Source organism: Schistocerca cancellata, chromosome 2 (genome assembly GCF_023864275.1).
Source record: "Schistocerca cancellata isolate TAMUIC-IGC-003103 chromosome 2, iqSchCanc2.1, whole genome shotgun sequence".
Lineage (NCBI taxonomy): Eukaryota > Metazoa > Arthropoda > Insecta > Orthoptera > Acrididae > Schistocerca > Schistocerca cancellata.
Window position 1 is genome coordinate 612,724,405 of NC_064627.1, and position 72,089 is coordinate 612,796,493.

At 41.2% G+C, this 72,089-nt stretch overlaps 1 protein-coding gene across 1 annotated transcript; it reads left to right on the top strand.

Moving 5' to 3' along the window:
• The first annotated feature begins 9,395 nt into the window (after positions 1-9,395).
• LOC126147326 (uncharacterized) lies at positions 9,396-37,019 on the top strand. Its single transcript, XM_049915687.1, has 3 exons — positions 9,396-9,474; positions 27,399-27,563; positions 36,719-37,019. Exons 1-3 carry the CDS (start codon positions 9,447-9,449, stop codon positions 36,952-36,954), a joined length of 429 nt encoding a protein of 142 aa, XP_049771644.1. The 5' UTR covers positions 9,396-9,446; the 3' UTR covers positions 36,955-37,019.
• The last annotated feature ends 35,070 nt before the right edge of the window (positions 37,020-72,089 follow it).

The following is a 72,089-nucleotide window of genomic DNA, read 5'->3' on the forward strand; positions in this document are numbered from 1 at the left end:
GTGATTCTCGCCGGGTTTTCATCTGGCGTGAACTAGGAACAAGATACCAACCCCTTAATGTCCTTGAAAGGGACCTGTATGGAGCTCGTGGTTTGATGGTGTGGCGTGGGATTATGATTGGTGCACGTACACTGCTGCATGTCTATGACAGAGTAACTGTAGCAGGTCAGATGAATCGGGACGTCATTTTGCACCAGTATATTGGCCTTTTCAGGGGTTCAGTGGGTCCCGCCTTCCTCCTGATGGATGGTAACGCATGGCCCCACTGAGTTGCCATCGTGGAGGAGTACCTTGAAACAGAAGATAACAGGCGAATGGAGTGACCTGCCCGTTCTCCAGACCTAAACCCCATCGAGCACGTCTGGGATGCTCTCTGTCGACGTATCGCTAAACGTCTTCAAACCTCTAGGACACTTCAGGAGTTCCGACAGGCACTGGTGCAAAAATGGGAGGCTATAACCCAGCAGCTGCTCGACTACCTGATCGAGAGTATGCCTACCCGTTGTGCGGCCTGTGTACGTGTGCATAGTGATCATATCCCATATTGATGTCAGGGTAGATACGCAGGGAGCAGTGGCGTTTTGTGGCACATGTGTTTCGGGACGGTTTTCTCAACTTATCACCAATACCGTGGACTTAAAGATCTGTGTCGTGTTTGATCCCTATGTGCCTATGGTATTAGCGCCAGTTTTGTGTAATGCCACGCTGTATGGCGCCACATTCTGCAATTATCCATAATTTATGAGCATGAGTGTATACCCATAGTTCACGAGTCCCAATGTGTGGGGGAGGATTTTACTTTGAGCCCAAACAATCCCACTGCTTCTATGTTCCATTTGCAAATGGTGCTTTTGAGTAACGACTGTCAGTTTGCAGGAGGAAGCAATGTACGCGCTCATAACGTTTACAGTAAATATCTCAGGGATAAACAGTGGGCTTCTTGTCGGGTCTGCCACTGGGTCTAAGCATCCCCTTGACGCTCACGAGTCTGCTGAACGATCCCATGACAGAAAGCATCGCACTTTGTTGATTCTTGTAAACCTGTTCTATTAATGCAACTTGTTAAGTATCACTCACACGAGTGTCTTATAGTGTGGCCCGACTAGTCGTAATTTTGCCATTTTGGGAAGGCCTTTAGGACTTAAACCAGCACTTTTCTGATTGTGGTGTTCAGACTTGAGGTGGTTCTTTGATATTTCGGTGATGCTTTTATTTCCTTGACTTGGGCGCAATGTGAACGAGAACATTATGAGTGACCGAATGTAGCCCTTTCTTCCACAACTTTATGATGAGTATGCTGTGGACACTACCACCTTCCAAGATTCACAGGGCTACACACGCATATTTCTGGTTTACCAGACTCTCGGAAACCACTTAACTTCTGCATGGCTAGCCCGCGTTGCATCTAATTAAACCTGCCCGCTGTGGGCAGGACTTGGTCTTCCTCTTCAACTGTAAACGCCATCACTTCCCTTCATCGCCACATTGACTATTATTCTTCGATTACTTAGAAACTATCGAATCAACTGATCTCAAACGATGCATCCAAGTCAATGTAATAAAAACATCCCCGAAATATCACAGAAACACTTCCAATCTGAACAACATACCCCGAGTAGTGCTGGTTAAAGCCTTATGAAAGTGGCAAAATTGCGGCTTGTCGGACCACACACTCATTTTTGGGACCTTTACCAAGTTGCGGTAATAGAACGGGTATGGAAGCTGCCACAACTTACGGTGCTTTTGTTCAGGGGTCGTTTTGTCACAAATTCGTTTTCTCTCCCTTTCGATTCACTATTTCATTATTTACTCGATCTCACCTTCAGCGTCCTTCTGAATAGCAAGTGGGTACGTTGTGCGCAGTTGACATGTTTTAATTGGACACTCTTTTTTGACTAATTAATTAAATTAATTTTATTTTAGTACTAATTAATTACATTAATTTTGTTTTCTTTACGAAAATCAAATAAACATTAAAAGAGACCAGAAAATTTTCATAATATTAATTACAAATTAAAATAAAATTAATAAAAAATTAAAATAAAGTTTATGTAATTAATTCGTATGGAAATAAAATTAACATAATTAATTCCTCAGAAATTGGTGTGCAATAAAAACGTGCCACCTACACTCTGTGTACCCATTTACTACTCTTCTGCAGCACCACGTTTCAAAACTTCTATTTTCATCTTGTCTGAATTGGTTGTCGTTCTTGTTTCACTCTTGTAAAGGGCTACAATCGAGACATGAGGTTTCAGTAAAGAGTTCTTAACGCCTCAATATATATTACGTGTAAAACATTGCTCCTTTTCAGAGACTTCTTTCATCTGTTGCCGGTGTATATATTATAGCCCCTCTGCTTGAACTATCGACACTTATAATGTCGTACAAATAACAAAACACACTCAGTATCTTATTACCTAGTCGAATTGCCTGAACATCACCTGTTTCAATTTCAGAACCCTACCGTGGCCTTGCTTTACTTCTGCCAAGGCCTACCCCTGGATTCTACCGGTACTAATGCTTTTTACTAAATAAAATTCCTGAAATGAGATTAAACACGGCAGGAAGTTGAGCGATGCACGGCTCAATTTATAACTGTGGTTCGATATAATCATATGGTTGAGTCATACATGTTCGCTTTCGGTCCCAACAGTTAAACTCATTGCAAATTATACTTGTAACTGTGATCCTTCACTCTTATTATCCAAACATGGGCGTGTAATTCGAATTTTCTAATAAAAATAAGTTTTAATAGAATAGATAATAGTGAAAAAAGGCACAAAAGGTTTTGACTAGAATGAATTGACAGTTTATTTAGTCAAGCTCTGCGAGACACTTCAGTGTGATTTTCAGAGTATCCGTACACTTGTAGAAATTGTTTAAACACTGTCCCTACAATAATTCACTAAAAAAGTTAAAATAGAATAATATCAACATTCAAAACTTGTTAAATTCACTTTACTGCTTAATTAGAACGGTAGCAGGAACCCCAAATAGTATTTACTCTTCCCTGTTCTGCAAAAAGCATTCGTTTAAATTAAACGCAAATTATTCGCCAGAGGTCCATTCCGTTAAACTAAACACAAAATACTCGCCCACTGTTAAATACATTGTAAAGTTCTCATATGTTTTCTGCTGCTGTAAGCATTTCACCTTTAATTGTGAATCAAGGAGAAACGGTCTGGAAGACAATATAATGGAGATATAATCTCATTTACAATACTTTCGCGTTGGATGTATTTTAAAGCTAACGAAGGCATGAACAAGAACTAAATGTTTGTTTGTCAGAACTATTAATTTGTCCCCCTGATAACTAGTAACTTTTGTGATAAGTGTTAATTTGATCTCTTTGTTTTCATTATGTCACAAACTAAGCAACTGGTTGAAATGTCTTTAATTTTTCCAATGAGAGAATTTCGCAGTTTTTAGAGTCTTCTTATGTTGTACCTTCGTTTATGTCAATAACCAGAGCATAATTTTTAAAGAATGATTTTCTTTAAACTAAGCCCCTCCTCCATGGGTTATAATAAAATTTTGAATATTTTGTAGTGTCTGCATTACGCCTTACGACACACAACGTTCAGATTGTTTCTTACAAACAAAAAGAAAGAAACTGTAAGTGAGTGGCTTATTTTCGTTTGGCTGCTGCATGTGTTGATATGTATTTGTTTTCAAGAACGTCAGTATTCCAGACACATAAACATCATGCCGAGAAAGAGGTAAGTCATTCTTATATCAGGGTAGATCTCACCTTGCATTCCTTCGGGATTGTCATTTGTTATGCTGGCCGGGAGATTAATTTTCAGTTAACTGTGTTGGTAATTTGAAATAGTTATTTTCTTCTGAGTAGTGCAATAACTTATTTTTGTGAACATTCCAAGTCAGACATGTTGACGTCATGCCTTCCAGAATGTTGGAAGTAGAAGGTATTCTGCAGTGTTTCGAATTATGTCATCTTTGGAGCCACGTACTCTGAAACCATGCTGTCGAGTTAGATAACCGTCAGCAAGCAATCCTTGCAGCGTATGGAAAATTTCCCACTACCCGTCGGTGGCCACTCTCTCGCCGACAACTGCTTGGCGCACGTTGCCATACAATCTGCCACCCTTTGCCTTGACTACACGAGCCAAACCCGCACTTACATTTCCGTGACCAAATAGCTTTTACTTGGCTGAGACGTCGCCAGCATGTGTATTACGTTCTACATCTCCCATTAATTTAGCAATTACCTTGCTAAGTATCATGTTAAGGCACACTAAAACTTTACATACTTAAACATAGAAAACAACGCACACTTTATTTGTGTCAGATCAATAGCGCGAAATGACTTTGTTGTGGTGTACGAAACAGCTTGAAATTTACAGAATTTGACATGAAAATAAATTATCACGCATTGAAAGACGGCAGTTCCTAGAAATTTTTAGATACCTGAATTGTTAATTAAATACCATAATAAACACAAGCAGTCAAATATTAAAGAAACATTAGCATCATGTGTAATTTAAATTGAGTCTTGTGTGTTGTTGCGCTTGCTTGAATTGTAAGATTGGATTTGGTAATTATTATGGACTGTTGGAAGCAATAAAATTCTCCAAACATTTAAATATTGCCCTTCGTTATTTTGTCTGTTGTATTACTTAACCTTTCAAAACGTCCTTTCAATGCACTTTCACACGTTTACACTCCATAGTAGATATGTTCTGGCAACTACTTTTAGTACTGTTCATTTTTTCAGATGCCTCTGCCGACTTAGATGGTTCGAATAGGCTGTGTTGGACTCGCAGCAACCTACAGGACTGACGGCAGAAGGCTGTTGTCGAAACATGACTACGACGTAGTTCACAGCGTCGAAATCCCGTAGCGAATACCCATAGATCAGGCTCTGATTAAGTAATCGAATCATTTATAGGACAAAAAAGCAATGGAAATTGTGCCACCTTTGTCTCTCACAAAATTTCTCTCTTCAATGTTAGTATTTATTGAATCAAATTTTTCCGACTATTCTGCTGTGAGAGGATTACTTTAATCGGTGCATACGGTTTATTTCTGGTTTTACAACCTTGTGTGGTGGACCATGGTAGATGCATATGATATTAAGCTTTTTGGCTTGGGCCCAATAAGCACAATCACAAATCCGAACTAACTAATCCCTCTTGGAGTTGGTTGTCGAATGGTTGTGCACTTCTGAATTTAGATCTCACTAGAGATCTGTGGCGACTAATCCTAAAATTTTGGGTAACGGCCTAGGAAGATGTCATTCTTGCAGGCGATTTCTGTAGAAGTCCCATTCTCTGGAACTACGGATTTTGCAGGAATTCTTTGAAATAACGATTGTTGTCTTGCTGAAGTTCCTATAAACTACATCATTTTTTTAAGTGTTAACCATCTGAAGTTTCTCACAGGAAGTGAGCCGTGGTTGAGCACATCTCCATACATTTTTCAGAAATCGCAGAATCCTACAACTCAGCATTTTCCATCAACGGTGTTCGTAAGTGAGTACTGCAAGTGCCTGTTGTGAAAGTGTTCATTGTAAGAGTGCTAAAAACATATTCTCATTTTGTCTCTGCCTAATTTGCAAACCCGAAATAAAATACCCTGATACATGTTATATAACTCTGAAAAATTCAGATGTCATTGGCCTCCAGGTTAGCTCTAAACTATTTAAAATATTTCTTCATGTTTCTAAAAATTTAATGCCTCTATATGTTTGCTGCCTAAGTAACTCTCCCTTTACATATTGAAATTGCCCTGCGTGGAGCATTTAAAAATATAAGCAAGCTTTAAATGATACATTTCAAGAAATGTGAGAACGTTGTCATTACTACAGTTCAGAATCCAATGAAACATTGAAAAAATTTATGAAGTTACGACTCTAATCTCACCAACGTCTTACAAATTTCCTTTTTCTGACGGACACACGTCCAGATCGACCGGTCTCAAAACTCTGCCATCTCTCTCCCCACATCCACCAGTGCTGGCGGCTCACCTCCAACTGCACAACGCTACGCGCTGTTCACATTCAACTGCCCAACACTACATTAGCGAATATTCCAACAATGCCAACCAGTCACAGGCTGGACACATCAGAGTCAGTGATAGATTTTTTTAACGAAATTGCTATGGCGGAAATGACTTTTCTTGGATCAATTTGCATGACATATACTATTAAATGACATTATATCCGAGAAAATTTAAAAAAAAGTTCTCAGACAGGACTTGAAGCCGTACCTTGAGCATGGCAGTATTTGAAAATTGGCAGCTGCGCTACACTGTCTGCCGGCCGCTGTGGCCGAGCGGTTCTAGGCACTTCAGTCCGGAACCGCTCAGCTGCTACGGTTCTAATCCTGCCTCGGGCATGGATGTATGTGATGTCTTTACGTTAGTTATGTTTAAGCAGTTCTAAGTCTAGGGCACTGATGACCTCAGATGTTAAGTACCATAGTGCTTAGAGCTGCTTTTGAGGTACACTGTCTTAGGTCGAAACATGAGTGTAGGCGGTATGTGTAAAATGTGAACATCAGTTTTCTTTCGAACTGGGGTCGATCGCATGAAAAGCCATCAGCCAGGTACTCAGGACACGTCCCTCTGCAGCAGTGGTTCCTAACCTTTCTTAGGCCATTATCCTGAGTGCTATGAGACATTAGCTAGCAGCCCTGCCTTACCCCCTCCCTCTTCCCTGTTGTCCGTTGCTCCCCCTCTAGCACATTTGATCAAATTTAGCACGTAACTAAACCGCGGAATGAAATACTTTACTTGGAACACTTTTATTTTTTAAATGATGACGGAAAGATGAATGACGTGTGTGTGTGTGTGTGTGTGTGTGTGTGTGTGTGTGTGTGCTAGAATGAATGACAAAGGAATTTGTGATGCATCGTAAGTCCTACTCACAACTTCTTCTCATATGAGAAAGTTAACTATCCACAGTGAGGGTACACATTTGTAACAAAACAAATTTCCCCTGCATTTCCTCTCCATTACCACACTTGCTTGACCTGCACCTCATTTAAAATCAGAGAAGTTGAAATATGTCCTCTGTACTTACTGTTAATAAATTAATTGATTGTTCCACTCCTTATTTCTGAACTGGCAGAAACTGGAAGACATCAATCAGGCTGCTCATGCTTTGCGTCTGAGCACAGCCACTAATAAGAGTAGTAGTAGTAATAATAATAAGACTGTGTACAGCACGATAATAGTCCCTTATGTAGTTACTGCTGTGTTGAGTGCCAATTAACTCATTTACATGTTTAGAAGCGGATAATGAAGCGAATTTTGGCCCATTGCAGGTACTGGGAGAAGATCTTTTCCTAGGATATTTAGCATTTGTTACATATATGTCACACACTCTTATCATCTGCAGATGTAGGCAGGAAGCACGTCATACCTGTGTAATGGATGGACTATGTGAGGAACCTGTAACCTTCACCGCTTTAACGCTACTAATTGAGAAAAAGTATTTCTTGATAACTTGTATAATCACTATTAGAGTAGTACAATATTGTGATAACAGTATTGACCCTTTGAAAGTAATTTGGTTTCGTGACTGAAACAGAATCGAATCTTTCAGTTTCTCCCCTCACAAAATTTCATTCTACCCCTCAGGGGTTATTACCCCTCGTTTGGGAACCACTGCTCTAAAACTTACTTACGAGTTATCAACAAACGTGAATAACAGATATGGTGTTCCCCTTGTAAGACTGTCAGCTCCACAGCTCAATTTTAATTTATTGTTGTCATCTTTTTGAGCTCACAGGATCTTCGCTAGCTAATTATTTTGAATTTAGCTCAAACGTCTTAACTGTTTTGCAAAGTTTTCTGATCATTAAAAGGAACTACTTGCCCTATTTAGACGTAAATAACTTTTTACTGTTTTTATTAACATATTTTAAGCTGAACTACTTCGCTTTGTTGGCGTAGGTGTCACATTGTAGAGCTCTTTCTGTATTCATTGTCTCTTGATGTTTATACTTGTTGATAAATTGTGGTCTTGGCCCTGGTTCTCAGTTAAAATTGTTGTCTGTAATGTAATGAGCGCATTTCTGGATGTTTCAGTGAGGCCAGCGGCTGCGTGAACCTAAACACAGATTGTGTGGGACGACGCCTCCAGGACTGATGGCTGGAGGCGAAATTTTGTTGAGTGTATTATCTCTTAACTCTAAAGGACATGATTGTTTCTTTCCTCATTTTATTGTACAATTCTGGCACTTATTTGAATTAATTTAATATTTTTCTTAATGTGAATGATGTTTATTTGGGTGCCTGACACTTGCACTCCCAGCTGCTCGCTAGTACCATTCACTGAGCTTATTGTAAAACGTGACTTGCAAAACACGAAGATAGTGCGCTGTAGCACTGAGACGGAACACAAAGATTCACACGCGAGCAATGAAAAATGACACCCCTGACAATCTTAATTCGTTAGCAGACTACGAGTGGCACTTCTAACCTTTTCTGTAATAAAACGATCGGAGCGTTCCTCACGCGTAATCTTACCGAAGAACAATTACTGTGACGCAGATTCATAAACGGATGCCATGTTATGGGGGATGGGTACTAAGGAACGTACAGTATGTCAGCCATGTCGAGCTGACATCCTTCGTGATTTTCGCTGCAACAAAACCTTCTGCTTCACTGCAGACGTGATTCCTATGTAGTTCAAGTGGTTACAACGCAGGTATGTGATACTCGATGGATGGCGAGAATTGAAACGTCATGATCTATCCTAAGCACCAACTTTCTGCCTTGATGTAGTTCCGTGTTGTGAAACAACGTGCTCGCGTTACAAAAATTAAAAAAAAAAAAATTCAAATGTGTGCGAAGTCTGATGGGACTTAACTACTAAGGTCATCAGTCCCTAAGCTTACACACTACTTAACCTAAATAATCCTAAGGACAAACACACACACCCATGACCGAGGGAGGACCCGAACCTCCGCCGGGACCAGCCGCACCGTTCATGACTGCAGCGCCTTAGAACGCTAGGGCGTTACAAACGTAGTTATGAGCAGAAGCACTGATTATACAACATATTTACTTAAGATTATCGGAAACAATAATGCACGATGAATCGAAAGTGTTTGGCCAGAGACAACAGCAGTTTTTTTTTTTTTTTTTTTTTTTTTTTTTTTTTTTTAATAGAGGACCAGGTACTGTGAATGTCTTCGTAACTGGTTCAGTACAAACAACGTACAGCTATAAACTTACGTCGTAGATCATACATTAACTTTCTTATTTAACATCGTCACATGTTCTGATCAATACCGGCATTCTCTAGTTTCCTTGTCGACGTACATTTCTTGAGTCACAGTCCGCTATCTCAGGCAGAAATATGACCCGACGGAAGCTCTCGCCGATAACGTTTCTGACACTAAGCAGAACTGATACCGAGAATAGCTATATAAAGACAGCACGTGGAGTAGCATTCCGCGGATACAGCTCACAAAATGAAAGTTGCGTTGGTGCTTTTCGCCGGTAAGTTAAAATCTTATGTTCATAACACCAAACGGGTCACCAGTGCATTAAATTTTACTTAATCACGTTAAACTGTTACAAAGTTTTGAAGAGTCTCGTGAGTTGGTCCCTTTTTTGATGTGTTATTGCCGGCCGCGGTGGTCTAGCGGTTCTGGCGCTGCAGTCCGGAACCGCGGGACTGCTACGGTCGCAGGTTCGAATCCTGCCTCGGGCATGGGTGTGTGTGATGTCCTTAGGTTAGTTAGGTTTAAGTAGTTCTAAGTTCTAGGGGACTTATGACCTAAGATGTTGAGTCCCATAGTGCTCAGAGCCATTTGAACCATTTTGATGTGTTATTTCTGTTGTACTTTCTACTAAGCACTTTCCTGTTTCTTTAACTAAGTGAAAATTCCGTAATTTTGCAATGTAACTTATGTTAGATGGCTGTGGAATTAAATATTGTGTGTTTCCGTATTCTTGCTACCTTTTACTCCCCTGCCCTTGTCTCTCTCGCCCCCCCCCCCCTCTCTCTCTCTCTCTCTCTCTCTCTCTCCCTCACACCCACACCCACACACACACACACACACACACACACATACACACACACACCACATAAAATTTGTGATAACTCATAATATTGCACACTACAAGAAGAGGTTAATAGGCCGGTTTTCTTTCTTATCAAATAAGACAAATTTTGGGAGCTGTCCTTCTTAACAGAATCTGTAAACAAATTTTCAATCTCCTTTCGCGTTTAATTTTCTTTACTTTGAACCATTTTCAATGAGACATGAATGTCTCCAGCCTCCAATACTTCATCATACTTTAAACAACTTTACATACATCGGCCTTTCTTCAGAATGTAATGACTTTCAGAACGAGCTCTGTATGTCCTCCTTCGTAGGTTCTCTATACAAGTTTTCAAGCTCCTTTTGTATTATGTTCCTTATAGTTCGAGCCATTCTCTATGAGACATCACTATCTCCAGCCTCCTTTACTTGGTCATATTTTAAACAATATTACATACATCAGCCCTTCTTCAGAATGTAAATACTAAGAGCTCTGTATGTTACTGATTCATCTCATGAACTACACTAACCTTTCATATTCGAATTCTTCTACAGTATTCTCTCATTCAGTACCGTTTGTGTAAATAAAACATTATCTTGTCAGGATTATTAAGAATTAGAAGAGCTTAACGTCAATGACACACACGCAACATACCTACAGAGACGGTCAGCCCAGTATAACTTTCATTCCTACGTTTGTCATCAGTGCAACATTTAATGTCATTGTGTCTGACATCACGCGGAAGATGTGAGTCGAAGCTGTTTCTTTAAGGAATGAATTACCCCATAATTTACAGAATGCATATAAAACAGTCGGCAATATGCGAGCAGCACTTGCGCACTGAATCTACTGTACAAATTTAATGATGTATACAGACAGTTTATCCATTTTGGCAATCGAAGATTTCGAAGTTCTTTTCCTGTTATCGATATTGGCAAGATATCGGCCGGAGACTTTCGAGAATGCTTCCATCAAATTCGTAGGCAGATAATGACAAAAGAAAAATTTAGTCGCATTAAAATAAACAGAAATTAAAAATTTTCTGATTATTTTGTTTTACTTCCAGTGTCAAAACTTTATTCTTGCCAAATTTCTTAATTATGGACCAAAGGGAAGTACCTCATACGTTTTAAGAGCAAGTTGGCGAGTATCAAAATCTGTGACGCAAATGACTGCACCTTTTGATTTCTTTTATTTAGTAGCTAAGGATTTTTGCACCGTCAAGGGAAAATAGACCTTAGTATGGGACATAATATTCAAACAACATTCATCCACCCCTCCTTGAGAAAAATGTGCCTTAACAGTTAGACGAACGGACAGACAGACGGGTAACAAATGCCAAAATTTTCTTCGTTTATATAATTACAAATTAATAGTTTCTGTATTTTTCTTTTCTTTTAAGTATGAAACTTTCTTTCTTCCCCAATTTCATAATTCAAGGTGAGCGAGAAGTACCGTGTAGGTTCTGATGACCAAGTTTACAGATATCAAAACATGTGACATACATCTTTTGATGGTACTGGCTTAGAAGCTTCATGATTTTCCATCTCCACGGGACCGTACACATATGTGACAGACGTTTCAGCTTGATACCTCTACTCGTTCCTGAGAAAAAATATTTTGAACACTCGGCTAGACAGACAGGCAGATGTAGAATAAAGTGATTCTATAAGGTTTCCCTTCTTTCCTGCTGAGGCACGGAATCATAAAAAGGAAACAATTTACTACAGGTTATAGAAATAACTAAATTCCCAAAACGACAGTTAATTGATGCTCATCATAATAGGCATATGACGAAAGGCAGTCTGTCTATTTACATTTGACAATGGATGTACCTCTCAACATTTTCACTGTCAAAGTGCAGAAAACTTAACACTTTCTCTTGCACTTTATTTACTCTTGTAACATACGGACTGATGAAAGATCTAAATAACAGCACCTGAGCGGCACACGTTTGAAGCATAACTGCCCAGTGAAACAGACTATAATGTTGATGCATCGTTCAGCATTCTTGTTGATGAGGGTTTCTGTACCTGTCCTCATCAAATTGCTACAAGAGTATCGCAGAACTTAAAGGTTCGCACTCGACGTTCGGATCATCAGCACTGTCAAGGATTCGTACAGCATAACACTGTAGTGTTTGAGCCAAAGCTTAATATGCCACCATTTACGTAACGCGCACGTCCTTTCCTTCACCTACAAAAGAAAAATCTGAACTATTTAAGTATATTCAATGTCTTTCACAATGACACGCCTGAATCCGAAGAAAGGAGAAAGATATTGAATTATTTGTCACATTCAGTGGTACACATTGATATAAATTACTTTATACGCGAAAAGAGGAACTGTCTCTCTCCTGATAATTATTACAAGCAGCCTATGCATCAAAACCATTTGGATACATTCTTGTCTACAGCCTTTTTAAACAAGTTCGAAACGATTTGATAGTATGCGACTCGGCGTGTGATTGATGACACAACATTTTCTTCCCTTTTTACGCAGTTGTGTAGTATCATGTATTATAATCTTCTTCCTGAAAACAGATCGTTTATAAATAACAGTTGACTAAGAACAACAATAATACATGGTGCACTGATCTTCGTAAATTTACATGGAAATGGAAATGAGCCTTTGGCGTCATTGGCCGGGAGGCCCCTTGCGAGCCAAGTCCGGCCACCTTGGTGTAGGTCTTATTACATTAGACGCCAGATTGGGCGACCTGCGCGCCAGATGGGGATGACATGATGTTGAAGACAGCACAAAACCCAGTTACTGAGCGGAGAAAATCCGCGACCCAGCCGGGAATCCAACGCGGGCCTGTAGGACGGCACTCCGTCACGCTGACCACTCACGTATCAGGGCCCGCAGTTTACATGATATTCAATAAGTCTTCATACTTCTATTATCGAATAATAGATTCTGAGTTCCTGTGGTTGTATCATACAAAATTGTCTTGGAGCATCAAATCACGTAAGTGCTACAGATCGGTTTCTGGATAACGGTTACATTCGCATTCGCGAGACACGTCTTGAACACCTATCTTCTGCCTTTAAACACAATTCAAAAAGGATGATATAGTTTTGAACAATTTGTAGCACATTATCTTCTGTAACGTGATCTATAAGCATGTCTGACGACATTCTTCATTACTATGCAGCATGAAGTTCAACAAAGAGGTATCCTGTTCTTCATATTATCACACAGGTCAAATTTTATCATGTTTGATATTTCAGTGGTGGTTCATATATAGTTAGTGGTACCGCTTACATATTTTGAGATACAAGAATAAAAACAGAAGCTAACGAAGTTATTTGCTGTGCCTCTTTAAGGATCGCCTTCCATGCTTGTACTGCAGTTAGAACGACAGTTATAAATCTTTCATCTCTTCGTAATATGACTGTTACTTCAGTTCCTTCAATTTTAAAATATTTTATCTTCATACCTCACAGGGCGTTAACAAATTATCACAGTGTGCCTCTCACGTAAGGAACGATCTGTGAAGAAATTATTTATGGCTATGTTATTGGTTCTTTGTGCAGTGCTGTGTATGATTTTAGGGCCTAATACATCCAGTGAACATATTTGCTCTGAAGATTTGTTAAAAAATTTAACAGTGAAGTCTCAACACAAATGTACCAACACCACCCATATATACATCGTTACTGGGAGAGATTTCTGAACTCCCGTTTGGAATTGAAATTCCTCTGAAACTATTCATATCCATCGTACTTGACTAGAAAGGAGCTCTTTGTGCGCTCCTTGTTAACCACCATGATTGCAGAACTAATTACGCTCTTCTGCACAATGACAAATTCATTTTGGGTACAGATACAGATCTATAGATAGGTAATCTCTTCACAGTGTACTTTCTGTCAGATATTCTAGACCATCAAGTTTTCCAGATGAGCTTCTGAGAAGAAGAAATACTGGCAGATGAAAGCTGTTAGGCCGGACAGAGAACACAAGGGTCTGAATTTTAGTTTTTGTCCAACTCTGGAATTTAGTTTTAAACTTTCACTAAGTTACAAGGCTATCCTTCTGTTCAACGCTAGTTTTCCAAATTACTTGCTGAGGCGTGTATGGATACAGCTGTTGCAAAAGTTATTGTTTTATACCAGCGTGTCATGAAAGTAAAGTTCTAAGAACGATTATTTATTTGCTTCGCGTTCTAATTCATTTTCACTGTATCACCCAGTAAAGCAATTACTAATGTGGATAAAGCTGTCGGTTGTACGGTATCTCTACACATTTCGAAAGAAACTGCAGAAAAAACAAAAAGTTAACCGAGGCCACCAAGCGAACATGCCAACTTTAAAGAGCATTTGAAGAAGTATTAATTTATTATGTCTCGTAATTTATTGGGCAGGTCATCAAAAAGGATCTGTAGTTAATACCATATTTACGTTTTGTCAGAAACGTGTAGGTCATTATTAACGAGAGTTCGAAAGTTATGCGCCAGATCAATGTAGCTATTGAAGTAGGCTACAGCATGTTGAGGTAACATTTCATCCGTACAAACTTTTGATCGCTGAAGACTGAAACCATCCCAAACTGGCGATTATAATTACGCTAAGGAATAAGACTAACGCAGACGTGAAGAATGAAGTTATTGACAAGCCTTGACTGCCAGGCGCGCCTTAGTATCATCTCACAGGTTACGCAACAGTTCATCTTCATGAACTACCTCTAGGAAGTTGCAAAGACACGATACGTTGTACAACTTCCCTTATGTTTGCAGATTTTGAGTTTTGGAAAACATACAGCACATCTCAAAGTCTGTGTTTTGTGATCGATGTGTAAGATATGTAGCAGTCTTCTGAAATCTTTGTTGCTTTTCCATTCCACATTTTTTCTCCTAACTGTTGGATCTAGGAGTTTGATGCGTCTTGTTAGACAATGACAGTCTGCTATGCAGCTGCTTAAGTTAGCTCATAAATTGTACTACTTTAGCCATCACTGTCCAAACGTTTATGCAACTCCACGACAATTAAACGTAAGCAACTGGCGGGACGGTTCTAAATAACAGGTAAATAAAAATTGAATATATGACTGGGAGTGCCTGAGAACTGGTCGAAACAGTAAATTAGAATTAGTAATTATGTCTAAGTAGCCAAAGAGTGTATCGTAGCAAGCAAGAAAAAAAACACTTACTAGTCGTAATGTGGTGTGATCGCGGACGGGCAACACAATGCTCTGGTAGACACTGCACTAGCGAAATTATTTCTTGAAATTTAATAACAGCCAACAATAGCAGACAATCTATTTTAATAAAGGAGGCATTTAGTTGCTCATAAGGTCATCAAAGTTACAACAAATGTCAATGAGAACTTCAGAGAAATTCTTGTTCACATAAACACGGCTTTCTTTTGAGTGCACAACCTTAACTGGTACAGAGTATGTCTTGTGTAAACGACATTGTGGCAACTGTTGCGCTTTTCAGGCGTGGGAAAGACTGCTTATACAAACGTGGCAAGCGTACGAGACTTTTCCTCTGAGGCACCACAGCGGAGATCGTTTGAGCATCATGGTGGTTTTAGGGATCGTGAGAACTGTCTCAGCTGACCGTGTATGGAACCGAAAAACGATGCCGTGACAATACTACCATACGCTTCCACCCAGTTCCTGTATTCACTCTCACTGCCTGCTCAAGAAAGCCTCTGCTACGTGGCACAACAATATCAATTCCGTGAAGCTATTTTTCATATTTGGGATTTCGTGTTTTTCCTTTGCAACTACAATAAATTGCAATTTAATTAAATTTAATTACTACGATTTACCTATTCCTCATAATTTATTCTTCAGTAATATCACTAACCAGGAAAGATATTTGCGAAAGGAAAAAATGTATGTGATAAAACTATTTACATTACAGTCTGTGGAGGAATTGTTCGGAAACTGTGATGTATCAAGATTCAGTGCCAGATGCTGATCCAAACCATCACTGGATGTATCCGTTTACATTATACTTTTTCTGCGATTAGAGTGGGATGTCATTTGGTGGCCGACTAGTGCCTCATTTAGGATCTGTAGGTCCAAAGGCCGAAACAGTGCCGCGAGTGCTTCAAAAAAATGGTTCAATTGGCTCTGAGCACTATGTGACTTAACTACTGAAGTCATCACTTCCCTAGAACTTAGAACTACTTAAACCTAACTAACCTAAGGACAGCACACACATCCATGCCCGAGGCAGGATTCAAACCTGCGACCGTAGCGGTCGTGTGGTTCCAGGCTGTAGCGCCTAGAACCGGAAGGCCACCCCGGCTGGCAGCACAGTAGAGTTTCACAACAAATTCTCATGAATAAAATGCTTCAAGTATACTCCAGTGTTCTCTTATTTTTAAGATAAGCCATTTCTCTTTGCAAATATTTCTAGAATATTTTTAAAATCGTGAATTCCGTTCAAAGTTTTTTACTTGAAACTATGTTAGTTATCCCTTAACATTATTTTCTGGCACGCTGGGAGCTCAGACTTGCCACTGTTTACTTTCTGGGCCAATTAACAAACCTCTATTGTGAAACTTCTGAAAAATACAAATTTTTGGGTTCTCATTGTTTCAGTTTATGATACTAATATTTGCATTACCAATTCCACAAATAATGAGGTATAACAGCCTCAAAAATTAATCCACTACTCAGTCCAATTTTATGGCTGGTCCTTAACATTTCTGCCACACAATGTAAAATAAATTCACGTCAACAATTCTAATGAACACAAAATTGTTTACTTGCTTAAAGATCTTTTCCTGTTTACCTCATTAAGAATAATTTTTTGAGCACATTTGCGTTCGGGAACATATTTAGGATCCCTGTCTGAGACGTACTTACCCGTATCATCCTCAGATTTGTACAAATCTTCACAGGAAAGCATTTTACTGGCACGGACACTGCACACGTTACTACTATTAGCAACCGTATTTTTGACGTTACCACTGTTTACAAACACACGTCCTGACTATGACGTCATTAGTCAAAATCTGAAATTAGAGATAAAGCTGCAGTTTCTCAGTTTATCGTAGAGCCACTAGTAATAATAGAATGGGAGACTCAAAGGTTCATAACGGGTGGCAGGGAAAAAGAATCCAGTGAAATTTTTTTAAGTGCTTTATCTGAAAACTACCTTGAGCAGTTAAACAGAGAACCGACTCGTGGCGATAACATGTTAGACCTTCTGGTGACAAACAGACCCGAACTGTTAGAAACAGTTGACGCAGAACAGGGAATCAGCAATCATAAAGCGGTTACTGCATAGATGATTTCAGCCGTAAATAGAAATATTAAAAAAGGTAGGAAAATTTTTCTGTTTAGCGAAAGTGTAAAAAGAAGATTACAGAGAACCTGACGGCTCAACACAAAAGTTTTGTCTCAAGTACAGATAGTGTTGAGGATCAGTGGACAAAGTTCAAAACCATCGTACAATATGCATTAGATGAGTATGTGCCAAGCAAGATCGTAAGAGATGGAAAAGAGCCACCGTGGTACAACAACCGAGTTAGAAAAGTGCTGCGAGAGCAAAGGGAACTTCACAGCTAACATAAACATAGCCAAAGCCTTGCAGACGAACAAAAATTACGCGAAGCGAAATGTAGTATGACGAGGGCTATGCGAGTGGCGTTCAATGAATTCGAAAGTAAGTTCTATGTACTGACTTGGCAGAAAATCCTAAGAAATTTTGGTCTTATGTCAAAGTGGTAGGTGGATCAAAACAAAATGTCAGGACACTCTGTGACCAAAATGGTACTGAAACAGAGGATGACAGACTAAAGGCCGAAATACTAAATGTCTTTTTCCAAAGCTGTTTCACAGAGGAAGACTGCACTGTAGTTCCTTCTCTAGATTGTTGCACAGATGACAAAATGGTAGATATCGAAATAGACGACGGAGGGATAGAGAAACAATTAAAATCGCTCGAAAGAGGAAAGGCTGCTGGACCTGATGGGATACCAGTTCGATTTCACACAGAGTACGCGAAGGAACTTTTCCCCCTTCTTGCAGCGGTGTACCATAGGTCTCTAGAAGAGCGTAGCGTTCCAAAGGATTGGAAAAGGGCACAGGTCATCCCCGTCTTCAAGAAAGGATGTCGAACAGATGTGCAGAACTATAGACCTATATCTCTAACGTCGATCACTTGTAGAATTTTGGAACACGTATTATGTTCGAGTATAATGACGTTTCTGGAGACTAGAAATCTACTCTGTAGGAATCAGCATGTGTTTCGAAAAAGACGAACGTGTGAAACCCAGCTCGCGCTATTCGTCCACGAGACTTAGAGGGCCATAGACACGAGTTCACAGGTAAATGCCGTGTTTCTAGACTTCCGCAAGGCGTTCGATACAGTTCCCCACAGTCGTTTAATGAACAAAGAAAGAGCATATGGACTATCAGACCATTTGCGTGATTGGATTGAAGAGTTCCTTGATAACAGAACGCAGGATGTTATTCTCAATGGAGAGAAGTCTTCCGAAGTAAGAGTGATTTTAGGTGTTCCTCAGGGAAGTGTCGTAGGACCGTTGCTATTCACAATATACATAAATGACCTTGCGGATGACATCGGAAGTTCACTGAGGCTTTTTGCGGATGATGCTGTGGTATATCGAGAGGTTGTAACGATGGAAAATTGTACTGAAATGCAGGAGGATCTGCAGCGAATTGACGCATGGTACAGGGAATGGGAATTGAATCTCAATGTAGACAAGTGTAATGTGCTGCGAATACATAGAAATATAGATCCCTTATCATTTAGCTACAAAATAGCAGGTCAGCAACTGGAAGCAGTTAATTCCATAAATTATCTGGGAGTAGGCATTAGGAGTGATTTAAAATGGAATGATTATATAAAGATGATCGTTGGTAAAGCAGATGCCAGACTGAGATTCATTGGAAGAATCCTAAGGAAATGCAATCCGAAAACAAAGGAAGTAGGTTACAGTACGATTGTTCGCCCACTGCTTGAATACTGCTTAGCAGTGTGGGATCCGTACCATATAGGTTTGATAAAAGAGATAGAGAAGATCCAACGGAGAGCAGCGCGCTTCGTTACGGGATCATTTAGTAATCGCGAAAGCGTTACGGAGATGGTAGATAAACTCCAGTGGAAGACTCTGCAGGAGAGACGCTCAGTAGCTCGGTACGGGCTTTTGTTGAGGTTTCGAGAACATACCTTCACCGAAGAGTCAAGCAGTATGTTGCTCCCTCCTACGTATATCTCGCGAAGAGACCATGAGGATAAAATCAGAGAGTTTAGAGCCCACACAGAAGCATACCGACAATCCTTCTTTCCACGAACAATACGAGACTGGAATAGAAGGGAGAACCGATAGAGATACTCAAGGTACCCTCCGCCACACACCGTCAGGTGGCTTGCGGAATATTGATGTAGATGTAGATGCAGATGGATATGAATGACTCACACCACGTAACACGTTTGACCTGCAAGATCTGTGTTCCTCATCCAGTACTCCTTACCACCGTTTACTGGATATGTCTTCATATTCTCAGAACAATCACGATGTTAGAAACACAATATTTCACATTTTTTCTCGTAATTTGAATTAAAAGGTCTAGAGTATGAAAGAATTTCTTTACGCGAAGTCGAATGCACTTCAAAATGCCAAAATTCTGTTAACCATAATTTTTTTGGAAGTCTTCACAAATTTTCCAACTGAAGTGCCACGTGATATTTCGGGCGCCACTGACAATTCGACGCAAAGGAGCGCGGGGTTTCAGGGGTGGATGTTATGTCAAGAATCACGACAGAGTGGTATGTAAGAGAAATGAGGCAATACTCTGTAAGACAGAAAGAAACGCGTAACACGGATGTATTAACCGAATGTGACGGAAATCGGTAGATGTAATATACACGCACAGCCAAACAAATAATTACAGCTCCAGAAAAAAAATATCTCTCATTTATTCACTAGAAAGAGCTTCAAAAATTGAACAAATCAAAAGGCGTTGGTCTATCTCTGACCATTACGCAAACAGTTATTCGGCTTCACACTGGTTGAGAGAGTTGCTAGATGTCCTCCTGAGGAATATCGTGCCATACTACGCGCGAATGGGTCTTCAACACAAGTTCCGGCGACATTGCTGACCAAGGCAGCGCTTGGCAAGCAGAAAGACAAGCAGTGGAAACTCTTGCTGTGTGCGGAAGGGCACCATCAAGCTGAAATGTTAGCCAAGGATAGTTCACTATTAAGGGCAACAAAATGGCACCTAGAACAAAGTCGATGTGCCGTAAGGGTACTGCGGATGGCAACCTAATTGGTCGAGGTGTGAAAAGACCATCACTCGTGGGTGTAGGGTCGAATGGCGGGCTACAGTAATGTCATTTTGCCGCTGCCCGAGGCGTCTCCAAACATGTCTTCGGCCTGCGACCTCTTGAGTGGGGTAGAACTGTCTTGAGTGGTGAGTTCTAGCTGGGCCCCTATGGAAGGCGAAAGCGTATGTGGAGATGCCTAAACGTATCTGGAGATGCCTCGGAATGCAGTGGGATACTGACCTGACTGTCACCCTCTATGCGCCCCGACAACCAGGAGTAATGGTCTGGGGTGCCATTCCTTTTCATAGCAGGACCCTTTTGGTTGTCAACCGCGGCGCACTTAAACCACAAAGGTACGTCTACATCTACATATATATCTACATCTACATAGATACTCCGCAAGCCACCGTACTGTGCGTGACGGAGGGTATCCTGTAACACCGCTAATTTCCTTTAGTGTTCCACTCGCAAACAGAGCGAAGGATAAACGACTAGCTATATGCCTCCCTATGAGCCCTAACGTCTCTTATCTCATATTCGTTGACCTTATTCGCAACGTATGTTGGGGCAGTAGAATCGTTCGGCAATCAGCATCGAACGCCCTTTCTCTAAATTTTCTCAATAGTGTTTCTCAAAAAGAACGGCGCCTTCCCTCCTGGGATTCCCATTTGCGTTCCCGAAGCATCAACACTTAAGTGTTGTTCGAACCTACCAGTAACAAGTCTAGCAGCCCCCCCTCTTAATTGTTTCGACGTCTTTCTTCAGTCCGGTCCGGTACGGATCCCAAACACTCGAGCAGTGTTCTAGAACAGGTCGCACCAGCGCCTTGTATGCTGTCTCCTTTACAGTTGAACCACTCTTTCCTAAATTTCTCCCAATAAACCTAAGTCGACCACTCGCCTTCATAGCCGTTCTCACCTCCTCGTTCCATCACATATAGGTTTGGAACGTTACACCCAGGTATTTAAACGTAGTGACTGTGCAAAGCCGGACGTCGACCATATTCTACGCTCCATTTTGTTTCCCACCATTACAAGCCATCCTGGGCTGATATTTCAGTAAGATATTGCCCGCTCTCATACCGCGGGAATTTTTACTGCTGGTTTTCTTGCCTTCCAAGCACAGCGGTCGCCGGATCCCTCATGAATTGAGGGCATTTGGAGCATTACGCACAGGGCCTCCCAACTTGATAGTGATTTTGACAATCTAAGGACCAGACGTGGACCAGCGGAATATTGAATTGCTCAGTTTGTGACTCTCTTTACCTTGAACAAATCTCCATATTTTCAGAAGTTGTACACAGCCACGGTCTCACCATGTCAGTTTTAGACAAAATAGCATTGTAATTATTAGTTGGTAATTATTAGTTTGTCTGTTTTTATCTTTTTTTTATTTTTGAGCTTTTCCTCATTACAGAGGCTTATCTCCAACATAATAACGTACTCGGAAATTACAATACAAGGAATAAACGTTCATAAACAATATTTTCAAAATATCCCTCCAGGTGTTTCGATCTTGTGTGTCCTCTTCCTCTGCGCCCATTCTCCTCATTGTGAGTTGTACATTTTGGAGCCAGGTGGTCGTAGGTCGTCCTCTTCTTCTTCTCCCCTTCGGTTCCCAATAGAGTATCAGTTTTGGTATTTTGGTTTTCTCCATTCGTCGTACATGCCCGTACCACTGTAATTTCTTCCTATCCATTACGTCATATACTCTTTCTTTAATTTCCATTCTCCTTATTATTTCGGTGTTCCTTATCTTTTCTTTCCTGGAGATTCTTGCCGATCTTCTCCAGAAGTCCATCTCTGGAGCTTGTAATTTTTTAATGTGGTTCAGGTTAATTGTCCAGGTCTCCGTTCCATACAGAACCATACTATCTAATATGGATTTGTATATTATTTTTGTAGTTCTGCTCATTACATTCCTGCTCCATAAGGCTGAGTTAAGCATCCCAATGACCTTCCGTCCGCTACAAATTCTTTTATTGATTTCTAACTCTGATTTTCCCTCGATTTCTGAAATGGATCCCAAATAACAGAAAGTGTATATCTTTCTGATTTTCTTTCCTTTAATGTATAGCTCATCTGAATCATTAGTCAAGTCTTCTGTTTTTTGGTAATTAATCTTCAAACCCCAAGTTTTGTATGCTACTTCTAGATGATTGCACATACAGTTAACATCCTCTCCATCTTGTGCTACGACTACTTGATCATTAGCAAACAATAAATGACGTAGGTAAGCTCCATCTCTTATGTCTAAACCCATACTACTACATTTACGAGACCATGTTTTAAGGCTAATATCTATATAGGTTTTAAATAATGATGGTGACATGCGACAGCCCTGTAAAAGGCCTTTGCTTGTTCTAAATTTCTGTGAAAGTTTATTACCAACTTTCACTTGGCAAATGTTATCTTTATACATCTGTTGTATTATTTTAATCAAGGAAGGGTTTATGTTTGCCATATGTAGTGCTCTCCAAAGTAATTTCCTTGGAACAGTATCATACGCTTTTTCAAGATCTAAGAAAATTAATCCTATATTTTTTGATTTTTCCCTATGTTTCTCCAAAATCTGTCATAATGTGAAAATATGGTCTACACATGATCTCCCAGCCGTGAATCCACATTGTTCTTCTTGGGTTAGAAAATTTTTTTCCAGTCTCTTTTTAATTACTTTCACAAAAATTCTCATTAATGTGTTTGTAACACAAATTCCTCGATAGTCTGAACAAATTTTGCGATCCCCTTTCTTAAATATGGTTTTGCTGTAACCTAACTTCATCTCGTTGGGTATTGAATCTCCATGTATCATTTTGTTTAAGAGTTGTGTTATCAGTTTCACAATTTTTTCAGCACCATATTTCAGACACTTCAGACTGATATTTCCTGGTCCCGGTGATTTATCATTCTTTCCTGTTCTCAACGCCTGAAGTACTTCACTTTCTAAAATCGGGACCTCATCATCTTCATGTCCTTTTTCTTCCACTGTTCCTTCTTCTAGATATTGTTCTCTGTCCTCATTAAATAATTTTAGGAAATACTCTGCCCATTCCTTTTGTGTTATCAGTTGGTTATTGGTTTTCCTTTTCGTATCCTGTCGAAGCCCTTTCAAAACTGACCATGCTCTATTTGCTCTCCCAAATCCTAATTTGCTATTCACCTTGGCACATGTTCTTTCACGTACTTAATTTTCTGCCATCCTTATTTTTTTCATCACTTCATTCTTCTTTTTCTTGTATATTGATCTTGTTTCTTCTGCCGGCCGTGATGGCCAAGCGGTTAAAGGCGCTACAGTCTGGAACCGCGCGGCCGCTACGGTCGCAGGTTCGAATCCTGCCTCGGGCATGGATGTGTGAGATGTCCTTAGGTTAGTTAGATTTAAGTAGTTCTAAGTTGTAGGGGACTGATGACCTTAGAAGTTAAGTCCCATAGTGCTCAGAGCGATTTTAACCATTTTTTTGTTTCTTCTGATTTATCATTCAACCACTGAAGGAAGGCATTTCATTTTTCTTTAACGAGGACCTCTATTTATTCTGACCACCACTCTGCTGCACGGTTGTGGTTGCTATCATTTCTACCCAACACCTGTGTTGCTATGATTTTCACATCAGTTTTTATATAGTCATATATTTCCTCTGTACTTCCTTCAAATGATTCAACCGGTTTCCTTTCCATCCTGGCCGCAAAGAGTGTTATGATACATTAGTCTTATAGGCTGTCAATATTAAAAGGTAAATTTTCATCTTTCTCAGTTTGGTTCGTTTTATTTATGTTACTTCTAACATTCCTTGCATTCTCCCATGGCCAAAAAGATTTCATTTTTAGTAGATAGTGGTCTGATCCACAATGGGCTCCCCTATAAGATCTGACGTGTACTGCCTTGAAACTACTTTTTTGCCTCATGATAATATAATCTATTATAGAACGAAGTTATTTAGTTATTTAGCATTCTGTTGCCAAGTATATTTATGAATGTCCTTATGTTTGAAAAATGTGTTGGTAATTTTTAGATTAAATCGTTCACAAATTGCAATCAATCGTTCCCCATTGTCATTATATTCGTCCTCTCCAAGTTCTCCTACTATTCTACACTGTCATCATCATCATCATCATCATCATCATCATCATCATCATTTAAGACTGATTATGCCTTTCAGCGTTCAGTCTGGAGCATAGTCCCCTTATAAAATTCCTCCATGATCCCCCATTCCGTGCTAACATTGATGCCTCTTCTGATGTTAAGCCTATTACTTCAAAATCATTCTTAACCGAATCCAGGTACCCTCTCCTTGGTCTACCCCGACTCCTTCTACCCTCTACTGCTGAACCCATGAGTCTCATGGGTAACCTTACTTCTTCCATGCGTGTAACATGCCCCCACCATGTAAGCCTGTTCGCCCTGACTGCTACATCTATAGAGTTGATACCCAGTTTTTCTTTGATTTCCTCAGTGTGGACACCCTCCTGCCATTGTTCCCATCTACTAGTACCTGCAATCATCCTAGCTACTTTCATATCCGTAACCTCAACCTTATTGATAGGGTAACCTGAATCCACCCAGCTTTCGCTCCCATACAACAAAGTTGGTCGAAAGATTGATCGGTGCACAGATAACTTAGTCTTGGTACTGACTTCCTTCTTGAAGAAGAGAGTAGATCGTAGCTGAGCACCCACTGCATTAGCTTTGCTACACCTCGCTTTCAGTTCTTTCACTATGTTGCCATCCTGTGAGAACATGCATCCTAAGTACTTGAAATCGGCCACCTGTTCTAACTTTGTTCCTCCTATTTGGCACTCATTCCGTTTATATCTCTTTCCCACTGCCATTACTTTCGTTTTGGAGATGTTAATCTTCATACCATAGTCCTTACATTTCTGATCTAGCTCTGAAATATTACTTTGCAAACTTTCAATCGAATCTGCCATCACGACTAAGTCATCCGCATATGCTTATTTTGTGTTCACATATCTTAATCCCACCCAGCCAGTTTATTGTTTTCAACATAAGATCCATAAATAATATGAACAACAGTGGAGACAGGTTGCAGCCTTGTCTTACCCCTGAAACTGCTCTGAACCATGAACTCAATTTACTGTCAACTCTAACTGCTGCCTGACTATCTATGTAAAGACCTTTAATTGCTTGCAAAAGTTTGCCTCTTATGGATGGAATAGGAGGCAAACTTTTGCAAGCAATTAAAGGTCTTTACATACACTCCTGGAAATTGAAATAAGAACACCGTGAATTCATTATCCCAGGAAGGGGAGACCTTATTGACACATTCCTGGGGTCAGATACATCACATGATCACACTGACAGAACCACAGGCACATAGACACAGTTAACAGAGCATGCACAATGTCGGCACTAGTACAGTGTATATCCACCTTTCACAGCAATGCAGGCTGCTATTCTCCCATGGAGACGATCGTAGAGATGCTGGATGTAGTCCTGTGGAACGGCTTGCCATGCCATTTCCACCTGGCGCCTCAGTTGGACCAGCGTTCGTGCTGGACGTGCAGACCGCGTGAGACGACGCTTCATCCAGTCCCAAACATGCTCAATGGGGGACAGATCCGGAGATCTTGCTGGCCAGGGTAGTTGACTTACACCTTCTAGAGCACGTTGGGTGGCACGGGATACATGCGGACGTGCATTGTCCTGTTGGAACAGCAAGTTCCCTTGCCAGTCTAGGAATGGTAGAACGATGGGTTCGATGACGGTTTGGATGTACCGTGCACTATTCAGTGTCCCCTCGACGATCACCAGTGCTGTACGGCCAGTGTAGGAGATCGCTCCCCACACCATGATGTCGGGTGTTGGCCCTGTGTGCCTCGGTCGTATGCAGTCCTGATTGTGGCGCTCACCTGCACGGAGCCAAACACGCATACGACCATCATTGGCACCAAGGCAGAAGCGACTCTCATCGCTGACGACGACACGTCTCCATTCGTCCCTCCATTCACGCCTGTCGCGACACCACTGGAGGCGGGCTGCACGATGTTGGGGCGTGAGCGGAAGACGGCCTAACGGTGTGCGGGACCGTAGCCCACCTTCATGGAGACGGTTGCGAATGGTCCTCGCCGATACCCCAGGAGCAACAGTGTCCCTAATTTACTGGGAAGTGGCAGTGCGGTCCCCTACGGCACTGCGTAGGATCCTACGGTCTTGGCGTGCATCCGTGCATCGCTGCGGTCCAGTCCCAGGTCGACGGGCACGTGCACCTTCCGCCGACCACTGGCGACAACATCGATGTACTGTGGAGACCTCACGCCCCACGTGTTGAGCAATTCGGCGGTACGTCCACCCGGCCTCCCGCATGCCCACTATACGCCCTCGCTCAAAGTCCGTCAACTGCACATACGGTTCACGTCCACGCTGTCGCGGCGTGCTACCAGTGTTAAAGACTGCGATGGAGCTCCGTATGCCACGGCAAACTGGCTGACACTGACGGCGGCGGTGCACAAATGCTGCGCAGCTAGCGCCATTCGACGGCCAACACCGCGGTTCCTGGTGTGTCCGCTGTGCCGTGCGTCTGATCATTGCTTGTACAGCCCTCTCGCAGTGTCCGGAGCAAGTATGGTGGGTCTGACACACCGGCGTCAACGTGTTCTTTTTTCCATTTCCAGGAGTGTAGATAGTCAGGCAGCAGTTAGAGTTGACGGTAAATTGAGTTCATGGTTCAGAGTAGTTTCAGGGGTAAGACAACCTGTCTCCACTGTTGTTGATATTATTTATGGATCATATGTCGAAAACAATAAACTGGCTGGGTGAGATTCTATTCTACAGGATTCTCAAATTCCTACCCTTCCATTCAAGTTTCCTATGATAATCTGTTCCTTTCTACTTGGGATTTTTTCAATAGTCTCCCTGAGGATGGCCCAGAATGTATATATCTCCTTATCTTTTGTGTCGTTCGTGGGTGCATATAGTTTGTCTGTACATGTGCATTAAATGTATCGATTTCCGTCTCATTCGGATAATTCCATCGTGGTGCGTCGTTTGTTTTACTGTGCTCTTTGCCGCATGAATTGCCGACGCCTGTGGCGCGGAATACGTGCTGGCCTCCGTGCCAGCAGCTGCCGCTGACGTGCTGTGAGGTGTTGATCTGCCGCAGCTCTGGGCGCCCTCGCCTTCGCGGAGGCGTACCGCACATCGACGCTGATGCCGTGTCCCAGCCACTGCCCGCCGTCGCTGAAGTTCGTGTGCGCCAAGGACAAACAGGGCAACATCTACAAGTTCACCAGCCACTGCCACATGCAGATGTGCGCTTGTAAAATGTGTAAGTATTGAAGCATAAATCACACATTACTAAGTGAAACATATAGATACTAGCGAGGAAGGCGCCTCCAAAAAGGCACGTATGGTTATTTTCATTTCTGTGATAGCCAGATGGTAGTTATGGATACATATATCTCGCTTTCCTAATAATGCCTAATCCAGTCGTTGCCGTGCATTTTGTCAACATTTCAGGAACATCAGAGCCTAACGACAGAAATTGCAGGACGAACAATTCTTCATTTTCCAAGGGTTTCAGTTGAAATCTTCGCGTTCTGTCAATACAGTCGATTAAGCAGTGGCGGTTGGTGCTCATTTTCGTTGGTAGTCGCCAGATAAAACGTCAGTATGCTTTATAACGGAATGATTCCAAATTGTTTGTTATATAGCCGTAGTTTATCCCATACTTTCTATGTTAAAATGGTAATTACACAGTTATCAATATAACCCATGAAATACTGTTGCTAGTAATAAATAATATATTTTCAGAAGTAAGATCACCAAATTTAATGTCCTCGTGAGTGTGTGTGTGTATACTGTAGCTAGTAATAAATAACATATTTTCAGAAGTAAGCTCACCAAATTTGATGTCCTCGTGTGTGTGTGTGTGTATATATATGTGTGTGTGTGTTTGTGTGTGTGTGTGTGTGTGTGTGTCTTTGTGTGTCTTGTGTAATCTTATTCTAAAAAACAGATATGGCTGACGGTCGGAGGAAGCATCTGACTTCTTTGCTGTTGGGAATATAACAGAGACAAAATGTTGAAGACCCTAGTTTTTTGCACTACTCTGAGGAAAACCTTGATTAGGATTGTTTTCTTATGTATTTCTCGTAACTAATTCGTTAACTAGTGCGGTCTTTGTCCTGGTAGGTTAACTGACAATATCAAGTAGTCTGTTGTTAAACCTCGGAATTTCGTTAATTTCCTCCTTACGAATGAGACAGATAGCCAGTGAGTTCATAGTTTCGTGACAAATACTGTTCCTGAGGAAGACTTTAATTATTTTCAGGTGCTGACACTATGCTTTGCTTTTGCTGTTGAAACAGGTTTAGGTAGCGCGATTTGTAACATTTTGTGCACTTCAGAGAACGATTCTTCAAGACGATATTTCTCAAGGAAAGTGAGCAGATTACTAGCTGATGCAGTGCTTAAGCGTATTATTACGATAACTCACTGACGGTTTATTTTTCAGTTTATTGTGCCAATTAAACGGACTGCCATTTGTATTGTGTAAAGTCACTGGGAAATGTTCACTGAATGGAGCAAAATTTTTGGGGTAAATCATTTCAAGGCTGCTAAATATATGGATGGTTTGGAATCTCCCATTCGGTTAGCTGGTCAGATTGTTACGCACTTCTTTGGCAACTGCCGTCAGATTAGGATCAGTGCATTAATCTTCAGAAAATAGATACCTTGCAATATTCTCTCGTATTTCCGAAAGAGCTGACTCAAGGTGACGTAAAGTGGTAATGGAATTAGAACTCTGCAACTGAACATGGTTATACAAAATATCATATGTTTCATAAAGTCACAGAAAAAATTTAGAAGGGACAAAATTCCGAATTGTGAACCAAATTTCTTAAAGGGAAAGATTCTCTTCCTCAGGCTTGCCACAACAGTTCAATAAGTGTAATTGGTTTTCTTGATAAATATTAACAATGCGAGAGTAGAAGTTCCATGTAGTTGAAGAAAATGAAGGAACTCTCTTATTGTAGGTTGTGTCTGTAACGATCACTTAGCTTATGAGACGAAGAGAAAAACGCAAATCAAGCAATATTTGCAAAGAACAACCAAAAATTCATGTTGGATAACCTGATTGGTCCAGTGCGCATAACAGTGAACGTCCGTGCTGTCGTATCCTGCCCACTCGTCTAATACAGGCTACCTAGGAAGCTGTTTTCTCGGATAGCTAGATAACAATTCAAGCAAATCTTATTAATGGAGTTTATTACACTAAGTTAAAGTGACAGTTCTTAACTTTGCGTTTTCACAAAGAGGTGTCGCAAGTAATTGGCCACATGCAAATAATTAGTGTCCTATGGTATATACAATTACAATACAAGCAAAACACAACAGTTCATAAGTCACTGCTAAAGCGCTTGGATGACGGCTTGTCTTCGACTGCGGCCGCGGCTAGGCGTGTAGACGCTTGTATTCTCTTCGTACAGAGGCTGCTCTTGTGGTGGCGTCGTCCAAGTCAGCATACTGTTGGCTGACGTCGTGTCACAGCCCTCTCTGCTGGAACGTTCCAGGCCAACGTGCCGGCGCTTGATGTTACTCCGGAACACGTGCCATATGTGAAAATACTTTGTACGAGAGACTGTAGAGCATCAAGATTCCCAATTATTATCGGGCGCCACCATGTGTCTCAGCAGTGGTGTTTCTTGAACACCGAGATGTTTCAGACCCCAGTTCAGGACCTCACTAAGCTCACGTGCTGTCCTGTAATGAGCATTTTCAAAGGAAAGGAATCTTTCAACAGGTATCTTTCCGTTACTCTATCGCAGTATAATGACGTACTGACTTTACAGGCAGTATCTGTTGGCGCTGAAAGAAAAGTGGCAGCACTAGTGTCTTAAATCAGTTCTTCAACATAAACTTGATAGAAACAGTATAAAACTTCACTTTGTGTCACGTGTGATGTGTATTTACTAAAGCTGTTTAAGTCATCTGTAACACACAGTCAAAGTTTCCTAGAACAGAGAACAAAACAATGAAAATGCGATGGTTAACAGACTCCGATTTTCATTGTGAGCCCTAGTGCTAGCTCAAGAGTGAAGCAATCTAGTGTTTGGTATTTGCCTATTCTTCTAATCATCGTAGTTGTGAATTGATATTTTATATGCTGAATCACTCTGTGCCACAGTGACAACGGTGCTAAAAAATGGTTCAAATGGCTCTGAGCACTATGGGACTCAACTGCTGTGGTCATCAGTCCCCTAGGACTTAGAACTACTTAAACCTAACTAACCTAAGGACATCACACACACCCATGCCCGAGGCAGGATTCGAACCTGCGACCGTAGCAGCAGCGCGGCTCCGGACTAGAGCGCCTAGACCCGCACGGCCACCGCGGCCGGCGACAACGGTGCCAAACATTTTGTACTTACAAGCATTTTCTAAATGTATTCCACACTCCTCATGGTTCTGAATTCGTTCCCTTAAATGCTTTAGATGCTTACAGCTGGCTGTTTCCCTCAGTCCACCAAGACCAAAGTAACACAGAATAGGAATAAATTAACTTTTGTTTTCCTTCGCTCATAGTTAACCAAGACTTTTTGGAGAACCTAGTATTACGAAGAGCAATGCGATAGTTGTATGGGTTTTTATGTACTGTCTGCCAGCTTTCTTGTGAAATAAGACTATTACAGCGTTGTTACAGTTTCTGGGAATGTTTTCTTGCGAAATCGTTCTGTAAATATTTTCCTTTTGTAGTACTTTTCCTTCACCCTTATCTTTTTTACACTAAAATACCGTGATCACAACCGCCATTTCCTGTCCTTAATACTTGGATTACTTGATACACCTCACCTGCCATTTTTTCTAAATGCCTTGGATTACTTGATACACCTCACCTGCCATTTTTTCTAAATGCCAATCTCGCTGTCAAACTCCTATGTTGCTGGTTGATCACGGTAACTCTACAAGTATTTAAATTAGAACTCGAATGGTTGTACTTTTTTTTTTTTTTTTTTTTTTTTTGCTTGGTATGCAATGTCCACTGTCTTAACTAGCGGAATGTGGTGTCTGTCCAGCGTGTTTTGGCGTCTCGATGTTCCTAATATTTCCATCTGTCTGTCGTACCAAACATTTTCATTGGATCTTCTCAAATCGTCTTGAACACATTCATAAGGTGCAGTCAAATGAAAAGGTCCATTTCTACGTACAAACCTTATTACTGGTCAGAGCTGAACATGGCACTAGCCCACCTTCGCATAGACGATGAATACCCGGGATGACGAATTCCTTGAATTGAGTATGGAACCACTCTGTCACGGCTTGCTGCACTTCTTCATCCGGTCCATAGATGGGGACCCACTGAACACAAACCTGCAGAAAACGAAGTTAATTGCACACAGTGACATACACAGTACCACAGGGCACCTGTACTTGAGCATTATTGGCATGCAGTTTGAAAACAACTGTCGATAGCAGCATCTACCTCATCAGGAATACCATTAGTCCCCTGTACGGGTGAGGCATCATCCGTCACTGTCCCCCTGCCACAAAGAAAACGCCGACGTCTCTTACGCGTCTGAAACACACTTCGTACAACACACACCCAGCATTCTCCTGTGTATGTCCGCTGGACAGACACCTTGCACACAAAGAAAGGAACAGTGATAAGTAACCTCTGCTAATGTGCCACACCATGCGGAACAAATGTAAGATTTACTATGGCCTACATATAGGTGGATATAAACAGCATAAAGCAGTAATACCTCCCTGAACACGTTGTTCAGATATCTGTAATTGGACCTTTTTATTTGACTGATTCCACACACACTCACACACACACACACACACACACACACACACACACACACACACGCACACACATTTTGCGAACTGTTACACATATCGAAACGCAGTTATCGGCAAATATTAGAACGTCTAGCTACACGTATATTTTTGGTTGATAATGTTTTTAGCACTAATATCAACGGAGATATTGAAATAAGTATTTTTTAATCGAACAGCATAAACTACATTCGATAGAAAATGTTCAAATGTGTGTGAAATCTTATGGGACTTAACTGCTAAGGTCATCAGTCCCTAAGTTTACACACTACTTAACCTAAATTATCCTAAGGACAAACACACACACCCATGAACGAGGGAGGACTCGAACCTTCGCCGGGACTAGCTGCACAGTCTGTGACTGCAGCACCTGAGACCGCGCGGCTACGTTCGGTAGCTCCTGAGGACACAACTCTAGTGATAAAATGGTCTTTAATGTTGAAGTAGAAACTTATCGTTAAATATTCGAGAAATGTATTAGAACGCTAGAGCACGGTGGCCGAAAACGTTATTTGCGGTGCCAACATTGTTAAGCAGGTGTTTTGAACCTGGCTGTGTAGTTAAGTAACGCAATGCAGGTCTGCGCTATGGGAATAAAGCCTTATTTCCCCTTGAATCAACTTACGATCTAGATGCCGGTTTATGTACGAATTTTGTACGGGTATATGGAATTACGCAGTAGGCTAGGATATAGAGTATCACAAAGGACTTAGAAAAACTATTTCACTTTACCACTTCACATTATTGTATTCTCCTAGATTTACGTGAGCTGAAACAGAGAAATCAACTGCACATTCTTACAAAAAGCAACTACTGTATCAAATATCTAAATGTTAGAAGGAAGACTTCTCTTTTCTTGTGTGTGGCTGTGTGCTTCTTACAGGTAAAATACATGCACTGTTTCTACCTACTACTTAGAAGTAAAATACATACACTGCCTCTAACCTCCACCGCTCTAAATTGTATAGTCGTCGTTTCATGGTGGACATAAGCGGGTCATGACAAGTGTCACGTACAATGCACCCAGTCGATTTATTTGACATTCCACTTGCAATTTCATACACACGTAAATGAAGTAAACAATTTGAGAACAATTATTTGGTAACCACCTAAATCACATAAAATAAATTTTGCCTTCCAAAATAATAACTTAATCCTTTATTTAAGCATTTCACTAACTGTTAACCTTGGACTGAAAGACCCATTTTCAATCATCGTTCCAAAGATGTAATTACAGTGGGTAATATGGTAGAACATGCACTGATGATTCGACGGCACATACCCTCTGGCGTAGTTGGGGCTTTGTCATCGAGTGCATCTTTGAGTGCTTCCCACAGAAAGAAATCGAGAGGAGTCAAGTCGGAGGACCTCGCGTAGGCTATTTGACTACATAATTTCGTCCTGTCCAACGTCCAGGAAAGTTCTCGTTCCATATTTGTGTTGCAACACGGGACAAGGAAACTGTACAATCGTCGCGCTGCAGCCCCATGCTCTGTCGAATATCCAGTGGTACCTCTTATAGACGAACCGGCAGAATGTTCGTCAGAAAGTGGGCGTACTAACATCCATTTAGAACGCCTGAGATGAAGTAACGTCCCATAATGTAATTTCCTATGCCATACGCTTAGGCTCCACGACTATTGATGTTCCACATGGCGTAGTTCTGTGGATTTTCGACTAACCAGTAGTGCACGTTACGCAAATTTACATTAGCGTGGTTAGTAAAAGTTGCATCATTGGTGGAGAGCACACGTTCGAAAAACAGAAGGTCGCTGAAGATCAAACCTACAAAATTGTGTACGACGGTCAAAATCACTGTCATCGAGTGCCAGATGTATTGACTGATGAAAGGGATGGAAATTCTATCGATGCAAGATGCGAATGACCCTCGTCTGACTGATTCCACATTCCTTTGCAATGTGTCTCGTACCACTGTGCGGATTCATTAGCGTCGCAGCCAGAACAGCTTTTCTCTGTCAGTTGCAGTTTTCTCACTTCTCCCCTTTTTGACGTTCAAGCAGCCTGTCTGCACTTGCGTCATAATAAATACCGCAATTACCTGGCGCGTCGGACTTTGGCGACCATAATAAATAGCCCTATAACGCTGTAATGTTTTTACGCCATTTGTTTTACATTCACCATACAGAAGTAGTACATCAAACTTCTCCTCATTGGTTTACATGTCTACAGTGAACGAATGTTGAAGCAGACAAGAAAACAGGAAAATGTGTTGATACTCTGACACAGCATAGCACGAGAACTCTGCAGGTACCGATAACGCTGATTCCAGCCACTGTGTTCTCAAATTACAGGACATTTCTCGAATTTATTTACGAAACGTTTTAACGTCTACATTAACAAACGCTGAAGCACTGTATATGTCTTCTCAGGAGCTATCGAATGCAGTTATAAAAAGTGTACGGTTCCTTTCAAAGAAACATACTTGCTTCAGTATCTCCGTTGATATGAGCGCTGAAAAACTTTAACCAAACAAAAAAGATACTTCCCCTCAATCCTCTAATATTAGCTGAAAACCGCGTTTCGGTAGGTGGAACATTTCGCGAAATGAAAGGTATATTACACCTTATCTGACTTACTGTTTCTATAATCAACGTAACGTGTGGATGATGGCTCGGGTGTTACGTACAGGACAACTGACCAAAATGTGATGGTTTCTTTCCCTGGTCGGTATTTAGATTTTTTTAGGTGTGCCGTAGTTCGCAGTCCACATTAAGCTGTAAGTGTCCCGGTAATTGGATGGCTGAGTCTGTTTAGGAGTTGAAAGAAGGCTGGGACATACCGTCACCAATACGACCACGTCTTGACAAACACTATGGTGTTCAAAGAAACTTTCAGTTTAATGACAGCTTTACCTTTCCATTCTATCATTTTCGCATTATAATTGGTTTACTTCCTCATTAACTCACTGACGGAAAAAGATCGCAACAGCAAAAAATATTTAATGCTGAGAAATAAAATTTCCGGAATATATTTGTCTAGATAAGATTCTAAAGTGATTAAGATTGCAGAATCTCAGATTAATGTAAGCGCGAGATAATCGATTGAAAATATGGAACGGTGCTACATTAGAAACCACAATGTTGAATTCAAGCATGGATTTCCATGGCTGTTGCACGCGGTCGGTGAAAACTGGGATGGTTAATGCTGTTTGTGGATAACACTAGAATAGTCGTCCGATGATGTCCCATTTGTGCACGATTGGAGGCTAATCTTTTGATCGAGCAGGTCAAGGCAATATGTTGTCACTTTGTAGGACATGTCTGCTTACAACGACGGTATGTCACAGAGCGTTATTCTGTTGGAAAACACCCCCTGGAATGCTGTTCATGAATCGCAGCACAACAGGTCGAATCATCAGATTGATGTACAGTTTTGCAGTCAGCGTGGTTAGTATAACCATGAGAGTGTTCCTGCTGTCATGCGGAACCGCACCCCTGACCATAACCCTATGTGTAGGACCAGCGTGTGTAGCATGCAGAGAGCCTTGTTGCTGGTCCTCAACTGGCCTCCTCCTAACCAACACACGGCCATCACTGGCACCGGGACAGATCCGACCTTCATTAGTCAACACAACAGGCCTCCACTCTGCCCTCGAATGCACTCTCGCTTGACGCCAATAAAGATGCAAACGGTGGTGATTTGGGGTCAATGGAATACACGCCAGAGGGCGTCTGGGTCGGAACTGTCCTTCAAATAAGCGATTTGTACCAGTTTTTTGTGTCACCGTGGTGACAACAGCTGGTCCGATTGCTGCTGCAGATGCAGTACGATGCGCCAAACCCGTACGCCAAACAAAATGGTCATTGCTCCCAGTAGTACCACGTGACCGTCTGGAGCACGGTCTTCTTGCGACCGTACAGTCTGGTGACCAACGCTGCCGGTATGATACACAGTGGCTTCATTCCTGCCAAGTTTTTCTGCAGTATCGCAGAAGAAACATCCAGCTTCTCGTATCCTTATAGCACGACGTCGTTCAAACTTAGGTGTTAATAATGGCATCTTTATCGCCTTAAAGCATTCTTGACTAACATCAATCCACTACGACCATTCTCAATTTAACTAACGCTCAATACCGTTACAGATTGTATTTAAAGCAAACCTGAAATGCATTTTCATAGTGCCGCTTCTAGTAACATTTTTATACGGCTGGCGCGAAATTTTAATGAACTTCATCTTTAGGAAGTATAAACATGCCTCCCATCTTCCGTTTATGTCACACAACTCCCTCCTAGTATTGCGATTTTTTTCCGTCAATGTTACTGCCACTATTTAAGATTTTCTTTACTCCTGCATTCTTCATAAGGGCAAGTTTTGCCACTTTGCTTCAGAAGCAATTGTCTCTGATATTTACAGCATAAAAGCTTCAGGTTTGCACAGTAAATGACAACCATAGAATGTTTCAGCGAGCTGTAGTGGAGCCATAACTAACACATTCCGTAGATCACATCGCGACACCGCTGTTATCGTTACTATCCATGTGTAGAGTCCAGAGTTCCTTCCCCATCTGTGGTCACGGACCTGGTACTCTGACCCTCCTGATCGATCTTCATTCCTCTGTATCCTCCTGCTGATGTGTGCAGTGGTGCCGACAGTGAGCGGAATTGCCTTGTGTTGCAGGGCTGGAGGAAGTGTCTGCCAACAAGTGTCGTAACGACTATCCCGGTTGCCCTCTGAGGGTCGCCAGCGACGAGGTCGCCGGTGAGGAAGTCGCCAGCGACCAGGACCAGTCACAGAGCGACGAAAGCAGCGACGGCGACTCGCAGTCCGCCGCCGCTGACTCGCTGGAGCAAGCCCATTTGCAACGCAACTCACTCAGGAAGAAAGTCAGCAGGCAGGAGGGTTACAGATACTGAAGCAATACACTGGATATGTAAATGCTTCTGCCTCGCTGATAATAAATGAGTAATGCAGCAATGAACTCTGTCTGAACATTCACTCTGGACATCAGTAGAGTCATGCCAGTAGCTACATTCCGTCTTTCCATTCACATCAACTTTAGTTGTAAGTAGCGGCAGTCTTACATCAGGTAAAACACATTACAACAATTGCACATCTCAACTGTATCAGGGCATGAATTACCAATCAGATGTGGAAGCGTTGTAGGCTGTACAAATACGATCGAAAAGTAAGAAAGGAGTGCAACAATAAAGTTTCTTCAGAGAAACTGGTAAATTTTACTGCAGAATGTTGAGATAGGTGATATCGAGTGCACCTTCTTTCACTGAAAGGGGAATTACGATATTATGGCGACACCACTCGAGCTTACAATGAAAATATATCTGAACTCGAATTAGTAAAACTAGTGTTTACGCTTCACTATATAAAATTATAAAACTTGTGGCTAATAAACCGCAAATATAGGACTAAAAACATTCACAACGTAATAATTATTGTAAAATATACTCTTCTTAATGTAACAACTAGCAAATACAGTGTCGGTAAGCAAGGAATTCACTACAAGCAGAACGCTCTTCTACAGAAACGGTCTGCGCCCCTTTGCTGCCAGGGCTGTAAAGAGACAAATGCACTACTTGTGCTTACCATCGAGTTGGGTCACTTAGAAGTAGAGTGGTTAAGCCACTTCTCGTACAGTTTATGCCACCAGATTGCCTCCTCCCCCTCCCATTCCCCCCCCCCCTTCCCCCTTCCCCTTGTCCCTGTGACATTATTTATGAATTTACCCATCATTGCCAGATTTTCCTCTCCCCCAAATTGTCTAACTGTAAAACCGTAGGAAATTGACAAATTGGTGGGACATTCGAAATAGCAGGGTTTTCTTCCACTCTTATGAAGTAGGTTTTCCTCCACTCCTGTAGAAGTAGGGTGCTTAGGCTCAGTGTAAATTGGTGGCAAATTCAAACGCTCAGGAAGAGGAATTATCCTACAGCTCGAAAATCTAGTATGTTGGATCTGGGGATATTTGCACAGCCCTTTGGCGTCTAATCTGAGCCCTATGACGCCAGAAACCAAGATAACGATTCAAAATAGTTGACCTTGGATTACTGGCACAAGTCTATGAGACAAGAATCCAAGATGGTGAACTTCTTCGATACTGGCATAGCTTCCAAATTTGCCAGATCCCTTGTGGTAAGTAAGGCTTTCATATCATCTTTGTTCTATCGTTGGAATCCCATCCTCATGGTAAATTTTCCACATCTACATCTACATCTACATCTACTTAATTACTCTGCAATTCATACTTAAGTGCCTGGCAGTGGGTTCATACCAATTCTCTACCATTCCACTCTCGAATGGCGCGTGGGAATAAGGAACACTAAAATCTTTCCGTTCGAGCTCTGTTTTATCTTGTTTTATTTTGATGATAATTTCTCCCTACATACGTGGGTGTCAACGAAATATTTATGCATTCGGAAGATAAAGTTGGTGGTTAAAATTTCGTAAATAGATCTCGCCGCAAAGAAAACCGCCTTTGTTTCAGTGACTGCCACCCCAACTTGCGTACCATGCCAGTGGCACTCTCACCCCTATTGCGCGATAACACGAAACGAGCTGTCCTTCTTTGCACTTTTTTGATGTCCTCCGTCAATCCTACCCCATCCGGCGCAGCAATATTCCAGCAGAGGACGGACAAGTGTAATGTAGGCTGCCTCTTTAGTGGGTTTATCGCATCTTCTAAGTGTTCTGCCAACAAAGCGCAGTCTTTGTTTCGCAATCCCCACAATATTATCTATGTGGTCTTCCCAATTTAAGTTGATCGAAATGGAAATTCCTAGGTATTTAGTCGAACTGACAGCCCTTAGACTTGTGCGATTTACCGTATACCTAAAATTTATCGGATTTCTTTTAGTACCCATGTGGATGACCTAGCACTTTTCTTTGTTTAGTACTATTTGCCACATTTCGCACCATACAGAAATTCTATCTAGATAATTTTTTAGTTGGAATTAATCGTCTGATGATTTTACCAGACGGTAAATTACAGCGTCATCTGCAAATAATCCAAGGGAGTGCCCAGATAATCAACTAGATCATTTATATAAATGAGGAACAGCAACAGGCCTATGACACCACCTTGCGGAACGCCAGATATCACCTCTGATCTACTCGATGATTTGCCGTCTATCACTACTAACTATGATCTCTCTGAGAGGAAACCGCGAATCCAGTCACACAACTGAGACTTGTGAGGAACGGTATCAAAAGCCTTCTGGAGATTTAGGAATAATGAATCGATCTGAGATCCCTTGTCGACCGCACTCATTACTTCATGGGAATAAAGAGCTAGCTGTGTTGCACGAGAACGATATTTTTTGAATCCGTTTTGGTTATGTATCAATAAGTCATTTTCTTCAAGGTGATTCATAATGTTCGAGTACAGTATTTGCTCCAAAATCCTGCTGAAAATTGAGGTCAGTGATATGGGTCTGTAATTCAGTGGGTTACTCCTATTTCCTTTCTTGAACATTGTTGTAACATGGGCTACTTTCCAGTGTTTAGGAATAGACTTTTCGTGAGGTGAGCGGTTGTATACGATTGCTAAGAAAGGCGCTATTGTGTCGGCTTACTCTGAGAGGAACCTGGTTGGTATACCATTTGGACCGGAAGAATTGCCTTTCTTAGGTGACGGAGTTGTTTCGCAACACCTAAGATATCTATTTTTATGTCACTCATGCTAAAAGCTGTTCTGGTTTCGAATTCTAGAATATTTTCTTCATCTTCTCTCGTGAAGAATTTACGAAAAACTGTATTTAGTAACTCCGCTTTAGTGGCACCATCACCGGTAACATTTCCACCACTATCACCCAGTGACGGTATTGACTATTTTTTGCCACTGGTGTACTATATATACAATCAGAATCTCCTAGGGTTTTCTACCGTAGTTTGAGACAATATTTTATTGTGGAAACTATTAAAAGCATCTCGAATTTACGTTCGCACCAAATTTTGAGCCTCCGTGAAACTTAGCCAGTCTTGAGGATTTTGCGTTCTTCTGAATTTGGCCTGCTTTTTTCGTTACTTCTGCAACAGTGTTCTGAAATGTTTTGTGTACCATTTTGGATCAGTTCCGTCTCTTGTTAACTTATGAGGTATGAATCTATCTATTGCTTTCGATACTGTATGTTTGGATTTCAGCCATATTTGGTCTACACTTACATAATTAGCTTGGAAGGAATGGAGGCACTCTCTTACGAAGGCATCGAGCGAATTTTTATCTGCTGTTTTAAATATATATATTTTGCGTTTATTTTTAGTGATTTTGGTTGATATTGTTTGAGCCTCGCTAAAATGACCTTCACTAATCCCTGTATCCGTCATAATGCTCTCTATTAGATCAGGATTATTTGTGGCTAAGAGGTCAAGTGTGTTTTCGCAACCATTTACAATTCGTGTGAGCTCATGAACTAATTGTTCAAAGTAATTTTCAGAGAAAGCATTTAGTACAGTTTCGGATTACGTTTTCTGTCTACCACAGGCGTAGTACATGTACTTTCTCCAACAAATCGAGGGTAGATTGAAGTCTCCACCAATTATAACCGTATGAGTGTGGTACTTAGTTGTAATGAGCTTCAGGTTTTCTTTGAAACGTTCAGCTATTGTATCATCTGAGTCGGGAATCGATAGAAGGAGCCAAATATTATTTTGGTACGGCTGTTGAATATAACCTCTACCCACAGTAATTAGAAGGAACTATCTATTTCAACTTCACTACAAGATAAACTACTACCAACAGACACAAACACACCACCACCTACTTTGTTTATTCTATCGTTTCTGTACACGGTTTGCACCTATGTAAAAATCTCGGCAGTATTTATCTCCGGCTTTAGCCAGCTTTCTGTTCCTATAACGATTTCAGCTTCATTGCTTTCAATCAGCGCTTGAAGCTCTCGTACTTTTCCAACACAGCTACGACAATTTACAACTACAATACTGACTGTTGCTTGGTATATTCTCCTCGTTTTTTTGCCCTGTACCCTTTGAGCCTGGAGCCCTTTTTGATCTTTCCCAAGACTGTCTAACCTAAAAAAAAAACACCCATTTCACGCCACACAGCCTCTTTTACCCGTGTAGCCACCCTCTGTGTGTAGTAGACACCTGACCTATTTACCGGAACCCGAAACCCCACCACCCTATCACGCAAGTCGAGGAACCTGCAGCCCATACGGTCGCAGAATCTTCTGAGTCCCTGATTAAGACCCTCCACTCGGCTCTGTACCAAAGGTCCGCAATCGGTCCTGTCGACGATGCTGCTGATTGGGAGCTCTGAATTCATCTTGCTAGCAAGACTGGCAGTTTTCACCAACTCACATAGCCGCCGGAAACCAAAGATAATCTCTTCCGATCCGTAGCGTTGTTTTCCTACAATGCTGAAGTTTGAAACACCGCTGTCTGCGTGTTTATGCAATTTCCCCTCCATCTCTCTGACATCACAGTTTCAAAAACTGTTACTCTAAATCTGGCTTGCTCTAAGTTTATGTCTGTGTACTTGTGCTGTGCTTATACAAATCTCCTTCCATGCCAGTTGTCAGATCGCATGTACTGTTTATATGTTCACTTAAACAAATAAACAAATATGGAGCCACTACAGTTCGGCCCGGCCCTTGGATCTCCCATTGCATCTCTTGCAGTCTGTTTAGATACACCTGAACTGCAATAACTACCACTGCCACTAAAACTGCCACCACTACTACCACCTGGACTGTCACCACCACCATCACTGCCATTGCCACTGCCACCATCACTACTACAACCACTGCAGAGAAGGTTGTGAGCACCGAATGCCACTCTATGGAGCCCTGTCACTAACCGTTGGGAATGCTGCGCCACCGCCAGCTGCAAGCCACGTCATCACGTTGGAGGGAAATGAACAAGCAAATGCGTTCTCCTTGCAGTGCAGTGGCTCAAGAGCCAAACAAAACGGATTTATTTACTATATTTATAAAATTCGTCACAAAATATGGCAACTATAAAATCATGCACTAACGTGACTTTTCCGAAGCCAATTCACATTTCTGCCGTCAGCTCATTTATCACCAAGCACACTTATCCTATGCAGTAATCACAAGAGCCACTGGCACTGCCACAGCCATCAGGAACTGAGCGCTTCACCGTCTAGTGAAGACATGTTGAACTTACAGTCCAGTGGTATAGAATTGAGCGTGATCTGTTCTGCTACCTGCGGCCCAGGAAAGAGCGGCACATTCATAAACACATTGTGCTCAGATATTGACCAGCATCAGCTGGCTGCGAGAGGTATTGTGCAATGCAAGTTCATGCCTCTTCCGGATCGTTTCGTATAGCGGCGCATTCACCAAGTTAGATGACAGAAGCAATACCTCCATGCTGCTGTATCTTGATAGTTAAACCTTACAATAAAGACTCTAAAAATCTCATATAAACTCTAAAACACATTCTGAGATACTTGCTGCGATATAATGAAATTACTTAGCGCCCAATGTTTCGCTCGCGCAGACCGTGTGTTCTGTGCAAACTCTTTTTCTTTAGTCGAACTTTTATGTTGTCCACGAACTTTAAGATCTTGTAAACTTCTCGGGACAGTTAAGCTGGCAGAATCATGGTCTTTTGAATTTCTAAAAGTGCAGAAGCATGCTTTATTTTCATTATTTCTGATGGAAAAACCAAATGCCAATTTTCGTAGTTTTAGGTTCAAAATTGGCATAGTAGCGACATATTTTCAAAACACGTTTTGTCCTGAACGTCACCCCCTTAGCCGTCAAATTTCGAATAATCGCTTCCTAAATGATGCCAGCAATACAAGATCAACACCCTCTCCGGATTTCAAGTTGCTATGCTTAACGATTTCAGCTGGACAATGCTGAGCCAGTGGAGCACCCAGTTCCTATTTCGTCCCCTTCGGGCTTGAATTTTCAAAAGCATAGAAAGAAATAATTTTTTTATTACTACCCAAGAAGCCAAATACAAATTTTTATCGGATTATCTTCAAAAATGCTTTCATTATGTAATATTTCCAAAAAAATCTTCATCCTCTATTTCACCCTTTTAGGGGCCGAATTATCCTAAAACACTGAAAGCCATTTTTCTTCATTTATTAGTGATAAATCAAGCTCCACTAACATAGATATAGCTTTAAAAATGCTTTAGTAATTCTTTGATAAGGATTTATTTAAAAAAAATTTCATCACAATTTCACCTCTTTGGGGGCGAATTTTCAAAAATAATGAAACACTTATTTCTGTTCCATAAAATTTCTGGAATGTAGCCACATAAATTCGGATTTTTCTTCTAATATTTTGGCTGAATACCGTCCAGCCATCTTCATACCGAGCCGAGATGACTAATGCTTCAGAGCTTGCTCCGTCCATTTAAACTCGAGGACCGACCTTCTGCGTATGCAGCCAAAGATGCACAAGGCACCAGAGATGTTGTTAGGCGGCAAGCAGGTGTAACATATGCATGTAAATTAAATCTATGGCTGCGCAGTCTATCCACACAGTGAAATCGATGTGTCACGGAGATCTGCACCATCGCGACGTCTTTGTGACAATTACAGAAATTGCCGGATTCAATGATTTGCCCAAGATGAAGCCCCTATCTCTATTAATCAAATTCGTCGCCAAGTGAGTAGTGAAATAAGCAATTGAAATTCGATTTGTGAAGAATTTTATTAATAGAGATAGCGATTTCAGCTTGGAGATATCTTGGAATCCGGCAATTTCTGTAATTAAACCGCAAAGACGTGACGTCGGTGCAGCTCTCTGTGACACATCGACATCACCATGTGGATCGACTGCCCAGCCACAGATTTAATTTCCATACATATGTTACACCTCTTTGCCGCCTATCAACGTGTCTGGCACCTTGTGTAGCTTTGGTAGCATACGCAGTGGTTCAGTACTCGATTTCAAATGGACGGAGCCAGTGCTGGAGCGTTAGTCACCTCGGCTCATTCTGAAGATGGCTGGACAGTATTCAGCCAAAATATTAGAAGAAAAAACCGAATCTATGCTGCTCCACACCCGAAAGTTTATGGAAAACTCTTTACGCAGCGAAATCATGAAGATGCGCGTGTTTCTATATTTCTGACCAAAAAACACAGATAATTTTCCGTAGTTTTGTCTTCAAAATTGCCTTATTAGGGACATATTTGAAAAAAAAACTTTTAATTTTCTATTTCATCCTCTTACAGGTGGAATTTTAAAGAAAATCACGTCTTAAACGATGCCTACAGAATAGGACCAGCACCCTCTTCATGTGTCTATTATTAGTTTTTTTAGGTGGGTGATCATGAGTCCGTCAGTCAGTCACTCAGAACAATTCCTTTTATACATATAAACAGTATTTTGCAGTGAAAGTTCCTGGAAATTGAAGCAGGAAATGATAAAACGTGATTGCCGGCCGCAGTGGCCGAGCGATTCTAGGCGCTACAGTCTGGAACCGCGCGATCACTACGGTCGCAGGTTCGAATCCTGCCTCGGGCATGGATGTGTGTGGTGTCCTTAGCTTAGTTAGGTTTAAGTAGTTCTAAGTTCTAGGGGACTGATGACCTCAGAAGTTAAGTCCCATAGTGCACAGAGCCATTTGAAACATCTTTTGATAAAACATGATGGTTCACACTTAAGTTTTCTGCGTCACTGTGGTGTAAACATAGTGTGATATAAACTCTACCGCCTCAACAGTCACATACAACAGAGGTTGCTCAGTTTCTGCATCTTCTAGTGAAACATGTCCTGTGTGCGGCTAGTATAAAATCTAAGTTTGTGCCATAGTGAGCCAACGTAGAAGGCATTTATGGAATCTAAAGGTCTGGCTAATTAACTTTCAGCCATAATCAAAATACACATTTCAAGAGTATCAAAACTGATAAGCCAAAATAGTATGATCATGAGTTTTATACTGTGTTGGTATGCCTTTTACGTCAGACAAAGCGAGAATTATTCGTGACACAGACCCATGGTAGTTTCCTGAAGGTATATAACATCAAATTTTCATGAAATACCCATCATATTTCTGTTCAGCAATTAAAGCTTTGAATCATTGAGAGACGGTTCATATCATCCTTCAAAAGTTGAACAATGGACGACAGTGATATGTACTTGTACTTCTTGAGAACAACACAGCTAGCAAAAGAGAAGGGAATCTGTAGATGTCTTTCTACCAGGAGGCAGTACTATCCATTGTTTTATGACAGACTCAAAATCGTCGTAAGTAGGAAGCAGAAAATTCCACAAATAATGATGTTAGTTGCTTAGATCTGCTGGATATACTTCTATCACAGTGGTATAGACATCACACCTTTCCACTAAATTTTCAAATCATTTCTGATACATGTGCCCCCTTCAGCAAGTTGCTTGCATAGGAAATCTTTTGCAGGCAAAGTTGAGATGCTCATGATAGCGTGATATGCTATTAATATTCACACTGCATTCTACATACAGGCTCATGATTGTTGGCAGGCAAAACAGTACCACAGCAGATTCTCCATAGCTTAATGAGCATGTGGCATTACCTGTTTACTCAAATGGTTCAAATGGTTCTGAGCACTATGGGACTTAACTGCTGTGGTCATCAGCCCCCTAGAACTTAGAACCACTTAAACCTAACTAACCTAAGGACATCACGCACATCCACACCCGAGGCAGGATTCGAACCTGCGACCGTAGCGGTCGCGCGGTTCCAGACTGTAGCGCCTAGAACCGCTCGGCCACCCCGGCCGGCTATGTTTACTCAATTCCTTTAAAGAGCAGCTACAGATTTGACATCTAAAACAGTCACAGATACATATACATCAGACAAATTCTGTGACTAACAGGATATCATTTTGACTGCTCCTCGAATGACTATAGCATGATTTAAGCCTTATACCACTGTCAATTGTCGTACAGGAAAACGCACTGTAATAGGTCATGAAGATATATACTTAGTGTGATGGAATTGGTGGAATGCTAGTGGTTTCTGTAGTGGTGCATTCATTCAGTAGCTTCATACAGTTGGTCCCACTGCGAATTTAGTAAGGTAGTAGGATTCATACTAACTATTCAAACAGTTTTCCATCTAGATGTAATAGTAGTCGTAGTAGTACTAGTTGTTGTTGTTGTTGTTGTTGTTGTCATGTCACAGATTCTCAACTATCTGTATCGCAATGACAACAGGCGTTCTTTGATAACTGTTGGTATTATCCGTTAAGTAACATCGCGTTTTTCTGTAGATAGGCCTTGATGTGCTGGAAACTTGATATCAACGTATGTCATACACCGAACTCTCCGCACTATAGACGGAAAACGATCTAGTGCTCACGCTGGCTCTAAGCGTTTCCTCTAATAAAATGTAAGTTTTTTTACGTCACACAAAATGTAAGATTTCTTACGTCACACAAAAGATGTCCAACATATTCAGCGGATTTCCACACAGTGAAATTAAGGATTCTTAAAATGTGAGCAATATGAAAAAGTTTTCAGAATCATAACCAGTTGTTGGGGTAGTGAAATTCTATTTACAGGCTTCCAAGCTTCCATAGCATTTCTAAGTCACTTTCAGACAAACAGCTGCACATGTGCGGGCTTGCAGCTGCATAGAGATGAGTAGTGAAACACAGTGCATCGGAAGTGGGGGTACTTCATCTGCTTTCTGGGAGACTGAAATATGATGGACTCTTGTGAAATATTTCTGACAATGTAAAATTTAGAGCCGTTCAAGATTCTGGGAATTTTTTTATGGCAGGTACTCTGACATTTTTTAGATGAATTTCAAACTTTTTATGTAAACTAGTGTATGGTGGGAAACTGAACAATTAATTTATTGATCAGCAGAAATTACATAAAGCTTTAATCTTTTCGTCAAAATGTTACAGTAAAATTTCAACAGAAAGCCCCTGCTGCAGTACCGTTAGAACAAAATACCCAGGTTTTAGTGAAATTAAAACAAACTGTTCCACGTTACGGTGAAATTGTAACAAAAGTCTAAACAAACAGCAAAAATTATGACAGGTCGCCTAGTACACCAAGTAAAATTCAAGCAGTTGAGTTTCACGAGTGCTTTAGGCCAGACCACAAACTTAACGTAACAGTACATGTTCTACATCACTCACATATTGAGTTTGCTAATACGCAGGCTATTAATAGAAGCAATGTCACAGCCTTGATAAATGTTCCATTTTGCTACCAAAAACTACTCAGCTTCAACACATCTGTATCCTACGTCACTTTTCCCTGATGTCACAGTGGAAGTATTTTTCTTGTGCTGCATACAGAATCCACGATGGCCACTAAGCTTAAAATTAAAGTTGGCAATCCAAGATAGCAGACCTACAATGTCACAATCCAGGATTGCTATCAATGAGATCGCTTATGATGTCCAAAACCCAAGATTGCAATTCTAAATTTCTCACCTGTGTACATCAGCATAGATTGAAACATTGCCAGTCGAAATTAGTTGTTCCAGTTTCCGTTGCTCTGGAATTACCTACCCTCCATTACTCATCCCTAGCATCCAAGCACACCAACCATCATGATTAACACCACTTGTGCACTGTACACCATAGTGAAACCTTGATCAACATCACGAAACATTATCAGAGACCTACCACTTCTGAAATAAATAACTGACTGACTCAGTCAGATGCAAATACCAACCCATTATCTCTATTGTGTTTGTATGTGTATTGCACGTCCTTCGTTTAATTTTATTTCTCCCTCAGCATAAACTTATCTTGATGCAGATGAGACATCCGAGCAGCAGCAGAAATAAAATCAGTATGCTGATATGTTTTATGACTCATCTCCTAACATGTTGGAGTGGAAATCGAGGCAGCTTGAAGAACAGTTTCCAGACTTCAGGTTTCCACTAAAGCCCCCACCACCACCATTAAGCATGGACTCTAGCTCCCTGATTCAGCGTCTCGTGTATTTTAGCTGGAGACAATTTTTTCCATCACTTCCCATTACTCTGTGTGACCTGTACATTGCATTTCAGACCGCCATGAACAGCTCAATCTATGGTGAACGCATATTTAACCACTCTTTGATGGTGTTGTCAAGCATGTATCCTTGATGAGGATGAGGAGTATAGAAGTGCATGTATGTGTGATATACGTTTGTCTTCTAGTATTACTACCATAAATAAAAACTATAGACTAGTGGAGATTATGGATGGCGTATATAAGTTTATGAATGCTCCAATTGATATGTGTGCAATCGAACCTGAAATTGAAGCATATAGAAGACAATCTTTGGAAAATTTAGCAGCCTAAAGGATAGGGATGATGTAAACAAATTATATATATATATATATACAGGGTGTTTCAAAAATGACCGGTACATTTGAAACGGCAATAAAAACTAAACGAGCAGCGATAGAAATACACCGTTTGTTGCAATATGCTTCGGACAACAGTACATTTTCAGGTGGACAAACTTTCGAAATTACAGTAGTTACAATTTTCTACAACAGATGGCGCTGCAAGTGATGTGAAAGATATAGAAGACAACGCAGTCTGTGGGTGCGCCATTCTGTACGTCGTCTTTCTGCTGTAAGCGTGTGTTGTTCACAACATGCAAGTTCCTTAGAACAGAGGATTTTTCTGGTGTTGGAATTCCACCGCCTAGAACACAGTGTTGTTGCAACAAGACGAAGTTTTCAACGGAGGTTTAATGTAACCAAAGGACCGAAAAGCGATACAATAAAGGATCTGTTTGAAAAATTTCAACGGACTGGGAACGTGATGGATGAACGTGCTGGAAAGCTAGGGCGACCGCGTACGGCAACCACAGAGGACAACGCGCAGCTAGTGCAGCAGGTGACCCAACAGCAGCCTCGGGTTTCCGTTCGCCGTGTTGCAGCTGCGGTCCAAATGACGCCAACGCCCACGTATCGTCTCATGCGCCAGAGTTTACACCTCTATCCATACAAAATTCAAACGCGGCAACCCCTCAGCGCCGCTACCATTGCTGCATGAGAGACATTCGCTAACGATATAGTGCACAGGATTGATGACGGCGATATGCATGTGGGCAGCATTTGGTTTACTGACGAAGCTTATTTTTACCTGGACGGCTTCGTCAATAAACAGAACTGGCTCATATGGGGAACCGAAAAGCCCCATGTTGCAGTCCCATCGCCCCTGCATCCTCAAAAAGTACTGGTCTGGGCCGCCATTTCTTCCAAAGGAATCATTGGCCCATTTTTCAGATCCGAAGCATCACGCTATCTGGACATTCTTCGTGAATTTGTGGCGGTACAAACTGCCTTAGACGACACTGCGAATACCTCGTGGTTTATGTAAGATGGTGCCCGGCCACATCGCACGGCCGACGTCTTTAATTTTCTGAATGAATATTTCGATGATCGTGTGATTGCTTTGGGCTATCCGAAACATACAGGAGGCGGCGTGGATTGGCCTCCCTATTCGCCAGACATGAACCCCTGTGACTTCTTTCTGTGGGGACACTTGAAAGACCAGGTGTACCGCCAGAATCCAGAAACAATTGAACAGGTGAAGCAGTACATCTCATCTGCATGTGAAGCCATTCCGCAAGACACGTTGTCAAAGGTTTCAGGTAATTTCATTCAGAGACTACGCCATATTATTGCTACGCATGGTGGATACGTGGAAAATATCGTACTATAGAGTTTCCCAGACCGCAGCGCCATCTGTTGTTGACAATTGTAACTACTGTAATTTCGAAAGTTTGTCTGCCTGAAAATGTACTGTTGTCCCAAGCATATTGCAACAAACGGTGTATTTCTATCGCTGCTCGTTTAGTTTATATATATATATATATATATATATATATATATATATATATATATATATATATATATAATTTTATTCCATGGCACACATATAAAATGAGAATCTTGTCTTCATTAAAATAAATTGCACTTCCAACTTTTGAAGGAATCAAATTAAACACAGGTTAACATTTTCGAAAACATTCATAGACGTACACTGCTATAATGACGATTCACTTGATGCTCTGGGATAAACAACAGTTACTTGTTCCTGTGGTTTAATGTGAGCTGCATTCGTTACTGTAATTAATAGGTATTTGTTCTGACATATAGTATCCATAAAATATTCTGTCTTGATATTTCCTCCACAGATAACTTCTGGAGTATGGATCCAACATAGGTGACAAAATTTTGCAGATGTATCTGACACGTCTTCGGAGATGACTATGATCATAGGCCACTGGTTTTCCAGGGCAATACATGCAGCACAAGAGGCCAAATCCATGTAGTTATATTGTGAAGTGACGAATATAATTTTTATGTTCAGCGTGCTTCCTTCTTCCTGTTCGACAAAGCGAAATGTGTATTCATGATTTAAGGCTTCTTATACAGATTCCAAAATTTCAGCACGGAACACCTCATCTGACAGATAGTTGATCCTATGTACACTCACCTGACATATGGTTCAAATGGCTCTGAGCACTATGGTACTTAACATCGTAGGTAATCAGTCCCCTACACTTAGAACTACTTAAACCTAACAACTTAAGGACATAAACCTAACTAACCTAAGGACATCACACACAGCCATACCTGAGGCAGGATTCGAACCTGCGACAGTAGCAGCAGCGCGGTTTTGGACATAAGTGCCTAGAATCGTCCACCTGACATATACCCTACACCTTGTGACAAGACACAAAATGATCGTGGATGGCTGGAGTTATATGCATCGAAAAGTTTGAAATAAAATGTGAACAGGTGAACCTTAGAAGATTTTTGTGACATGGACGGAGGCTGACCTTTGCGAGTAGCATCCTTACATACAGGATAATACTGTATGTATGACACTGTGCCTGAATGTGATACACAGACAGAATAGAGCAGTGCATTAGCTGGGTGGTATTTTCTGGTGCTGTACAAAAATATGATATCAAGGTGTGGTGGTACAGTGCATTAGCTTTACGGTATAATGTGGCACTTTACCTGAAAGCAATACCTACATCTACATTTATATCCATACAGGGCAAGCTAACGTCCGCTATGTGGCTGACGGTACTTCGTGTTCCAGCGTCACTTCTCACTTATGTGTGGTTCACAGGAAGAACGATAGCTGGTATGCCTGCATGTGAAATTGAACCTCTCTAATTTTGTGTGTTGAAGGATAAGGTGGCACTTACGAGGGACATCTTCCACCCTGAATACATGTCTGTCCACAGTTTTTGAATGTGATGTAATCTTACAGTTGCAGCTGGCCTTAGTTTCATACATTTAAGAGCACTTATTTGTCCATTGTTACCTTAATACATTTTTATTATTATTTGATCACTAACAAAGCTCTGTACGTACTAAATAACATTATAACGCTTCTATCCATTATTAGTTTACTTATCTCAAGCAACGAACTTAGAAATTTGGTATATTCGCTCCTTTGTTTGAATGAGAATGGCTTATAATGATCTGATTCAAGACCTAGGAGGATACAGTCTTACACAAAATGAAAAACGCCTCAAATTCATATGTAAATCATCTAGTTGTTACACTGCACAGAAAGGTAGAATGATGAAATTACTTCATTGCCTAAAATCGTGCAGTGGTACCGCCTTTCACTCGTTGCATGAATTCCGAAATGGCAGATTAGTGCTTAGCCAATTTAAACAGTCACAATCATGTCACACCTAGATGTATGTGTCTAGAGTGATATGCAGCGTAATGACGACACTGAAATAGTTGTTGGAAAGGCAAACTGAGATTTACTGAAATAATATAGCTTACTGTACATCACACTCGATTCACTGATTAATTCTTGAGTTTTTGTCGCCTCCATGAGAGACTTGGAAGAAGGATTAACAGAGAAAATTGATGTCTGATGACAAGTGGTTTCATTGTCGTGGATTTATTTAGTAACTACGAGTGCCAAAATACATTCACTCACATGATTCTATCGTACGCTACAAGAGTGCCGTTGCTCGTCATGGGGAGGTTTTCTGTTAAATGTACTCGCTGTTAAATCTCCTGAGATCCAAACGACACTGTATTTCCTCCCATCTAGTACAGCTCACATAATCTCCATTAAAAGACTATACGTCATACAACCTCCATTAAAATATAATTGAACAAATTCAAGTTTACGTGGAGACTTACTGAAAACATTCCTCCTGTGCTCCAGTCACCGATGTAAATGTGTGTACGAACATTTTGTTTACAACACTTAGATATCTTTCTCACACCCACTATATGTCCAGTATTGATTAGGTTCGTGGCTTGTTAGGACGTTGTCGGACACCTGGCTAGTGGAGGATTCGTCCAATTTTTAACTCTGCATGAGGAGCCAAAGATGGTGAAATACCGCCGCGAATGTTTATCAGCATAAAGGAGACACATGCAGCCAGTAGTTACATAATAAATCCAGACACACTTTTAAACCGGAAATTTTACGTCGAAACTACCAGTACTTTCAAAAATACCTCAGGGTAAAGTTATATAAGTATGATAATCGTATGAAAATAATACCTCTTATACACAATCTCATGCAAGACACTGAGGGGCATCAATGAATAGCTCACTGAATTCTCTAACAGAACACATCAAGATCGTTACTGTACTATACATATTAATGTAACAGGCAGACACGAAGTTTTGTTACCTTAATCAATTAATTAATTAATTAAACTAAATAATTAAACACTCTGACAACACGCACAACAGTATGACACAGATTGAATGTGAATCAATAGGTCAACACGCTGAGCTTTTATAACAGCTGGGAAATTTTCCTGTTGCTTACTTGGCTCGCAAAATTCTAAACCAGCTTTAAAGCCACCGCGAGAAAGGTCTGAAAACAATTGAAAACCATTACGAGCTATCTCCAGGAATGTTAATTGTGGAAATACGATAAACATGAGGTTGTAAAATAAGAAGAAATAGACTTGTTTACACATATGAGCGAGGATTGCAGACCAAAAAACTATATTCGTATATATTTTACATTAAATTTGCCTGCAACTGTAAAGGAGCGGCTCTGCATAAGTCTGGGCGCGAAAGTAGGTTAAAAGTGCCAGATTTTACGGTTTTACAGCCCGGAATGTGCGACGATTTGCGAAGGGTGTCTGTGCAATTGTTTTCAGACCTTTCCTCGAGGTGGCTTTAAAGCTGGTTTAGAATCTACAACTTATCGATATATAGTGAAGTGGTGACTTGGAAACATCATGGACGTGGTTTAAAGTATTTACTTTCAAATTTACACTTCTCCATTATCACCTTGTATATGGTTATGGCTGCAACTGTCAGTACTTGCTTTAATATTTGATAAAGTACGAGTTTTCACCTTCATAAAGCAAGGAAATAAAGTAAGTAACTGTTTTGAAACAATGAGTAAACATTTGCTTAGTAACACTGATTTTTCACTAACGCATTCTTAACCCTAACAATATGAGCAACTATTATTTCTCCCAATCGTACATTCTACTCTTTTCCAAACAGTTATTTGACGTTTATTTGGAAGATAATTGATGTTGTACTGAAACTGGGAAACATTCACATGGCGATGTTACACAGCACATGAGATCTTCTTCAGCGGTTTTGGACACTTAAAGCAAATGTGAATGGCAGACAAGACGGCGATTACTTTTCACATATTTGAGATAGGTCCCAACTTCCATGCTGTATGCTATATCTACGCAATTAAAAATATACACCAGTCGTCTAGTTTAATATGACATGGTATTCCAACTGTAATTACAACATATGTAATCATCAACCATTTGAAATTTATAAGTGCCTGATCTAAGTACGTGGATTTGCTATTTTGAGCTCCTGTCGGTGTGTATGAACCGAAAGCATACACCTACAGTTTGTATCATATTGTGCCATTCTCTTGTAATGAGAATCGTTGAAAAATTTTAGAAATAATTAAAAAGTCAGGTCTTACTTGGAAGTGTCATTCCCCATAGTTCAGTCATGGACTGTGCGGCCGGTCCCGGCGGAGGTTCGAGTCCTCCCTCGGGCATGGGTGTGTGTGTTTGTCCTTAGGATAATTTAGGTTGAGTAGTGTGTAAACTTAGGGACTGATGACCTTAGCAGTTAAGTCCCATAAGGTTTTACACACATTTGAACATTCCCCATAATACCTGTAACTGTTGTATCTGCTGTCCATGCCACAACTGAACATCTCAGTTACTTCATTTTTATGTAGCTGATTTGATATGAAAAACTGAAGTAAAAGTTGCCACGCCACTCACACTGTTGTCCTGTTTCCGCAACAGGTCACATATTCCCTGTACATATTAATCTGGAAAAGAGACGGCGCTTGACTTGAAATTAGAAATGATCTCCAAAAGTTTACAAAATCTGACATTATCTACAAAACACGCATTTTCATTCTTTACAGTCAATCTACATGTAACGATTTTCTAAAACAATTACAGAAATGACACCAATTTTCGTGTTAACTTTATCAGTTAAGCTTAAGAGGAGTCCACTTACTAGTGTTGTGCTCCACTGGGCTCCCAGTTCCCGAGGGCTTTTCGAAGACTTCATATCCGCCATTGACCATGTGTGTATTGCAATATCCACTATTGCGGATTCGACCGTTCGGTCATTTTCAAGACGTTCAGGTAATAAAAACACATCAGTAGTTATCATAAACACACTTGTGCACAAAACGTATGGAAGAAAGTAACTTCCACATGATGTATCACACCAAAGGGACATTGCTCCATGAAACTTGGGCCATAGAAACAAAGAAATCCTACAGATGGGACAGAAGGTAGCTAAAAAACGTAAGTCATTAGACGAACAGAAATGACTAATTTATTGAAACTGAACATGTACGCTGAAGTCAATGCGATGTGTCTTGGTCCCCTGAACATTTAGAACGTCAGGACATGGTTCTTAGTGGGATATGTGACGGCAAAGTACGGTAATGCATGCTCTGCGTAGTGCTCCCAGGCCGATCACAAGGCTGGTAAAGTGTTCTTTCGGAAGGGTGCTGCATTCCTCCACAACCGCGGTTGATAAATGCTGAATGGCTGGTGGTACGTGTGTGTGTGCTGCAATACGTCCGCCCAATGCATTTCAAACGTGTACGACGGGATTTAAGTCTGGAGAACGGGCAGACCAGTCAATTGGCCGAATGTCCTTTTGTTGCAGTATCTTCCTCACATACACAGTTCGGTGAGGTTGCGCATTGTCATCTATAAAAATGAAGTGAAGCCCTAACTTACCCCTGAAGAAACCCCCATGGCGTAGGAGTACAGTGTCACAATAACGTTGACCGATGAGTGTACTGTGTCCAAAGTTCTTGACGCTTTCTGCTAAACATGTTTTTTGCTCGAGTATCATATCGTTTTTGGAAACCCAGAATCTACTCTGTAGGAATCAACATGGATTCCGGAAACAGCGATCGTGTGAGACCCAACTCGCTTTATTTGTTCATGAGACCCAGAAAATATTAGATACAGGCTCCCAGGTAGATACTATTTTCCTTGACTTCCGGAAAGCGTTCGATACCGTTCCGCACTGTCGCCTGATAAACAAAGTAAGAGCCTACGGAATATCAGACCAGCTGTGTGGCTGGATCGAAAGACGTCTACAGACGTTAAAGTAACCTCTGGCGTGCCACAGGGGAGTGTTATGGGACCATTGCTTTTCACAATATATATAAATGACCTAGTAGATAGTGTCGGAAGTTCCATGCGGCTTTTCGCGGATGATGCTGTAGTATACAGAGAAGTTGCAGCATTAGAAAATTGTAGCGAAATGCAGGAAGATCTGCAGCGGATAGGCACTTCGTGCAGGGAGTGGCAACTGACCCTTAACACAGACCAATGTAATATATTGCGAATACATTGAAAGAAGGATCCTTTATTGTATGGTTATATGACAGCGGAACAAACACTGGTAGCAGTTACTGCTGTAAAATATCTGGGAGTATGTGTGCGGAACGATTTGAAGTGGAATGATAATATGAAATTAATTGTTGGTAAGGCGGGTACCAGGTTGAGATTCATTGGGAGAGTCCTTAGAAAAAGTAGTCCATCAACAAAGGAGGTGGCTTACAAAACACCCGTTCGACCTATACTTGAGTATTGCTCATCAGTGTGGGATCCGTACCAGATCGGGTTGACGGAGGAGATAGAGAAGATCCAAAGAAGAGCGGCGCGTTTCGTCACAGGGTTATTTGGTAACCGTGATTGCGTTACGGAGATGTTTAGCAAACTCAAGTGGCAGAATCTGCAAGAGAGGCGCTCTGCATCGCGGTGTAGCTTTCTGTCCAGGTTTCGAGAGGGTGCGTTTCTGGATGAGGTATCGAATATATTGCTTCCCCCTACTTATACCTTGCGAGGAGATCACGAATGTAAAATTAGAGAGATTCGAGCGCGCACGGAGGCTTTCCGGCAGTCGTTCTTCCCGCGAACCATACGCGACTGGAACAGGACTGTGAGGTAATGTCAGTGGCACGTAAAGTGCCCTCAGCCAGACACCGTTGAGTGGCTTGCGGAGTATAAATGGAGATGTAGATGTAGAAAGCGTCATTTCTGTTCGTAGTTTTGCGTATTGTTTCAGTCACCTACTGTATTATACTGCAGCAGCTATTTCTATGTATAGTCTAAGTTTCATCAAACTACACACATCAAAAACTGTTCTCCATCACCTCGTTTCCGAGAGTTCCGGAAGCTGTACAGAAGATTGCAATAGAAATCAACATAAACATCATTTCCGCCCTTTTTATTGCTCATGAAATCCACCATACAGCGAGACTTTCAGAGGTGTTGGTCCAGATTTCTGTACACTCCGGTACCTCTAACACCCAGTTGCACGTCCTCTTGCACTGATGCAGGCCTGTACTCGTCGGAGCATATTATCTGCAAGCTCATCAAGGCACTGTTGGTCCAGACTGACCCACTCCTCAACGGCGATTCGGCGTAGATCCCTCAGAGAAGTTGGTGGGTCACGTCGTCCATAAACAGTCCTTTTCAATCCATTCCATGTATGTTCGACAGGGTTCATGTCTAGAGAATATGCTGGCCACTCTAGTCGAGCGATGTCGTTAATCCGAAAGAAGTCTTTCACAAGATGTGCACAATTGGGGGCGCGAATTGGCGTCCACGAAGGCGAATGCCTCGCCAATATGCTGCCGATATGGTTGCACTGTCGGATGGCACTCAGGTACCGTACAGCCGTTATGGCGCCTTCCATGACCACCAGCGGCGTACGTCAGCCACACATAATGCCACCCCAAAATAGCAGAGAATCTCCACCTTGCAGGACTCGCTGGACAGTGTGTCTAAGGCGTTCAACCTGACTGGGTTGACTCCAACCACGTCTCCGACGATTGTCTGGTTGGAGGCATATGTGATATTCATCGGTGAAGAGAAAGTGATGCCAGTCTTCAGCGGTCCCTTCGGCATGTTGTTGGGCCCAGCTGTACCGCGCTGCAAGCTGTCGTGGCTGCAGAGATGGACCTCGCCATGGACGTCGGGAGAGAAGTTGCGCATCATGCAGCCTATTGCGCACAGTTTGACTCGTAACACCACGTCCTGTGGCAGCACGAAAAGCATTATTCATCGTGGTGGCGTTGCTTACAGGGTTCCTCCGAGCCATGATCTCTAGGTAGGGATCATCCACTGCAGTAGCAGGCCTTGGGCGGCATGAGCGAGGCATGTCATCGACATTTCCGGGCGCTCTGTATCTCCAACTCCGAACAACATCGTTTCGGTTCACTCCGAGACGCCTGGGTACTTCCCTTGTTGAGAGCCCTTCCTGGCACAAAGTAACACTGTGGACGCTATCGAACTGCTGTGTTGGCCGTCTAGGCTTGGTTGAACTACTGACAACACCAGCCATGTACCACTTTTCTGGTGGAATGGCTGGAAATGATCGGCTGTCTGACCCCCTCTGTCTAATAGGTGCTGCTCATGCGTTGTTGTTTACATCTTTGGACGGGTTTAGTGACATCTCTGAACGGTCAAAGGGACTGTGTCTGTTATACAATATCCACAGTCAACCTCTGTCTTCCTGAGTTCTGGGAACTGGGGTGATGAAAAACTTTTTTTGATGTGTGTACGTTACTTAGTAGTTACACATTATGCTAAAAGTAACTTTCGTCATTAACTTTTGGACACTAGAGAAATAATGCAATACTAACACTTCGTTATATCCCCAAAAAACGATGAGTTTTTCCTTCTACCGAATCTGGACTTAATTATTTGGTTAACTATAAGAACAATGTGTATTGCAAAACGACTGCAAAAGGCATGTCACTACTGCAGTAACTTTTTAACGACTGTATAGGGCATTATTAATATTTGGCATTAATATTTCTCCTTTGTTATTATCAAACAGAATTTGTGTTGTATTATTTTTTATTTTTTTTAAGTGAGTGTTTCAACAAAACAATCTTGTGAAACCACGGAAATTTCACTTGAAGGTTTTCATTGAATGATTTATTTTACTACATTCGTAAAAGATTAACTCTGTAAAACCTATCCACTCGTTGCGGTTTTGATAAATCACTTTACAGTTGCAGTTAGTATGCCTGATTTCGGTACCATGTGTACCGACAATGGTGATTTCATGGTTTGTTGATCAAAATCAGTTCTTAGTATAAATCACGTTAATGCCATGTGCAGAATTATTGAAGACGATTTCGCTGTGACTTAATGAGAAACACATGCCCCTGACTTATACGAAGTGTTTTGCCAGAATATTCTGCTGTGAGAGAGATCAGTCCTCTGTGGTTTCCGTACAATTTTATGGAAGCCGAGAAACAAGCTCGTGCCAATGTTCAGAAAACACGTGAGAGGACCCCAGAATTTGTATAAAATATCTTAACAGGAAACAAAACTTGGATACGATCCGAGAAATATCAGCAATATTTCATTTCCCTTTTATTGCTGATTATCGACTGTAATACTATGCAATAACATAATTTATGGTAAAGAATTAATTTCAATTAACTCGCCTTTGAGGTATGCAGTGGAAAACTTCCAGTTAGTTGATGAAAACTACATATAAACCGAAATTACTGTTTGATTAAATGTTCAATTTTGAAAATGTTGTAGCAGCAGAATTCAAGGTATTACAAGGCAGATATGTTTGTCATAGTTCCTAAAGGTGAGAGGCGAAGCCTACCAGTGAGCAGTGGAATGTTGGCGTGAGAGGAAAATGTATCATGTGGAAGGACTCGCGTGTGGCTTCTCGAGCTTTCTAACAGCTTGGCGTATGCTTACACTTGCAACAGAAAGAAAAATACGAAACAGCTTAAGTGGAGGGATACTTCTCGATCTTAGAGCAGAGAACTCCTCCATGTGCATGCTATAATGGGGACATTTTGTAATGTCTTGCGGACCATCGTAAATAGCAGTGCCTACAGTGTAATTATTATCTTTAAATAAAACTGTCATTTCAGTTTTATTATGTATTTCTTTCCGCTATATACAGTACTATACAGTAGCAGTTATTTCAATGTATGGTCCAAGTTCAATCGAGCTGTGTTACTTGGCAGTGACACATCATCTGAAAGTAACTTTCATCCTTAAGTTTTGCACATTAGTGTAGTACCAGACTGTTTTTCATTTTTTTTTTTTTTGTATGAGTGAATGGTGAGTGGTTAGGCATAAGAAAGAGCCAATTAATTCCAAGCAGTGAGGAGTTCCGATACAGCCTCCGAAGAGAACTGTTTTTTGCCATTTCTTCTACCCTTTAGTTATCCAATAACAATAATACTTCTTAAAACCGCAACGAAGTGAAGTACTCCTTGGCTTATGATTATAATTCTTTAGAAAGCGATGTCTCCGAATGGGTGTATTTATAAGTGACTATAGAGAGATTTTAATTTGTGTACGAGGGTTGACTGAAAAGTAATGCCTCCACCTTCTTAACTCTTCAACAGTTGTCAGCATTGGTATGCGGCAGGTAATGGCTTGTTCCGTAGCCTCTTCTCTGCGTCTCCAATGGCGGGAAGGCTTAGCATCGAACGGTTGTGTTGTTACAGTGTAAAGTATGGAACCCTGCGCAGACGGTCGGTGAACGCGATTTAAGTAACGTGCAGTCATTGAATTCTTGACAGCAGAAGGTGTCACCCCAAAGGAGTTTCGTCAGAGAATGAAAGCATTTTGTGGTGATTGTGTTGATGTGATTACTGTGCGTCGTTGGCGAGTAGGTTTAAAGATTTTGAGGCGGGAACATCTGACCTGCGTCAACAAAGAGTTGTACGTCGTGTGACAGCAACCACCGAGTTTCACTAGCAAAATGTTGACAGATTGATTCAGAACGATCGTCGTATCACTCAGAGAGACACTGCAAGCACAATCGGCATTTCACAAGAACGTGTGGCTGACATTATTGCTTTGCTTGGCTATCGGAAGATCTGTGTACAATGGGTATCCCGGATGCTGACTCCTGAAATGAAAGCGCACAGGCTTGAAATTTGGCAGAAACTCCTCTTTCGCGTTACGAGAATGAAGTTGACGTCTTTCTCCATTCAATTGTGACAGGAGACTAAACTTCCGTCTGTTCCCGATAGTGAAAGACGATCTGTGGCGACATCATTATGCTTCTCATGAAGACGTTGATAGAACTGTGAAACTGTGATTCGAGAAACAGTGTCGAGTTCCTCCGTGACGGCTTCAGAAAACTTAATTGTCGTTGGCAGAAATGTATCCAGTTGGCTGGTGATTATGTGGAAAAGTGAATATTGGCAATTAAAGGTCAGTTTCTAAGAACTATTCTTGCGTTGGATTTATCAAAATATTCCCATCCTAACCCAATTAACGAAGGTGGAGGCATTACTTTTCATTCGACTCTCGTAAAAACTGATCTTCCAATGCATACCGACCGAGATTTCACCAGGTTAAGACAGTAGACTCTTACTTGAGATTCCAGGTCCCAATCAGCCTACATGATTTAGGTTCTCCATCGCTCTGAAACACTTCCGCTGATTTTCAAAAATGGTTGAAATGGCTCTGAGCACTTAACAGCAGAGGTCATCAGTCCCCTAGAAATTAGAACTACTTAAACCCAACTAACCTAAGGACATCACACACATCCATGCCCGACGCAGGGTACGAACCTGCGACCGTATCGGTCGCGCAGTTCCAGTCTGAAGCGCCTAGAAGGGCCGCTGATTTTCAGTAAAATTCTTCTGGGTTTGAGGCCGCATTGTCAACTATAAAATTCCGACGTTTCGGCGACTTGCAAACTAACTGCAGTTAGCAATACACCCTGAGGCTGGCGTCCTGCAACAGTTGCCGGAATGTCGGAATTTTATAGTTGACAATGCGGCCTCAAACGCAGAAGAATTTTATTGACTGTGACAACGGCCGCGGAAGCCTACTTTTACACTTCAGCTGATCGTTGTGTGACTGTTCGAGGTAGCCTCTGTATGCAATTGAGAAAAAAAGGTCCGTTAGCGTAGCATTCTGTCCACTCTGAATGAAGTTAGTTTAGACAGATTATCTGCGACGTTGTTTTCGATCTCGGGTTATAGGATAACTCCAGAAAGCATTGTAGTTGAACAAACTATTGGTGGGATATGTTCACTGCGTCCTATTTGATAACAACTGCAGATATAAGAATTTCATGATTCAGAGAGCTCTAGAGTTTGGTTTTGACTCCATGGGGCTGTAACCGATCAAGGTGGCGCATTGGTTGGCAGAATACCCTCGCGTTCGGGACGGCTAGGATTGAAACACGCGTCTGCTCATCCAGATTTAGGTTTCCCGAGATTCTCGTTAGTCAATCCGCGCAAACGCCGGAATAGTTCCTTTGAAAGGGCAAGCCCATTTCCTTCCTCATCCTAGAATCATTTCGAACTCCGTCTCTAATGATCCCGATATCGACGGGACGTTCAACCCAAACCTTCCTTTTTTATGTAGCTGTATATCTCAAATATTTTGCTGCAATTACCCTTCGCTTATACAAGGCACAGTCGGAGTTTGCGCTCCATTTCAGTAGCTATCACCGTCCGCCACAGTACACAGGCAGATAAGATTTATGCTCATTACTTTGGCAGTAGCTCGATAACAGAATTCTTTTCCTAGCATGTTGGTATACAGAGCGAAATGACACATGACGCAATTACTGTGCCGGCCATAAATCTTATGCAAACAGCTTTCCAAATTAAGATTACTGGTCACTAGGTGGAATCTATTTTTGGGCTCACGTAGTTTCGAGCACAGTAAGCGCGTAGTCGATCCCACTGACATTGACTTGGTTTCAGTGTGCGAGAGAGAGAGAAAGAGTAAACTTCGTATAACTTGGCGAAATTTGCCGAAAGTGACCGATAACGCCAAGCCTAATGACACACGATCCTGTGCAGCATATATGATCGTGCACATCTCACTCGCTTGCTCATAGGCGACAGAGTTGCAGTGCCCGCTTCCGTTATTCGTCACTTATACCTCGCACTCCACTGTGACGTAGTAAACCGCCACGTTTCCTTATCTTCTAGGAAGGGCCACACGCCATTTGCCTTTAGCCAACATGTAGGGGAGCGAGGGAACTACTGGCGCATGAAGCCGAAATGCTAGCGTATCGAGTGATGAGGAAACAGGACCGCTCGCCTCACTTTGCCAAACGAGTGCTACGCTCTTCTACTGTACTGCTTCCCGTGGAGTGCATCCTTCATTGGGCCAAACAGTTGGAAGTCGGAGGGTGCGAGGTCTGGGCCGTAAGATCAATGAGGAAGAATCGCCCCACGAAGTTTTGTGACCTCCTCTCGGGTGCGCAGACAAGTGTGAGGCCTTGCTATATCAAAGAGATGGAGAAGTTCGTCTGCATTTTCGTAACGACGAAAAAAAAAAAAAACGCTGAAGTCGTTTCCTCAAATTCCTGAGGGGAGCACGATACACTTCAGAGTTGGTCGTTGCTCCATCAGGGAGGGAATCAAACAGAATAACCCATTAAGAGTCCCAGAAGACCGTCGTCGTGATTTTACCAGTTGAAAGTGCAGCCTTGAACTCTTCCTTTAGAAGAGAGGTGATGTGGAGTCACTCAATGGATAGCCGTTTTGTTTGTGGTTCGCTGCGATGGACTCATATATCACTGCCCGTGACGATGTTCGACAAAAAATTGTCACGATCAGCCTCGTAAGGTGCAAGGAATTCCGCACTGGTGGAACTTCACTGCTCTTTACACTCTTCTGTTAGGCGGCGAGAACCCAGAAGGCAGACACCTTTGAGTACCCCAACCGGTGGATGAGTGTCTGAGCATTACCAACAGAGGACGTCCAGTTGTGGAGCGAGGTGTTTGATTGTGATCCACCGATCACCTCGAATAAGTGTGTCCGTCCTTTTCAATATTGCAGAGTCACAGCTCTGTACGGCCTGGCAGCATGAGGAGATCACATTCTCGTTTCGACGATGACACACGCTGCACCCAACAACTCGCCGTGATTTTCTTCACAGTCAGGTCTCCGTAGACATTCTGGAAGCGCCAATGAGTACCTGCGATGCTCTTTTTTGTCCCGAAAGGAAATCAATGACAATTCTTTGCTTGGAACGCATCTCGGTTAGAGACACCAGTTTAAAAGGGTCCGTATAGTGCCTCCACCTATTACAGCTTCAAGGAACAATAGGAGTTGAAGCAGGACCGTTCCACGATGTCTCACAACTAGTTCCACAATTTTTTCATCCTAAATTGATCAATGGAAAAAAGGGTTGCGTTACTAATTGAAAGTATTTTGAACCAATACCCTGCACTCACAGTGCCTCATGCCGAGGGTGAATAATCTGTCAAAGAGGGACTTAAGCCCAGCACTCCCATTGGTACTATTCGAGAGGGATGGGCTTTGTCCCGGTTTCACTTTTCATCACTGAATACACTGCATAACCATTTGAGTGACCTAGACACAAATATACTTCACATATCTCGTACATAGCGTGAAAAGGGACTGCCATGTATGGAAAGAAAAAACCATTAGGATAGGCACCTGAATAAGCCCCTCAGATTCTACCGACGAACATTGCCATACTTCTTTATTTTCTTCTCACATCTTGCAATAAGTTTCTGGCACACATTCTGCTTGAAGTGTTTCAAAGTTTGCCATGGCGTTAGATGTGATCTACAACGTATGTTGTCTGCTATTTCTCCAAATGCTTAAGAATAAGTTACCTAAAACCTACATCTGTCTCTAACGACGTCAATGTCGACAGGAAGCTAAATCCTAATCGTCCTTCTTTTACAAGCTACGTTATTTTGTTAAAGTTAGAAAATCCGCAGACGTGTAAAACGATTGTTCATCGGAGTTGAACAAATGTCACCTATTTACTCGTTGAATTCACATGTCATATTCAAGCAAAGTTAACGTACAATATTAAACACGTTTATATCCTCAGATACATTGAGCTCCCTTTTCTCCAACACAAGGGTTACCTGATTTATTTCTAAATACAGCAATCTGTATATCATGTAAATCTCTGTGCATGCTGTGATGTTTTCCACATTTGACACTTTTACTTCCAGGGCTCCGTGAGGTACCTTTCGATTGCTGCTCTTCTGGTAAAACAAGCTGCCGTGTCAGAAAGCAAGTCGCACCAGTCGTCAGCGAGGAAGACTCTTTGCTGGGAGACAACCTCCTCCACTTTAACTCCTTGCGACTCCACCGAAGACCATTCGGACTTTGGAGCAGAAGTTGATTGCTTATTAAATGTGAAATTTTAGACATAAATATTGTGTCCATTGCAAAATTATGTCGGATTTGCATTAAAAGGAATAAGATGCCCACTGCATTAGCGATTCCCAGTTTTCTCACATCAGAACAGAAGGATGTATGCAAGTACATAAACATCATCATTCTGTGTGCAGTACATGTGTTCATTTGTCAAATGTTAGGCACAAAAGCTGTTATACATTTTATTTAGTACGGTGTACTTTTACTTATTTACTTAGAATTACATCATTCGAGTACCTTCTGTTAGTCTGTTTTATTTATCTTTCGTTTATTGAACAACTTGATTCAAATGATTTAAAACTATATTAACTGTTCACTTCCACTGATGAGCTAGATCACTGTGACCACCTGCTTAATAACTTATTTGTCCGTTTCTGGAACGATGTAGATCACTGACTTTGCGTATCAGGCATACGACAAATTTTTGGTAGGTTTGTGGAGGTCTGTGGAACTAGATGTCTACGCACAGGTTATGTAACTATCGTAAATAATGAGCCACTGATCTGCGTACGCGTTGACGGCTTTCGATAGCGACCGTGATCGGTTCCACAGGATTTACATCAGGCGAATGTGGTTGCCGAGACGTCAACGAGAGTTCACTATAATTCTCCTCAGACTACTGTAGCATGATTATGGCTCCGATACACGGACAATTAAACTGCTGAGAGACGACATCGCCGTCGGGGAAGGCATCAAACTTGAATGGATGCATTTGGTTCGCAGCTGTTAGCGTGTCTTCGTTTACTATCACAAGTCCCATGCAAGCGCAGTAAAATGCGTCCCAGCCAGCGTCCGTGGCGCGTTGCACGTTTCGTGCGACTGTTCACCTCGATTATGGAGTTCGTGAAGACGACCGTCGACTAATGTAGCAAGAATGACCCGAAGAACCGCCACGTTTCCATTGACCGAGGATCGAATTTCGACGGTCTCGTGCCCACTCCGATCGCAATTGTCGATGTCGCTGAGTCAACTTGTAAACACGTTAGGATGGACGTAGGGGTGGTCTGCTGCGAAGCATCGTGTTCAAAAGTGTACGATCAACGGTGTGCTCTGAAACACTTGTACGTTCGCCAGCATTGTGCTCTTCCGCAGAGATGCCACAGACCACCCTTCTTTCTTTTCGGAGCAGACAAGTCTCCGAACACCACGTTCTGTGCAGAGTCGTGGACGTCGAACCATTTAGCGCCTACTGGTAGCTTCAGTGTCCTTCTAACTCTTTTCGTAGATGCTCCGACAGTAGTACGTGAACATTCGACCAGTTCGCAGTTTTCGAGATAGTCGTTCACAGGCTCTGCGTAATAATAATCTGCCCATTGTCAGAGTCCCTTATCTCAATGGATTTCCCCATTTGTGGCTCCTACCGGCGCTAGGATGATCCCCCGTTCGTGTCTGCTGTGCTTCCATACTTTTGTTATAGCATCACGCGGCCGCAACGCCACCGGGAGGCATCCAGCGTCGCGGTGGACAGTTTTTATAAAGTTCTGGCTTTTCTCCTGTAGGTTCCGTACAAACAGCTAAGGAGACCACACTCATTAACTAGAGACAAAGTACAAAACAAAACTATATCAAAAGAGATTGGAGTGTTATCCTGCCACAGATAGAAAAGAAGTTAAATTTACGCAAGTTACTATCTATTAGGAAACCGAAAGGTGTTTTATATATTGAAGATCGTCAGTAGAGAATAAAACAAGGGCTCTTTTTGGAAGGTCACCTTCAACTTCACTAGATTTTACAGTTAGCTATTTTGCTGCACTTCGAAGAAACTGCGGGAAGCAGTAAAATCTCCAAAGCTTATGAGATCAAAACTGATGTAAGAGAAGAAGAAGTATTGTCTCCACTGCTGTTCAGTTACATCCTAAAAGAGGTAATTAGAGAATGGAGGAAAAACGCATAAGAAGAAGAAGAAGAAGAAGAAGAATAGAAAGATATATAATTGGGGGGGGGGGGGGGGAATGTGGATATTATTAGAACTGACTGCTTGGCTTCTGCAGATGGTCTTGCATTCCTAGTTGCCCCAATGGGAAATGCAGCAAAGCAGCTAAGTCTCCTATAAGAGACAGGTTCAAGGAAAGGTTTATGTACATCCTTTGCAGTAAACGCATTATATGACCCACTTCAAAGAGGCGCTGTAATACGTGGTAAATGATTTCAGCAGCATGAAAAGGGCTACATAGTGTAAATATCTAGGTGAAAGGACGTTAAATGTGGAAGTGGCTTCTCAATTAATTAGAAACTTGTATAAATGGAAGATTTTGTCTATATTTCCAAAAATTCCGGCACTAAAACACTGACCTTAAACCAGATTCCCTTCATGCTCTAGAATGTCGTCGTTATGTACAGCCAGACAAATTACGCTAAACAGAAAAAAACGGGAAGGAATATAGGGAAACTTGGGACCGAAATGTGATAATGGAAAACATAAATTAAGAGGTAATGAAGAATTCTTTGAAAGAATGAAACAAATTGTTAGATACGATGATGAAGAGAAGAGCTGAAATCTATGGTCAACTAAAAAGGTTAGCTAAGAGAAGAATAACTTAAAGGTTTTTTAAATTTTTTGCCATACACCCAATGACATAATTCAAATAAGTCAAAGCCGAACCGAGGTAAATGCCGATAAGGAGGAAGAAATAAGAAAAAAACGAACCGTTCAGAGCAAAGTGAAAAGTTTCAAAGCCCTCTAGGAGAAATGAAAGAGTAATACAGGTGCAATGTGGCTAGAAGGAAGAAGGGAAAGAAGGCAAAACTACTGGTACACTACAGCTCCTAATTGTTTGAAAAATGTCATGTTACCGCGGTGAGTCACTGATAAAATTCAGTATTTACTCTACAAGTTTCTGTTGACTGATCTTCATCAAATTGTTGTACACTAATTAAAATAATACATGACTGACCTTAGGGTTTACACCGTCCCGAATCTGTCAACCAAGTAAATGTTAAATAAAACATGCACGTACTCACATAAAAGTATTCACAGCATTATTTTAGGTGAAATATAAAATCATCAATACCATGTCATAAAACTATGAATTAAGACAACGAAAATAAAAGTATATCGTAACACGGTGATGTGACTCATTTAGTGCCCCTTCAAAAAAAAAAAAAAAAATTCTTTGTGAAACTTGTGACCAAAGAGTCGATATGCTAATGTTTGCGTTATCTGTGCAAATAAAAGAAGGCACGGTCTTCACATTTTCGTGGATAGGTAGGAGATGCTTGGCTGTTATCTTTCGTTTTTTGCCATTTCAGTTTCACTATTTAAGCATCATGCTCTGTAGCTCTGAGTGATTTGTAATATACATCAAGCTAAGTTTCATTCAAAATGTGTTCCAATAATTTCTTGCCACACGGGTTAACATATTTCTGTTATTTACCAATGTATTATCAACTTTATTTCTCAGCCTTTTGTGGGAGAGACGCAAAATCTCGACGTGGTACCTATCTGCCATTGGGTCACTTCTTTACGAGTTAGGATTGTCTATTTTTTGCTTATTGCAGGCCTGAACCCCCAGTCTTTTGGAAAAGAAATACAAGTGCTTCAACTAACTACAAACCCAAAGCGATTACCTGGTCACAGTAGGCTATTTACATTTCAAAATTGCATCGGTTCACATCTTTAGCTGCGCTGCTCCGAACACCAACTAGGATAATTACATCGTGCATTCAGAAACAGCTTCAACGATTCCTTACTGAGCGGAGGTGGAAGCCAACTCACACTGGCGACCATCCCCATACAGCTATTAAACAATGGCTATTGTATAAAAATGTAATTCTTTGCATTGTTCAAATTTTTTGTCTTTCTTTCACTGTCGAACGATTTCTCAAAACATGACTAAGGATACATAGATCAGTTGGAAACTAAAACCCGGCGAAATGGAGACCGAAAGAAAAGACAAAGAATCATGTAAGAAAAATCAACAAGCTGACGGAGAATGGAAAAATTTAAGGTAAAAGAAAATGTATTAAAGTGCTTTATTGTTAGGTGTTGTGACTGTTAGGATACAGTGTTATGATTTTTTCATTTAAATATTTCTGCAGTAGATTACTTTTCTTACTTAGTCTCATAATTCCATACAACGCAATATAGTTAACAGTAACAAACCTAACAATATGGTGCTCAGTTGGTCCAGGATGGACGAGCTCGTTGCATCTCGCGTGTAATGTTGAATTTTATTATAGAAGTGAATGAATCAGTATTGTGGTCATTCAGTAGCTATGTTTTCCATTGTCAGTGAAGGCTACTTATGTAAAAAATACGTTACTGCGCTTTCTTAATCTTTCAGTATTATGAAAAAAATAGGTAAGTAACAAAAAATGGCAGATACAAATTCTGGTAACATTTCTTCTGATGGAAGAAATAGCGAAGCAGAAACTGACACAGAGAATATTAATGCTGCTGTGTGTGGAAGATATATGCAATCTGTAAGTGACACATTTCAGTCATAGATGCAATCAACTACCAATTAATGAACAGATTGCGAACGCAATAGTTCGCCCATTAGCTGCCCTGCATCCCCGCACGTACGAACTTCAGGTGAATTCGATAGTCGACAAATGTTGCAAAACGTTTTAACCGATACGTCCACCGTGTGCACTAAGGATGAAGTGACCACCTTTAAACATTAAATTGCTTTAATGATATAAAAGGATCTCAAAGCCAGATGAAGCAACAAAAATCAGTGCAACATAAATTTCTGAGCTTTCATCGGCTGTGTCTGATCTAAAGTCACAGATTAGTAACAACTCCCCAGATGAAGGGCAAACATACCAAGACAATAACAATTTGAAGCAACAACAAAGAAAATACGTTAGCTACCAATGTAACAAAATTATCAAATGTTTGAGATTTTATCTACTAACATTGATAAACTCACTTAAACTCACTGGCGAACCTACCGCATTCCATAGCCCTGCATATATACGTCGGTCCCAAGAAGAAAATTTCGCTACTAAAAGGGAATAGTTTACAGTTATAACATGATGACCAGATTTATACCTCCATCAGCAATTGTTATATTATCACACAACAAAAATAGACATTTTGATAAATGTGTTACTCTAGAATTTCCACAAAGCGTGCAACGGTCTGTGAACGAATACTTTGCAAGCAGTGAGGTTGAAAAACATGAACGGGTTACTGAAATGGACAACTTAAAAAATCTTTTGACAAAGATCTGCCATTTTGGCAACAAACTGTGCCTTTAGAGTTTAATTTGCAGAAGATACTAAGGCAAGCGCAGGAAAGTGTAACACATTCCTCACTTACAGCTGTACACGGGCATGCAAGTTCAAATCATGTGAAAAATACACGACATTTTTGTAATGAGAATGCGAGACTCGAACTAGGGACTTCTGTCTTAGACGGGGAAGTGGTCTACTGACTGAGCTACAAAAGCACGACTCACGAGTTATCTTTAGAGCTTTACTTCCACCAGTACATAATCTCCTATGTTCCAAACTTCACAGAAATTCTCCTGAAAAACATTGAAGACTAGCATTTCTGGAAGAAAGTATGTGGCTTGGCCACAGGCTGGGAGATGTTTCCACAAGGAAACTTTTACTCTCAAGCGGAGTGTGCGCCTATATGAAATTTTCTGACAGATTAAACTGTCTGCCGGACTAGATTCAAATTCGGGACCTTAGTGTTTCGTGAGTAATGGTCTACCGGCTGAGGTAGCGAAGCACGACACAAGACCCATCTTCATCACTCTACTTCCGCAAGTACGTCGTCTCCTACCTTTCAAATGTTAAAGAAGCACACCTCCAACGGGCAAAAATGGCACTTCTGCCAGAATCTAGAAAATATATAGAATTTATTTTTGACAGTAGGAGTTACCAGTTTTGCCTCATGTCTTTCGGACTTAATGTTATTTCTGTAGTGTTCATCACTTATTTAGACAGAGTACTACGGCCAGATATGCTAGAGAGTGTAACAGTTCTTGATGACGACACTCTCATAGCAACGAATACTAGGGAAGAAAACCTACAGATTCTAGGAATAACATTAGAGAAGTTTTCAAAAGCAGGAATGACCCCAAATTCACAGAAATATTTAGGCCACATTATATGCTGACAGTAAAAACGACCATATCCTGATAAAATCAGCGCAAACAAGAATTTTTCCGATCCAAACACCAAAAATCAGTTAAAAGCATTTCTTGGTCTCTGTTCTTTCTTTCGATGTCTCGTTTCTGAGATTAAAAAGCACAGCATAGCAGCTCTACTTGAGAGGAACACCTTATTGGTTCGATCTCAGGAATTCATCAGTGATTTTAATGCAAACAAAGCAAAGTTAGTTAATACAGATATCTTACGTAATCCTGATATAAGAAAAGTTGTTAGTGTCCCTATAGATGCCTCATACGCAAGCTTGGGTTCATGTCTGTTTCAAACTGATCGAAAACTGGGTAAGTAAGAAGTTAGAATGATTATCTTTGCGAAAGTACTACTTCCTGAAAGTGAGTGATTTTACTCAGCTACAGGATTAGAAACACTACCAACTGTGTGGGCATTACCACAGTTATGGTAGAAACATAAACCTATATATTGCTCACCAAGCTTCGAGCTTTTTGATGCCATGGAAATTTTAAAACCCACAACTAGCGCTGGGCATTATCTTTACAGAATATTGATTTCGAGTAATTCTCATGGCAGGAAAACAAAACATTGTACCTGACGCATAGACGAGACTACCACATGGTCTAACCAAAAATGCACAAACTCTTGTACAAGTAGCAGAACATTGCATCTTACTCATGACAGACAATACTACCAAATATATTATACCGGGATGTGCAGAAACATGAAAGCACCACAAGAATCACACATTGCCACAAGGTGAGAACTCAGCTGGAACAGAACAATGAAAATGACTTGGATCAACATTACACTTTACACAATAATGTTTTGTCTATAGAAGGCACCACAAAATAAACACTTGGTGTGTATGCATACTGCCAGAAAGTTTTGGTTAAACTTATTTTGTATACACGGCTTGCCTAGGACACTAAGGTACAACAGAGAGTCTAAGGAAACTTAGACTATGTTGCTACTTTACAAATATGCGACGAAAAGTATATCGAGAAGCAAGCACCTGTGCATCTGTCAGAAAGCTAGATCCATCACGAAAAATAGTAAGAATGATATTCAATCTGTTACGACAAATTGTAAGTAGGCTGTTTAGGTTTTTATGTTGGTAACGTCACGTAGCGCTCTGTATGAAAATCACTGGCTGTGCTGTGTGAAGTCTGTGGCTGGTTTGCTATTGCAGTTGGATGTGAACAACGCATAGTGTTCCACAGTTGGAGGTGAGCTGCCAGCCGTGGTGGATGTGGAGAGAGAGAGATGGCAGAATTCTGAGAGCGGACGATCTGGACGTGTGTCCATCAGAAAGAGTAAATTTCTAATACTGTATATCATGAACTGATA

Coding starts and splice junctions, on each gene's coding strand:
- LOC126147326 (XM_049915687.1), top strand. CDS start 9,447: ATGAAAGTTGCGTTGGTGCTTTTCGCCG. Junction 9,475..27,398: donor TGCGTTGGTGCTTTTCGCCG/GTAAGTTAAAAT, acceptor GATCTGCCGCAG/CTCTGGGCGCCCTCGCCTTC. Junction 27,564..36,718: donor GATGTGCGCTTGTAAAATGT/GTAAGTATTGAA, acceptor CTTGTGTTGCAG/GGCTGGAGGAAGTGTCTGCC.